Genomic DNA, 72,089 nt, shown 5'->3' with positions numbered 1-72,089 from the left:
CCAAATTACGAATTCTCTGCATTATATTCACACCACACATTGCCCTCAGACATGACATCTCCACTGCCTCCAGCCTTCTCCTCGCTGCAACATTCATCACCCATGCTTCACACCCATATAAGAGCGTTGGTAAAACTATACTCTCATACATTCCCCTCTTTGCCTCCAAGGACAAAGTTCTCTGTCTCCACAGACTCCTAAGTGCACCACTCACTCTTTTTCCCTCATCAATTCTATGATTCACCTCATCTTTCATAGACCCATCCGCTGACACGTCCACTCCCAAATATCTGAATACGTTCACCTCCTCCATACTCTCTCCCTCCAATCTGATATTCAATCTTTCATCACCTAATCTTTTTGTTATCCTCATAACCTTACTCTTTCCTATATTCACCTTTAATTTTCTTCTTTTGCACACCCTACCAAATTCATCCACCAATCTCTGCAGCTTCTCTTCAGAATCTCCCAAGAGCACAGTGTCATCAGCAAAGAGCAGCTGTGACAACTCCCACCCTGTGTGTGATTCTTTATCTTTTAACTCCACGCCTCTTGCCAAGACCCTCGCATTTACTTCTCTTACAACCCCATCTATAAATATATTAAACAACCACGGTGACATCACACATCCTTGTCTAAGGCCTACTTTTACTGGGAAAAAATTTCCCTCTTTTCTACATACTCTAACTTGAGCCTCACTATCCTCGTAAAAACTCTTCACTGCTTTCAGTAACCTACCTCCTACACCATACACTTGCAACATCTGCCACATTGCCCCCCTATCCACCCTGTCATACGCCTTTTCCAAATCCATAAATGCCACAAAGACCTCTTTAGCCTTATCTAAATACTGTTCACTTATATGTTTCACTGTAAACACCTGGTCCACACACCCCCTACCTTTCCTAAAGCCTCCTTGTTCATCTGCTATCCTATTCTCCGTCTTACTCTTAATTCTTTCAATTATAACTCTACCATACACTTTACCAGGTACACTCAACAGACTTATCCCCCTATAATTTTTGCACTCTCTTTTATCCCCTTTGCCTTTATACAAAGGAACTATGCATGCTCTCTGCCAATCCCTAGGTACCTTACCCTCTTCCATACATTTATTAAATAATTGCACCAACCACTCCAAAACTATATCCCCACCTGCTTTTAACATTTCTATCTTTATCCCATCAATCCCGGCTGCCTTACCCCCTTTCATTTTACCTACTGCCTCACGAACTTCCCCCACACTCACAACTGGCTCTTCCTCACTCCTACAAGATGTTATTCCTCCTTGCCCTATACACGAAATCACAGCTTCCCTATCTTCATCAACATTTAACAATTCCTCAAAATATTCCCTCCATCTTCCCAATACCTCTAACTCTCCATTTAATAACTCTCCTCTCCTATTTTTAACTGACAAATCCATTTGTTCTCTAGGCTTCCTTAACTTGTTAATCTCACTCCAAAACTTTTTCTTATTTTCAACAAAATTTGTTGATAACAGCTCATCCACTCTCTCATTTGCTCTCTTTTTACATTGCTTCACCACTCTCTTAACCTCTCTCTTTTTCTCCATATACTCTTCCCTCCTTGCATCACTTCTACTTTGTAAAAACTTCTCATATGCTAACTTTTTCTCCCTTACTACTCTCTTTACATCATCATTCCACCAATCGCTCCTCTTCCCTCCTGCACCCACTTTCCTGTAACCACAAACTTCTGCTGAACACTCTAACACTACATTTTTAAACCTACCCCATTCCTCTTCGACCCCATTGCCTATGCTCTCATTAGCCCATCTATCCTCCAATAGCTGTTTATATCTTACCCTAACTGCCTCCTCTTTTAGTTTATAAACCTTCACCTCTCTCTTCCCTGATGCTTCTATTCTCCTTGTATCCCATCTACCTTTTACTCTCAGTGTAGCTACAACTAGAAAGTGATCTGATATATCTGTGGCCCCTCTATAAACATGTACATCCTGAAGTCTACTCAACAGTCTTTTATCTACCAATACATAATCCAACAAACTACTGTCATTTCACCCTACATCATATCGTGTATACTTATTTATCCTCTTTTTCTTAAAATATGTATTACCTATAACTAAACCCCTTTCTATACAAAGTTCAATCAAAGGGCTCCCATTATCATTTACACCTGGCACCCCAAACTTACCTACCACACCCTCTCTAAAAGTTTCTCCTACTTTAGCATTCAGGTCCCCTACCACAATTACTCTCTCACTTGGTTCAAAGGCTCCTATACATTCACTTAACATCTCCCAAAAATCTTCCTCAATTCTTATGTTCTTACTTCTACTAGTAGGTTCCACTTCCTGTGATATCATCTTCATTCTAAGGCACCTCTGGCACTATAAAAGTCTCCTTCTCATGGTTCAAAACTATGAAGCTGAATACATCTCCAGGCTGAGGGACTGACCATCTCCAATTACTACAAGGATGACAGAATAATCACGTCATCTTTACCTTTCCACTGCTTCTGCTGACCCCATATTTACCACCTCTGTACTAGACCAATGAAGCTTACTGTGTATGCAAAGCATTTCAGAGTATAGACACCTAACTGTTGCATGGATGTCTTATTTATCTACCTGATATTCCTCAGAAGTGCTGGTTGTCATGAGAGGTTCGTGTGTAAGTCTGTCCAACACGTACTGTTATCGTGTGTGGTGTAAAACATAACAAACCGTTTCCTTTAACCCTTTGACTGTTTCGGTCGTATATATACGTCTTACAAGCCACCGTTTTTGACGTATATAGTATACTCATAAATTCTAGCGGCTTCAAATCAAGGAGGAGAAAGCTGGTAGGCCCACATGTGAGAGAATGGGTCTGTGTGGTCAGTGTGCACCATATAAAAAAAATCCTGCAGCACGCAGTGCATAATGAGTAAAAAAAACTCCAACCGCTTTTTTTTTTTAATTAAAATGCCAACTTTGTGGTCTATTTTCGTATAGTATTTATGGTTGTATTCTAGTTTTCTTAGTCTTATTTGATAGAATGGAAAACATATTATAGAAATAGTGGTGATTTTAATTGGTTTTACTATGAAAAGAACCTTGAAATAGAGCTCAAAGTAGGGGAAATGTTTGATTTTTGGCAATGTTCAAAAGTAAACAAATGATGTCATTTTCCAATAAATGTCCAAGTAGCCATTCTAATATGCAGTCATGAATGGGTTGACATTATTTATAAAATTATTACAATATTGCAGTAGTCTGCATAACAGTAAATCTTCTATTTTTTGTTCGAATAAAAATTCAAAATAGAAAGCAAGAGTAATATCAGAGGGGCCTGGAGACGTGACTGATGAACAAAGAAAATGTTATTTTTAGAGCCAGGAATGTCTGCATTGTTCATTCTGGACACTATTTTGAAATCGTCATATTTTTTAATTTTCGTGAAATTGGCCAAATTGCAAATTTCTGACCACGTTATTGGGCAATTGAAATTGGTAAATGGGCAGTTTCTTGTACTCAGTCGATAGAAAAAATGGAGTTCTAAAGAAATAGCTATGAGCTTGGTCGACTGGAACAATGGAATTAGCCGAAAATAGGGCTCAAAGTGGGTGAAATCGCCGATTCGTAAACATCGCCGAGGTCGCTAACTTCACAAGAGCGTAATTCCGTCAGTTTTCCATCAAATTTCGTTCTTTTGGTGTCATTACAACCCCAAATCTCAGGTTTTGGGGTTGCGACAGTCAAGGGGTTAACAGCAATGAGAGAAAGATGGCCAGGAAGGTAATAATGGCCAAGTACAGCATGGTGAAGAAATAATCAGGGGGAAAAAAAAGAGTTAGTGGGCTAATATGCTAAAGGAAAAAAGTTGCAGTGTTTTAAGTACACATCTGCATTGAAGGAGGGATTTTGAGAGGACAGGCATGGTGAGGGGTATGCTCTTTCATAAACAGGAAAACAAATCAAAATTTATTTTGAGTACTGTACTATAAGCAAAACCTGACAATTCTTGCAGCAGTGCCTAGCATCTCAGCCAAGAGCAATGGATATCCACTATGTATAAACTGGTTGCACCGAAGCTTGCTGCCAGCAATCGTTGTTGTACTGGGTAACTATGTATAGGTTTGAAAGTGCAGCTCTGCACAACAGAAGGGCATATGCTACATACAGTGTAAGCATCCTTGGATCATGTATTTAGGAAATATGCTGTGTATCCTACTCCATCAGTGGATTGGAGCCATCGGTGTGTACTGTATGTGAAACTACAAGGAAGAGTGAGCTCAAAAGTGAGTCTGAGAATGAATGGGTAAACAGTAGACATGGACTACCAAGACTTCCTAAGCTGGGAGGGAAAGGTAAGAGACTGAGTATACATATGTGTAAATTTATGGATACTGCAAGTTGGAAGATACACACTAGCAGTAAAGCAGCGTGACAGTTGAAGCTGCTCTTACTTGCCATGTATATCAGTGATAAATCTATAAGCCAGAGGATAATACAGTACAAGCTTTGGAGATAATGGGTATCTAGGACATCTTGTAATAAATTAACATTAGATTTTTTATCTTTTGTACTATTGTTTTCTATACAAATCTCTTGGGAATGAGCCTTGATACTAATGAGGGGCTCTTAATCCATAAAATTTTAGAGGGGTGGGATTAAATTATGGAGAATCAAATACAAAATGAGAGTTGACAGTGACTTTTTGCTTATGATACTGCACTTTTGGGGGATTCTAAAGAAAAGTTGCAAAAGTTAGTGGACAAGTTTGAGAGGGTGTGTAAAGGTAGAAAGTTGAAAGTGAATATAGGTAAGAGTAAGGTGATGAGGGCATCAATTCAGATGAAGAAAAATTGGATATCACATTTGAGGGAAGGAGTATGGAAGAAGTGAATGTTTACAGATACCTGGGTGTGAATATTATGCAGAGAATTCGTAGTGTGGAAATTAGGTGGTGTGGAGTTACTAAAAGTATTAGTCAGAGGGCTGAACAGGGGCTGTTGAGGTGGTTTGGTCATTTAGAGAGAATGGAACTAAGTAGAATGACTTGGAGAGCACATAAATCTGTTGGGGAAGGAAGGCGGGGTAGGGGTCATCCCTGAAAAGGTTGGAGGGAGGGGGTAAAAGAGGTTTTGTGGGCGAGGGGCTTGGACTTCCAGCAAGCGTGCATGAGCGTGTTAGATAGGAGTGAATGGAGATGAATGGTATTTGGGACCTGACGAGCTGTTGGAGTGTGAGCAGGGTAATATTTAGTGAAGGGAATATATTTAGTGAAGTAAAGGGTGTGATAAAAGAGAAAAAGGTAGCTTACGAGAGGTTTTTACAAAGCAGAAGTGTTATAAGAAGAGCAGAGTATATGGAGAGTAAAAGAAAGGTGAAGAGAGTGGTGAGAGAGTGCAAAAGGAGAGCAGATGAAAGAGTGGGAGAGGCACTGTCAAGAAATTTTAATGAAAATAAGAAAAAATTTTGGAGTGAGTTAAACAAGTTAAGAAAGCCTAGGGAAAGTATGGATTTGTCAGTTAAAAACAGAGTAGGGGAGTTAGTAGATGGGGAGAGGGAGGTATTAGGTAGATGGCGAGGATATTTTGAGGAACTTTTAAATGTTAAGGAAGAAAGGGAGGCGGTAATTTCATGCACTGGCCAGGGAGGTATACCATCTTTTAGGAGTGAAGAAGAGCAGAATGTAAGTGCGGTGGAGGTACGTGAGGCATTACGTAGAATGAAAGGGGGTAAAGCAGCTGGAACTGATGGGATCATGACAGAAATGTTAAAAGCAGGGGGAGATATAGTGTTGGAGTGGTTGGTACTTTTGTTTAATAAATGTATGAAAGAGGGGAAGGTACCTAGGGATTGGCGGAGAGCATGTATAGTCCCTTTATATAAAGGGAAAGGGGACAAAAGAGATTGTAAAAATTATAGAGGAATAAGTTTACTGAGTATACCAGGAAAAGTATACGGTAGGGTTATAATTGAAAGAATTAGAGGTAAGACAGAATGAAGAATTGCGGACGAGCAAGGAGGCTTCAGAGTGGGTAGGGGATGTGTAGATCAAGTGTTTACATTGAAGCATATATGTGAACAGTATTTAGATAAAGGTAGGGAAGTTTTTATTGCATTTATGGATTTAGAAAAGGCATATGATAGAGTGGATAGAGGAGCAATGTGGCAGATGTTGCAAGTATATGGAATAGGTGGTAAGTTACTAAATGCTGTAAAGAGCTTTTATGAGGATAGTGAGGCTCAGGTTAGGGTGTGTAGAAGAGAGGGAGAATACTTCCCGGTAAAAGTAGGTCTTAGACAGGGATGTGTAATGTCACCATGGTTGTTTAATATATTTATAGATGGGGTTGTAAAAGAAGTAAATGCTAGGGTGTTCGGGAGAGGGGTGGGATTAAATTATGGGGAATCAAATTCAAAATGGGAATTGACACAGTTACTTTTTGCTGATGATACTGTGCTTATGGGAGATTCTAAAGAAAAATTGCAAAGGTTAGTGGATGAGTTTGAGAATGTATGTAAAGGTAGAAAGTTGAAAGTGAACATAGAAAAGAGTAAGGTGATGAGGGTATCAAATGATTTAGATAAAGAAAAATTGGATATCAAATTGGGGAGGAGGAGTATGGAAGAAGTGAATGTTTTCAGATACTTGGGAGTTGACGTGTCGGCGGATGGATTTATGAAGGATGAGGTTAATCATAGAATTGATGAGGGAAAAAAGGTGAGTGGTGCGTTGAGGTATATGTGGAGTCAAAAAACGTTATCTATGGAGGCAAAGAAGGGAATGTATGAAAGTATAGTAGTACCAACACTCTTATATGGATGTGAAGCTTGGGTGGTAAATGCAGCAGCGAGGAGACGGTTGGAGGCAGTGGAGATGTCCTGTCTAAGGGCAATGTGTGGTGTAAATATTATGCAGAAAATTCGGAGTGTGGAAATTAGGAGAAGGTGTGGAGTTAATAAAAGCATCAGTCAGAGGGCAGAAGAGGGGTTGTTGAGGTGGTTTGGTTATTTAGAGAGAATGGATCAAAGTAGAATGACATGGAAAGCATATAAATCTATAGGGGAAGGAAAGAGGGGTAGGGGTCGTCCTCGAAAGGGTTGGAAAGAGGGGGTAAAGGAGGTTTTGTGGGTGAGGGGCTTGGACTTCCAGCAAGCGTGCATGAGCGTGTTAGATAGGAGTGAATGGAGACGAATGATACTTGGGACCTGACGATCTGTTGGAGTGTGAGCAGGGTAATATTTAGTGAAGGGATTCAGGGAAACCGGTTATTTTCATATAGTCGGACTTGAGTCCTGGAAATGGGAAGTACAATGCCTGCACTTTAAAGGAGGGGTTTGGGATATTGGCAGTTTGGAGGGATATGTTGTGTATCTTTATACATACTATATGCTTCTGAACTGTTGTAGTCTGAGCACCTCTGCAAAAACAATGATTATGTGTGAGTGAGGTGAAAGTGTTGAATGATGATGATTTAAGTATTTTCATTTTGGGGATTTGCTTTCTTTTTGGGTCACCCTGCCTTGGTGGGAGATGGCCGACTTGTTAAAAAAAAAAAAGTGTGAAAGAAAGAGACAGTGTATGAGAGTGTACTCACCTAATTGTGGTTGCAGGGGTCGAGACTCTGCTCCTGGCCCCGCCTCTTCACTGATCGCTACTAGGTCCTCTCCCTCTCTGCTTCCTGAGCTTTGTCATACATCTTCTTAAAACTATGTATGGTTCCTGCCTCCACTACTTCACTTGCTAGGCTATTCCACTTCCTGACGACTCTATGACTGAAGAAATACTTCCTAATGTCCCTGTGACTCATCTGAGTCTTCAGCTTCCAATTGTAACCCCTTGTTTCTGTGTCCCCTCTTTGGAACATACTGTCTCTGTCCACCTTGTCTATTCCCCGCAGTATCTTGTATGTCGTTATCACGTCTCTCCTGACCCTTCTGTCCTCCAGTGTCGTCAGTCCGATTTCCCTCAACCTTTCCTCGTACAACATTCCCCTGAGCTCTGGAACTAGCTTTGTTGCAAACCTTTGTACTTTAACCTCTTGATGTGCTTGACCAGGTGGGTCCCAGACTGGTGCTGCATACTCCAGTATGGGCCTAACATATGCAGTGTACAGTGTCTTGAACGATTCCTTATTAAGGTATCGGAACGCTATTCTCAGGTTTGCCAGGCGCCCGTATGCTGCAGCAGTTATTTGGTTGATGTGTGCCTCCGGTGACGTGCTCGGTGTTATGGTCACCCCAAGATCTTTCTCCCTGAGTGAGGTCTGTAGTCTTTGTCCACCTAGCCTATACTCTGTCTGCGATCTTCTTTGCCCCTCCCCAAGCTTCATGACTTTGCATTTGGCTGGGTTGAATTCGAGAAGCCAGTTTCTGGACCACGTGTTCAGCCTGTCCAGGTCTCTTTGCAGTCCTGCCTCATCCTCATCCGATTTAATTCTTCTCATCAGCTTCACATCATCTGCGAATAGGGACACTTCAGAGTCTATTCCTTCCATCATGTCGTTCGCATATATCAAAAATAGCACTGGTCCTAGAACTGACCCCTGTGGGACCCCACTCGTCACAGGCGCCCACTGTGATACCTCTTCACGTACCATGACTCGTTGTTGCCTCCTTGTCAGGTATTCGCTGATCCATTGCAGTGCCCTCCCTGTTATATGCACCTGATCCTCCAGCTTCTGCACTAATCTCTTGTGAGGAACTGTGTCAAAGGCATTCCTGCAGTCCAGGAAAATGCAATCAACCCACCCCTCTCTCTCTCATGTGTGTGTGTACTCACCTATTTGTGGTTGCAGGGGTCGAATCCTAGCTCCTGGCCCTGCCTCTTCACTGGTTGCTACTGGGTCCTCTCTCTTCCTGCTCCATGAACTTTATCAAACCTCGTCTTAAAACTATGTATGGTTCCCGCCTCCACTACATCACTTTCTAGGCTATTCCACTGCCTGACAACTCAATGACTCTGTGTGTGTGTGTGTGTGTGTACACTCGCCTAATTCACCTAATTGTGGTTGCAGGGGTCGAGACTCAGCTCCTGGCCCTGCCTCTTCACTGATCGCTACTAGGTCCTCTCTCTCTCTGCTTCCTGAGCTGTATCATACCTCTTCTTAAAACTATGTATGGTTCCTGCCTCCACTACTTCACTTGCTAGGCTATTCCACTTCCTGACAACTCTATGACTGAAGAAATACTTCCTAACGTCCCTGTGACACGTCTTGAGTATTCAGCTTCCAGTTGTGACCCCTTGTCCCTGTGTCCCCTCTCTGGAACATTCTATCTCTGTCCACCTTGTCTATTCCCCGCAGTATCTTGTATGTCGTTATCATGTCTCCCCTGTGTGTGTGTGTACTCACCTAGTTGAGGTTGCTGGGGTCGAGTCCAAGCTCCTGGCCCCGCTTCTTCACTGGTCGCTACTAGGTCACTCCCCCTGAACCTTGAGCTTTGTGTGTGTGTGTGTGTGTGTGTGTGTGTGTGTAAATATTTTTCACAAATCTTTTGTAACAAGTAAGATTGAAATTAAAACACAGTTATAAGCGGAATAATGGCCCTTTTGGGTCCATTTGTTTATTAGGACTGAACATGAATGCTAGAGAGCTCCAGGACCTCTCACTGGGTCCATTGTGACCGAGAACTGGGCCCCATGTCCTACACCAATCACTCCACCCTTGCTGGTGAAGCTAATAAGTGTCTGTGACGTTGAGGAGTTGAGCTCAGAGTGGCTCCTGCTTCAGTGTGATCTTTACTTATCAAGAGATGGTAAATGTTCATTTTCTTTTGCGCAAAACTGAATTAGAATGACTCGACTCTTACTTTCCTTTGTATAGTCAGCAGTAAAACTGAAAAAATTGCCTTAAAAAGCTAGTACCTTCCACATCACTGAAGTTAGACCACTGAGAGCTTTTTCTTTTTCTGTCATCTGGGCTATTAACACATCCAAAAAAGGGTTGTGTTTTCTTCTGGATATATTCTTGACAAAATAAATGAGCTATCAGCACTGAGTGTCCCGTGCCACAGCTGTCATCTGGATCACGCTGCTACCCTGGGTGACTGACTGCTGGCCTATTGGTCTGGAGTAGTTGAGTAAGCTATATGGCTGGTTGCACTTGTAACCTGAAAGTGGACCAAAATCCTCCCTGTAGGACAGCTGGACTCAAGATGGCTCTGGGCCGCTTCACTGGTCAGCGGTTCGGGCTGCACCCACTATCTTGGTTCACAACACATATGGCAAAATGAAACACAACATTCAGACTTACATCAATGGTGCAAGATGCAGTGCCTGGAAGCCAAGTTAACTGACCAAGTACACTTTTTTAAGTACCACGCTTCACTAGGACTTGTAAGTACAAAAATAATAAAGTTTCATTCTACAGAGGAGTCTGAGTTTATAGTGGTGAGGTTTTCTTGACTCTACCATAGTACAACCTCTGGGTTACTGTGCTCAAGTTCTCAGCTACCAGGTACTGCAACTGGCAGCACAATTATCAGTACCAGTCACATTGTTGACTTTTGTAATGATACAATTCAAGATCAAATGTTAAACTATTTCAATACTAGTAAAGCAGAAACAGAGGCAAAACAATGTGACACTCAAAATGCACAAGAGAAGAGAGGGAAGCACACTTACTGGTCACTGAGGCAATCTCCAGTTATATAACATTCTCTTCTTTAAATGTGTAGCCAAAAAATTTAATTAAAAAATCTTGTGTATTAGGCTTACATTTTACTAGCTAAAAAATCAAACGTGGTAACAAATTGTCTAATTCTTTAATAAAAGCTATCATGCAGCTATTGTATTACTTCATGTAATAAACTGAAAACACAACTATGTTGGAATACTATTCACACTTTAGCTTGACTGGCTGCCTAGCCTACCCAAATATAATGTCACAGCTAACTAGTGCCCAAATACAATTGAACACGTGCAAACAGTGATCTCTGTAGACTAGGAAATGCGCTTGCCAAGATAAAAGAAACATTACACTAGGAGCTAGGTAGCTGCTCAGATGATCAGTATTAATGCTCTATGAAAATTAGTGCTTCTAAACAGGGACTACTGTTACTCTGCTCAAACAACTTCCATCTCTCATGACATGGTGCTTCCCATCTCTGCTGGTTATACACTACAGTATTCTCGGCTCAGTGAGGGTCCCATTTTTTCTTTGTTTCCTTCCCACGTTATTGGACAAGGCTCAGCAATGCCAAATATGAATGTCACAAAAACATAATATTCTTTTTCTTGAGTGAGTTTGGAACACAACTTGAAAATATCACAACATTGTTAATATCACAAAGAGAAACATTTTGTGCCTTTGGTTCATTTGAACTGACAACTGATAAGAAAAGTAAATCAGGATAGATCATTTGCAAGTTATTATGCATTGATATAATTTTTTTAAATTACAATTTAACAAAATCAATATTTTTGAAAAGTAACTTCAGAAAAAATATAAATTATAATGATAATGTTGCACCCTGCATTCTCTCTCAGCAGCGTGAGACTTCATGGAATTACATACAAAAATATCAATTTCTATGAAACAGGCAGAGTTTTCCATGAAGAGGACACGTGAATAAAAATAATTCTCTTACTGTCATTATTTCCAACACTGAAGAGGAAAAATTAAATAAGTCTACAGTAAAGATGGGCAGAGAAGAAAATCTGCACCAAACATAAAGCTATGATACACACAGACACCAATCCATGTTTGGGGCTACTAACCTGGGTAATTAACAGTTAATAGGGACATCAAGTTATACAGCAAACACACTGCCCACAACTCTTGTCACTGCTTGAGACCTACAATTTGTTTTTCAGACCAACTCAATATAATGACTGCACTGTTTTTATGATGCAGTCCAATATTTGACTGACTGACTACTGTTGTAATTTCTGCTCAAGAGGTGTGTAAGAATTCCGGCCACTGTCCTACAACACTCTCCATGGCTATTTACCCGAGGACACATCTGAGGTCGATCACTCTTTTGTGTAACCCCCCTTCCCCCCCCCACTGAGCATTTGCATGACAGAATTGTCACTAACAAATGCTCGACTATTATGCACCCTTAGAATGGAAAGGAGCTGAAATGTATAATTTATGAAAGCAAGACCAGTTATATGCTGTGTCTGCTGCTACTACTTACACTCTTCCCCCTTTATTACTTTAAAACACTGATACCCTATCCTCGCTAGATTTATCTCTATGTAAAGAACTTCTGATGTGTCAAGAAGCTATCATGAATGATGAAATGCCAACATCTTAAAAAATTTTGTCTATATATGCAGAGCATCAATGTGAGGTGTATTCAATTATTTGAAAAATTAAAATGCCCAAAAATACCCACTATTTTATATATTGTATATCAGAATGTGCATACAATTTTAACGTTTTGTATACTTCCAAGAAAAATGTTTTGGGATCAATGTTTTTTTAGGTGTTAATTAAAGATCTCTATGTTCTGAAAATTGACAACACACTTCATAATGAATGCAAAAATTACAAAAACCTCTTATCTTTTATAGCCCTGCTTGGCAAAATATAAATTGTCTTCAAAATAAAAATGAATGCATGTATGTATGGATGTGTTTGTATGTATATGTATGTATGACTAAGAGGGTGTATAAATCTAGGGTGGAGGGAAGGAGGGGTCAGGGTCTTCCTAGGACACTTTGCAGGGAGATGGTAAAGAAAGCTTTATGTGTGAGGGGCTTGGGCATCCAACAGGTGTGTGTATGTGTGCGTGTTAGATAGGAGTGGAGGCAAGTGGAACCTACGATTTGACATGTTGTTGCAGTGTAAGCACGATAACATTTATGAAGAGCTTCAGGAAAAAAAAAAAATCTGAATTTGAGTCCTTTATGTGGAAAGTACAGTCTGAAGGAGAGGCAGGGATGTTGTGGTTTGGAGGATCAATTGAATTGTGATGTTGGTGCACTTCTGGCAAGACAATCATTGAATGAGTGACAGTGAAAGTGTTTTCTTCTTTGTTGGGTCACCCTACCTTGGAAGAATACCAGTGTGTTAAAAAAAATAAATCCAAATTTACCAATAAAATTTTGTCTCCAATGTCCCTTCAAGAAACTGAGATTTTCTTGTATTGATTAAAGCTGATTCAACAATTTTTCTCTTGTAAGGACAGGCATTTTTGTGTGTAATTGAATCTTCATTCCATTTGATAGTATAGTTGAAATGTTCCATATCTTGGAAGAGTGTTGAGTTTTCTTGACCATATCTAACAGCACATTAATATTCATTGAAGACAGGCTTCTGGAGAAAGTTTTACCAATTTTACTGGAATAAGAAAAGGCTGGATCTGACATTTTATTTAATATGCTATTCCTTAGTGAAATGGAACCACCAACTGCATCTCTGCATTCTTACTACTACTAACTTCAGATTTATAGAAATTCCTATTAGCTTTATGCAAATGTGTTTGTAAAAACTAATCATGATATCTTAATGCCTCAGCTTCTTGTCTGATAGTGTCTTTTTCTCGGTCGAAATAAATGGGACTACAAATTCTCAATGCTCTTAAAAATAAGACTAAATTTCTTTAGCCATCGTGTCACTCAGATTAAGGAAAGTAATGTATCTAGTGTGCCTCTTAAAGCACTGAGGATTTGTAGTACCACTGAGTGAGACTGAGAAAGAGATACTATCAGATAATTTTAGGCATTAGGCTACCATGACTGGTTTTATACAAGCAGGTCTATATAGAACTAATAAGAATTTCTCAAAGACAAAAGTTATTACTAGTAAAAATGCAAATATTCAACTGGTGTTCCATTTCATTAAGAGGTAGCACAGAGTGTGAATAAAATCTCTGACCCAACAGTTTCTCATCTTAACAAACTTTATGCTTTTTCCAAACATACGAACCCCATCTCCTTGTAACAATTATAACTTGGTGTACATAGGACAGACAACACATTGTCTGGACAAACAGTTGGTTGAACATGTGGTATTAATATAGGGTCAAGAAAACTCTGCTCTTCCAACATATGGAACATTTCAACCACACGACCAAATGATGTGAAGCTTCAGTCACACACAAAAGTAACCTGCACTTAGAGGAGAAAAAATCATCAAATCAACTTTAATCAACACAATAAAAATTTTATTTACTCAAGGGGAGAATTGAGACCATATTTTATATGAAAATTTGCACTGAAAAAGCATATTTCAGCAACAAATTTATCAGATCACAGATAAATTAGCAGTGTAGTTATAGAAAATCTACCTTTGTTCTTAGTTCTTTTATGGCCCAGTAGGCCTACTGCAGTGCCCCTTTCTTTGAATCTTTTTCACCTGACTTGTTACCCTAGATATACTGTTTTTGACATCCTGTGTGGATTTATTGTCTACATGTTGCCCGGCCTTGGAGAGTAATGGTCGTTGTATTAAAAAAATGTAGGATACCATTCTATATATACGTGTGTGTGTGTACATGTGTGTATGTGTGTGTGTGTGTGTGTGTGTGTGTGTGTGTGTGTGTGTGTGTGTGTGTGTGTGTGTGTGTGTGTGTGTGTGTGTGTGTGTGTGTGTGTGTGTGTGTGTGTGTGTGTGTGTGTGTGTGTGTTCGTGTATGTGTGTGTGTGTATGTGTGTGTGTGTGTATGTGTGTGTATGTGTATGTGTATGTGTGTGTGTGTGTGTGTGTGTGTGTGTGTGTGTGTGTGTGTGTGTGTGTGTGTACTCACCTATTTGTGGTTGCAGGGGTCGAGTCACAGTTCCTGGCCCCGCCTCTTCGCCGCCTCGTGTGTGTGTGTGTGTGTGTGTGTGTGTGTGTGTGTGTGTGTGTGTGTGTGTGTGTGTGTGTGCACATTTGTGCATGTGTGTGCATGTGTGTGTGTGTGTGTGTGTGTGTGTGTGTGTGTGTGCATGTGTGTGCATGTGTGTGTGTGTGTGTGTGTGTGTGTGTGTGTGTGCATGTGTGTGTGCATGTGTGTGTGTGTGTGTGTGTGTGTGTGTGTGTGTGTGTGTGTGTGTGTGTGTGAGTGTGTGTGTGTGTGCATGTGTGTGTGCATGTGTGTGCATGTGTGTGTTTGTGCATGTGTGTGTTTGTGCATGTGTGTGTTTGTGCATGTGTGTGTTTGTGCATGTGTGTGTTTGTGCATATGTGTGTTTGTGCATGTGTGTATGCGTGTGTGCTTCTGCATGCATGTGTGCATGTCTGTGCTTGTGTGTGTGCATGTGTGTGCTTGTGTGTGTGCATGTGTGTGTGCATGTGTGTGTGTGCATGTGCGTGTGTGTGTGCTTGTGTGTGCTTTTGTGTGTGCTTGTGTGTGCTTTTGTGTGTGCTTGTGTGCGCGCTTGTGTGTGTGCACTTGTGTGTGTGTGCTTGTGTGTGTGCATGTGTGTGTGTGCTTGTGCATGTGTGTGTGCTTTTGCATGTGTGTGCTTGTGTATGGTTTTTTTTTGTGTACACAGTATAATTCTTTTAGTTTGATCAGTTGACTTAGGGCCACATACTACCACATACCAAGTAAATGGTATGTATGCCTTACAAAGAGCAACTTCTTCACTCTTCCTAGCTCACCAAAAATTTTGAAAGTTTTCTTTTCCATAATTAAAAACTTTAGCTTATGGTGGCCCCCACACTGAATCCATGGACATTATTATTATTATAATCAAAAAGAAGCGCTAAGCCACAAGGGCTATGAATCCATGGACAGTAATTTAGTCTCTACAAATCTCAAGCTATATTTATATTCTATATTCTTTATCCCATTACAGAGCAGTATGACTTATTCCAAATTTCATACACCCACTATGACCTCTGTATGTTTCTCCATGTGGCACCTCTACAGCATTCCTCTAGATTTATCAGTATTTTTTTTACTAAATTTGTCTGTTACTTAATTTTTACTTTGTTTGTACCTATTTCCACTCTCATTACTCAAGTACACCCTTAGTTAATCTTATATCTAAATTAGTATCAGCATAGCGGATTAATCTCTATGAGTTCCCATCCGCAATATAGTATTATCTTTGTAACATCAGTTTAGATCCTAGAAAATATTAATTTGGAGACAGTGTACAGTATAAGATAATGCCTTAACTCTGATTAAGTAGCATTATACACATCTTAATCCAGACAGAAAATGAAAAAAAAAATGACATGTACTCTTGTTTAAAAAAAAAAAAAAAAAAAGTTACCCAAGATAAGAGAAATGCTTTTCCTAAAAGAAGGAACTATAACGATTTGTACTTATGGCACTTACTCTATTATAAATAAAAATGACTATTTACACAATACAAAATGATACCTTCAACTTTAAATCACCAGGTCAATTATGAGAGGAACTCAGGCAGGTATATTTACCTGAACTTATAGTGAAAGGGGGAAAAATAAAAAAAAATAAAATTAAATGATGAAGTAATGAGAGGTTTTCCGTTAACATTAAAGAAAGTTTATATGATTATGTGTAGACAATGGAATGCTCCTGGAAGCATGTATGGTGATGGGTTCTGAGAGTGAAGTTCGATACATTTTTCTCTCACTTCTGATGCTCTGCAATTTCAATGTCAATTCTTCACCATACAACATGTGCATTATACAGTATTATGATACATTACAGTAAATAAATCTCTCTTAGCTATCCAAGACATGCTGGCAAAAATGTCTGGATTACTGCTTGAGTGTGTAAACAAACTTTTACCAAATACAGTCAATACTAAAAAAAATTCTATTGTTTCAGCTACTTTGAATTTCTTCAGGGGATGAAAATAATCCTGAAAATGAGGAAACTATCAAAGATACCTTACAAAAACTAGAATTCACAGGATGTAGAAATTTACTCAGGGTTAAGATTATTTAGAAGAATTCATATCCACTACTGATAAAGAATTATCCATTACTGTGCTACAGTTGCCATCTGTTCCAGAACTTAAGAAAAATCATTTTTTGTGTAATTTTACTTAGTTTTAAAACAACACTTTGCTTGTCAAATGCATAAAATTATTAAAGAATTATTCTTATAATACTAGCATGAAACAAAATGGCTCTAATAAGGTGAATAATAATTAAATTTTAATGAGCTGGGTAATAATATATTACAGGGTAATAATATACTGCAAACAATAAGCTCGAACTAAATGCCAGTACAGTGTTAATCCATGCCATCTTGGCTGTGATAAGAGATGAAAATTAGACAATTGTTGGACTACCTTTACAGCACTATGCACACAGTAACTTGCTTATTAACTTTTGCTCTCTGCTCATTCACACACTTCAGAGATAGGTGAGAAAATCAGAATTACTGGACTACCCATACAGCAAGATGTATGCAATAACCCGTGCATTAATTATCACCGTCTTGCCCCCCCCTCGTTCTAAAAGGACAGATCAACAGCAATCATGAGGCTTGATCCTTGCAAAAGCGGAGAGAAATCATGGACCTGCTCAGTCTTTGTAGCCTTAACAAGTATTTAATCACGAATACACACAATGCACCAAACCAGATTAAAAAAATACAGAAATGAACAAACAGTAAGAAGAGAGGAAGAAACTTTGAAAAAGTTAAGGTAAACTAAATATTAAAGATACGAAGAATCAAAAACAATGGTATAAATTACTATTACTGGAGGAAGAAATATGAAAAACATTAACTAAAAAGTTACAGAATACATTTACAGAAGAGTAAAATATAGAGAAACTTAATTTGCATCAAAACCAACCATATAAAATAGATCCCACTGAAATCACCAAAGAAGAAAAAAAAATTACTGTTGGATACTGATAAAAAAAGGATCAGGCAAGTTATCAGCATGGAATTTTTAAGAATGCACAATGCTAAGCTATCCACTCTGATTTTTTTCTTTTAATTTCATACTAATTGTCAGTTAATCAAGAAAAAAGATAGGGAGATTGCATTTATTTGTATTTAGCTAAAAGCTGCTGCTTAGAGTTCTCCATTTACATAGGATTATAGATGTTTATCCAATTTGAAAGAAAAATGTTAAGAGTAAGAAAAAAGGAACAGAAAACTGAATGAACATACTAACTGACTTGCAAAATATGCAATAAAAATTATTGCAAATGTCTACAAGACAACTTGGATAAAATCAGAAACTGGAGTCAGATGTTGGAATTTACAGTAAACAAGTACCATGTAATCGAAATATGTGAGAAAGCAATAACAAGCAATGTGAAGAACAGACTGTCATAAAGTAATGCTAGTTGTGTCAGGCTGAACACAAAGCCAAGCTTAAAAAAAACAAACAAATAAATCAGTTATTCTTTTCCCATATGTCCAACCAATTCTTGACCTCACCACACTACTGTGGTTGTTACACCTAGCCTAACACAAAGCCAAACTAAAAAAAAAAGTCTAAAGATATACATCCAGCATATTACCACAGCTGAGAGGACTGAGCTACTAGAACTGTCCTGGAGGAACAAGAGAGCAAGAGAATATACAATTGAAAGCTTATATACTCTAGGAGAAAGAATATATAATGAGGGTGTAACAAATGAATAGTGAATATCCAACTAAAACATTAACCTAAGGAAATGTTCAGCCAAATAGCAGTAAACTGGAATGAGCTAGACAATGACAGCAGAAGCAAACACTATCTAGGGGATCATATGTAAATACTAGACATAATTTGTTAAAATAAAACTAAAAAGTTAACCCAAGAGCTAGAACTTAACCAAACATTCAAATAAGTAATTACACATGCACTAAGGGTCAAGAGGTTATAACATAAAACACACACACACACACCTACACCTATCTGGGTATGCAAGATGTAACTCAAATTCCTTGAACAAAAACAAGTTATTTCCCTTTTCCCCAAACACATGTACAAAGTAAAAAAAAAAAACAGAAAAATCACTTTAGCTAAGAGCCAGGCCTAGATGATAAAATTCAGCCTCTCAGATTCAAATAGGTAATCATACAAACACCTTCCCCATTCAGTCTATTAGTCTGATAACCACAGGTGTGTTAGTGTAGCTACAGGTGCAATACATAGGCTTATTACAGGTTAAGTCTATTGAATCTTCACTCTCCTTGTAATACAATTACAAGACAACAAAATATTTTAATTAAGATCAAGAAGAAATTCCTATTGCAGGAATGGAAACCACAAAGGGGCTGAAAAGATAGTCCAGATAAACTGTCATTTTCTGTCAAACTTAATATGTAATGTATTAATGATCAATAAAGGTTTAAAGGATAAAACACTGATAAGCAAACTATTATTGTCCTCTATCTATATTAATAATACCCAGTCTTAAGATAATAGCTATCTTTTCTAAATAAAGGCTTTTTACATCCACATGAAGTTCTTGTATAGTCAGTAAGCTGGATAACAGAGTTAATGCAGATGAGCAACAGGAGGATGAAATGATGCAATGTGCATGAATGAAAATAACTAATAAATATTTTGTGAAAATAATAATTTTATTATGAAGCCAGATACTGACATACTTCATTCCTCAATAAATAAAAAGTATGTCCATTTCATATTTTGATACAAACTAGTCACTGGTATTGAAACTTTATGCTTTCCTAACTAAAACTGACTCATTGGGGCCTAATAAACAATTAACATCTGGTTGATTAGCAGACTGTTGATGTTCAGCTACATAATCTACTCTTAAGCAGGTGTCAGACACAGCAAAATGGTCAACTATAGCAAAAGAAAAAAAAAAAAAAAAAAAAAAAAAAAAAAAAAAAATGAAAGCCACACCTGAAAACACTTGACTCTATTTGTGTTCACACCCAGAATGTCAGCCTAAACAAATATGGAAACTATTAAAATTCTGCCTAAAACCTTTCAGCTATGATCTTGCCATTCCTGGGCTCTTGAGTTAAGCCTCAGATGTCACAGTGCCCTTGGGAGTGTAGACACGAGCATTGGGATCCAATGTAGAGTGTTGTGGATTCTTGGGAGCAGGTGGGGAGATTGGTGCAGGCGGGGAGATAGGAACAGGCGGAGAGATTGGAACAGGCGGAGAGAGTGTGTGAGGACGGGTGTGTCCAGCAGGAGTAAAGCCAAGCCCACACAGAGAGTCCAGTGATGTATCCATGAGGCCATCAACCATCACTAAGGAAGCAGTTGGTTCCATAACACAAGTTGTCACCTGCAGGATATAAGTTCTTGAACAGGCAATGTCATGAAGTAAAAGCCATGTTCAAAAGACATAAGTATTAGTTCATGTATTCATAAAATTAAAAAATATGAACTACAGCACTTAAAAAATGAAACAACAATGAAACACTGTAGATAAAAAAAACTGGACTTTTAATAAAACTGCATGTTCAATAAATAACTTTTCATAATGGTTCTTCATAAACCAATATTTTGACATTTTAGCAATAAAAGACAAATTTCCTAAAAGAATCTTCAGTTATACAGTTTTTTTTTTTTCCAAAACATTAGCCGTCTTCCACCGAGCAGGGTGACCCAAGAAAGAAACACTTTTGCCATCATTCAACACTTTCACCATTATTCACACAATTTTTTTTTTTTAACAAGTCTGCCGTCTCCCACCGAGGCAGGGTGACCCAAAAAGAAAGAAAATCCCCAAAAAGAAAATACTTTCATCATCATTCAACTCTTTCACCTCACTCACACATAATCACTGTTTTTGCAGAGGTGCTCAGAACACAACAGCTTAGAGGCATATACGTATAAAGATACACAACATATCCCTCTAAACTGCCAATATCCCGAACCCCTCCTTTAGAGTGCAGGCATTATACTTCCCATTTCCAGGACTCAAGTCCGGCTATAGAAAAATAACTGGTTTCCCTGAATCCCTTCACTAAATATTACCCTGCTCACACTCCAACAGATCGTCAGGTCCCAAATACCATTTGTCTCCATTCACTCTTATCTAACAAACTCTCACATGCCTGCTGCATGTCCAAGCCCCTTGCACACAAAACCTCTTTTACCCCCTCCCTCTTATCTTTTCCTAGGACAACTCCTATCCCTCCTTCCCTCCACTACAAATTTATGCACCCTCCAAGTCATCCTATTTTGCTTCATCCTCTCTAAATGACCAAACCATCTCAATAACTCCTCTTCAGCCCTCTGAATAATACTTTTAATAACTCCAAATCTCCTAATTTCTGCACTACAAATTCTCTGCAAAATATTTACACCACACAATGCCCTTAGACTTAACATCTCCACTGCCTCCAGCCTCCTCCTTGTTGCAGAATTTACAATCCAAGCTTCACACCAATATAAGAGTGTTGGTACTACTATACTCTCATACATTCCCTTCTTTGCCTCCATAGATAATGTTATTTGTCTCCACAGATACCTCAATGCACCACTCACCTTTTTTCCTTCATCAATTCTATGGTTAACTTCATCCTTCATAAACTCATCTGCTGACAAGTCTACTCCCAAGTATCTGACCACATTCACCTCTTCCATATGCCCTCTCTCCAATGTGATATCTAATTTTTCTTTACCTAATTCATTTGGTACCCTCATCACCTTACTCTTACCTATGTTTGCTTTCAACTTTCTTCTCAGCATTAATAACATTTATACTCATAGATAAATGAGTACACATTTTAATGGTCTAAACATTTTTAATTACAGCTAAAAGCTTAAATGTCAAAATACATATACAACACATTATGCAAGTAAGAATTTAAATGGATACAATAAGAACAAATAATATCAAATTACTGTATCAATAATAATGAGGTTAGATTAATATTGCTTATAAACATAAAATGACCCCAAATTGGAAACATTATTATATGGACAAAATTTAATGGCATTTGGGGATTTTTAATTCACAGGAAGCTAACCTTCATGGACCTGGTTGTCTGATAATATTCAGGCAAGGATAATGCTAGAGAACTGAAAGAAAACTAAGTGATGGAAATGCAACTGTGCTAATTTGGTCACAAACAGTCAAAATATACATTACAACTACTTCAAATGATGAGAAATATAAAGCATGTTAGAGCAGGAATGGTTTTATCTCTAGCTATGTATTCAGCTCCTCTCAGCACAAAAAATATATCCACATTCTTCCCCAAACATTGCTTTTCTTTCATATTTTATACTTTTTTAGGAAATGTGTATCTTACAAATGGTGAATAAGATCCAGCAATCAGTAATGCACCAGAGTTCAATATTATACTGACCTGTGGTAGAAGCTTTGAAGTGTAATGAATGGGTGTCGAGTCAAGAGAGGCATTGTGGAAACTAGTTGGTGGGCACACTGCTAACACTTCTGTGATCTTGGCCTTTAAGTCTTCAATTTCCTTGTCTTTAGTAGACACCATCCCTAAGGCATAGAACAGTTAAGAGTTAAACAATTTCATTAAGTTGTTTGTCACTATAAGTTGTTTAACTTGTTCTAAAGGAAAAGAACAACAGGCTTAATGTATATCCATATTCATACCTTGTGAGATCTCCAACTGTCTTTTTGCTTCTCCAAGGGCAGAGAAAAGGTCTAACTTGACTCTGGTTTCTGCAGATAGTGAAGTCTCCAAATGTGTGTTTTTATCCTGCATGGCAGAAAGTGCAGACATGAGCACCTCAGTGTCATTTTGGTTATCCTTGTACTGTCGTAGTGTTATATTTTCTCGTTCCACATTTCGGACACGGTCTTCTGACAGACGATGATCACGTCGTAAACGCTTTAGTTCAGCCTCAAGCTCATTACGACGACTGCGACAAGATTCGCTGCATTCACTCCTAAAACAAAAAGTGCAGATATAAGGTTATTTTTTATTATACAATGAGCAATAGTTTCCAGAATGCACAGTGGCAGTGCTATAGAGGGGCTTGGGGACTCTTCAGAACCCCAAAAATTACCTCAGACTTCCCAAATAAAAACAGTAATAACATTAACACTGCTTCAAAACAAGTCTCTCAGTTCCCGATTCCAATCCCTCACAGCCACCTCTAAGCCTCCTAGAACAGAAATTTTAGTGCCTTCTCTGTGACTGCATAATCCATTTCACATCAAAAACAGCAACTTATTCTAAGCATGTATGAAAGCAGTTTCTGAGACACTTTTTCAGTGTTTTAAAATTGTTTCTGTAAATGCTGCAGGTAATTTACTATAGAAACAATTTACATAAAAACAAAATGTGTGCTCAAGACAATGTTAGAGTAAGAGATGAATGAATCAAAAGAAAAATACAATCAAAATTAAAATATAGCTACACCTGTTGACTGTATTTGCTATACTATTTTGTAATTGCACGATATACAGATAGGGGTGCCGAATTTCTCTCTCGTGCAGTCAAAAATCTGCATATAACATTCGACTCCTCAAAAACTTAACTACTAATAATTTACTGCTGACCAGAAACCTTACCGATAACAAACAGTCGAATAACACGTATTTTGTATGTGTATTATATACCCTATTCTTACAATAGAGTAAGCTAGAGAAAAGAAAATGTTATTAAGAAAATCTTAAGGAAGCCAAAATACATTTACAGTACTGTACTGTATTTATCGATACCATAAGTTTACATCAACTGTTTACACAATACACAATACCTGTTTACAAGATAAATCGTCTGTCAGTACTTACATTGTCTTATATGATACAAAAAACTGTACATGTTATACAAAATACAAACACTAGACATCAAAAATAAAAAGATAATGTGAAAAGGAAATTCATATTTTTTTTTTTTCATCAAACCGGCCGTATCCCACTGAGGCAGGGTGACCCAAAAAGAAAAACAAAAGTTTCTCTTTTTAAATTTAGTAATTTATACAGGAGAAGGGGTTACTAGCCCCTTGCTCCTGGCATTTTAGTCGCCTCTTACAACATGCATAGCTTACGGAGGAAGAATTCTGTTCCACTTCCCCATGGAGATAAGAGGAAATAAACAAGAACAAGAACTAGTAAGAAAATAGAAGAAAACCCAGAGGGATGTGTATATATATGCTTGTACATGTATGTGTAGTGTGACCTAAGTGTAAGTAGAAGTAGCAAGACGTACCTGAAACCTTGCATGTGTATGAGACAAAAAATGGACACCAGCAATCCTACCATCATGTAAAACAATTACAGGCTTTCGTTTTACACTCACTTGGCAGGACAGTAGTACCTCCCTGGGCGGTTGCTGTCTACCAACCTACTACCTAGGTCATATTTATTTATGATTTAATATTATATTGAAAATTTACATTTCTCTCGACTCCTAATGGAACATGTATGTTCTGTAATAATATTATTTTATTATTATATATTATATTATTACTGTAGTGGGGGGAAGGAGAGGTAGGGGTCATCCTAGGAAAGGATAGAGGGAGGGAGTAAAAGAGGTTTTGTGTGCAAGGGAGCTTGGACATACAACAGGCATGTGTGTGTGTGAGTTAGATAGAAGTGAATGGAGACAAATAGTTTTTGGGACTTGACGAGCTGTTAGTGTGAGCAGGGTAATATTTTGTGAAGGGATTCAGGGAAAACAGTTAGCCAGACTTAAGTCCTAGAGGTGGGAAGTACAATGCCTGCACTTTAAACGAAGGGTTTGAGATACTGGCTGTTCGAAGTGACATCTAAACTGTTGTACCTGAGTGCCTCTGCAAAGACAGTGATTTTTTTTTTTTTTAACAAGTCGGCCGTCTCCCACCGAGGCAGGGTGACCCAAAAAAGAAAGAAAATCCCCAAAAAGAAAATGCTTTCATCATCATTCAACACTTTCACCACACTCACACATTATCACTGTTTTTGCAGAGGTGCTCAGAATACAACAGTTTAGAAGCATATACGTATAAAGATACACAACATATCCCTCTTTATGTTTGCTTACATTTCTCTCGACTGCAAATGGAACATGTGTGATCTGTAATTGTTTGTGTGCGTAAGTTTTGATAAATTTTAACTTCTTATAAAAAAATTGTGTATATTTTATGGTAATGATAGAACAGACTAGTATCTACATATAGTATTGTATGCATTCATGACACACCTAACTTCATTTTTTCGGTCACAAATCTCCAAAAACTTTTCCAATATATTTATTGAGAAAGTCCACGTATAAGTGGACCTGCACAGTTCAAACGCATGTTGTTCAAGAGTCAATTGTAGTATTTTGGATATATTTAAACAGCTACACAGCTGATCAAGGAAATACAAAATGAACATAAATGAAAATACTTATTTCTGAACAATAAAGAGAGTAATGCTAAAAAAAAAAAAATGTACCAATTCAAGAAATTTTTAGTATCCAGAAGACAATACAGATTAGAAAATAGTATACAAAAAACCACCATTATATATTCAACAATTTACAAGCACAGTATTGTACACAAAACTGTCTTTGGGATATGGAGAGATGTAATATGCTTACTTGGCATTGGCTAAGGCGTGTGCTCTAGCTTGTGCTTGCTCTTCAACTTTCTTTTGTCGCCGCTCTAACTGTGCTACTTGATTTTCAGCAGCAGTACGAGCACGGCGCTCCTCCTGAAGCCGACGCTCAAGTCCACTGATAGTCGATCTATCATTTTGTCGAGCAGTTACCAGCCCATGAAGCCTAGGGAAAAGGAAAGAAAAATACGTTAACATTTTTGCTAAAAATCAACTATTTTAAATTAATACTGGCAATTTAACTAACTTCAATATAAGGCATAATTAATACAATACTGTACATGTACATATATTTTAAAGAAATTTTTTGACAAATTATTCTGAATTTAGATCCCCTAAATACAAGGTAGTTTTTTTTTTTTTTTTTTTAACTATAAGGTAGTTGCTTTGCTTTTTTTTTTCTTTTAACACACTGGCCATCTCCCACCAAGGTAGGGTGACCTGAAAAAGAAACACTTTCATCACCATTCACACTATCACTGTCTTGTCAGAGGCATGCAGATACGACACTTTAGGTGTCCCTCTAAACAGCAAATAACCCCACCCCTCCTTTAGAGTGCAAGCACTGTACTTCCCACCTCCAGGACTCAAGTCCTGTAATACAGCCTCTCCTCATTTAGTGACGTACTCGTTTTACCAACAACTCGGACTTACAATGGGCTCTCTGACAAGTGTACAAATACCCCTTCAGGGTCCAAGGCCCAAATCTGAAGTGGTGCCCTAGTGTCCAAGAATTTAAAAAAAAAAAAATTTGTTATTTTTTCTTATGAAATGGTAGAGAATCTTTTTGTGAAGGTAATAAAACAAAAAGTACGAAATTTGATGGAAAATTGACGAAATTATGCTCTCGTGAATTTTGATGTGTCAGTGACATTTACGAATCGGCGATTTTGCCGACTTTGACTCCCATCTTAAGCCAATTACATTATTCCAGTCAACCAAATTCTAAGCTATTTCACTAGTATTACTTCTATTCTATCGATTGAGCACAAGAAATCGCCAAGTCAACTGTTTCAACTACAAATTAAAGTGATCGGAAATTGTTAATTTGGCCAATTTAACACAAAGTTCGAAATATTCCAATTTCAAAATAGGGTCCAGAATAAACAATGCAGGTATTCCTCTGTTCATTAGTTACGTTTTGAGGCTTTACAAATAAATTCCATTTTTATTTTTTATTCACATAATGAATTTTTATTCACACCAAAAAATAGAAAGATTTACTGTTATGCAATACTGTAATAATTGTATAAATATCATCACCATATTTGTGAATGCACATTAGACCCACCAGCTGGCGTGTATTAGACGTGTGAGGTCGTTTGTTTACTCTTGAATATCGGCAAAAATTTAACATTTCTGCTACTTTGAGCTCAGTTTCAAGCCATTTCCAGTGCTAAAACCAATCAAAATCATCTCTATTTCTGTAATATGTCTTCCATTCTATCAAATGAGACCAAGAAATCGCAAATACAACTATAAAAAACATACAAAAAACACTGCAAAGTCGCTGTTTTAATCAAAAAATCATGATTTCAGTTTTTTTTCTCTCATTATACACAGTGTGCTGCAGAATCTGTTTTATGTGGTGCACACATACCACATAGATGTATTCTCTCATATCTAGGCCCAAATGCACCACTCACAGTTTATCAGAGTGAGCTGAGCTCATGACGTAGATCTACGGTTTGGACCCTGAACGTAAAGCCGTAGATCTACGGGACAGATCCTGAAAGGGTTAAAGTATAATAAGAGCTGATTTCCTCTATTCTGTTTATTACAATATACAGTACAGTACTGTATAAACATTTAGAAGTACACCAGAAATGTTATAAACAGTGCAAAGGTGACATTAAAACAATATCAGATGGTTGACACAAACTCACTACCATTATAGTATGTTCCTCACTTAACGATGGATTCGTTTACCAATGTGGTCTTAGGAACGGAACTCCGTTGTTAAGTGAGGAGAGGCTGTAATGTAAATAGGCTGGTGAAGATCAGTCATAAAGGGAAGTATACTAGCATCCTGTCATACAAGCTATAAAACAAAACCCTGTTAAATATTTTACATTAAGAGGATTGCTGATTTTCAATAAAGCTTATGAATGATAATATAAAATAATATAGAGAGCTGAAGAACTAAATGTTTTCAGATATTTAGGAGCTGATGTGTCAGCAGATGGGATTATGAAGGATGAGGTTAACCACAGAATTGATGAAGGAAAAAAGGTGAGTGGTGCATTGAGGTATATGAGGAGACAAAAAATTTATCTATAGAGGCAAAGAAGGGAATGTATGAAAGTATAGTGGTACCAACACTCTTATATGGGTGTGAAGCTTGGGTTGTGAATGCTGCAGCGAGGAGGCGGGTGGAGGCAATGGAGATATCCTGTCCAAGGGCAATGTGTGGTGTAAATATTATGCAGAAAATTCAGAGTGTAGAAATTAGAAGGTGTGGAATTAATAAAAATATTAGTCAGAGGGCTGAAGAGGGTTTGTTGAGGTGGTTTGGTCATTTAGAGAGAATGGATCAAAGTAGAATAACATGGAAAGTGTATAAATCTGTAGGGAAAGGAAGGCGGGGTAGGGGTCGTCCTCAGAAAGGTTGGAGGGAGGGGGTAAAGGAGGTGTTGTGGGCAAGAGGTTTGGATTTCCAGCAGGCGTGCGTGAGCGTGTTAGATAGGAGTGAATGGAGACGAATGGTATTTGGGACTTGACGATCTGTTGGAGTGTGAGCAAGGTAATATTCAGTGAAGGGATTCAGGCAAACCGGTTATTTTTATATAGCCGGACTTGAGTCCTGGAAATGGGAAGTACAATGCCTGCACTCTAAAGGAGGGGTTTTGGGATATTAGCAGTTTGGAGGGATATGTTGTGTATCTTTATATATATATATGCTTCTAAACCGTTGTGTTCTGAGCACCTCTGCAAAAACAGTGATTATGTGTAAGGTGAAAATGTTGAATGATGATGAAAGTATTTTCTTTTTGGGGATTTTCTTTCTTTTTGGGTCACCTTGCCTCGGTGGGAGACGGCCAACTTGTTGGGAAAAAAAAAAAATAATAATAATAATATGATAAAATTGAAGAAGGAAATTGCATAAAAATACGAGGGTTGAAGCAGTGGTGTACGAAGTGGCTGAGGCATCGTGAGTCAGTGTGGCTTTGGTTGTGCTGGAGTGAGTATTAGCCTCTGCACTCTTCCAAACATTTCACAATAATTCATTGTGTTTGGTGCTTGTTGATTGAGTGTGACTGCTACACTACATAATTAACCATGGGCCCAAAGAAACTTGCTAGTGCTAGCCCTCCGGAAAAGAAATTGAGAAACACAATAGTATTGAAGAAAGAAATTGTACAAAAATACGAGGCAGCAGTGGAGGCAGTACAATATTTTACGATGTTTTCATGTACGTATTTTGATTGTTTATAAGAACATAAGGAAGGAGGAACACTGCAGTAGGCCTGTTGGCCCATACTAGGTAGGTCCTTCACAAATCCAACCCGCTAACAAAATAAACGCTACCCAAGCAATAAGCTTTGATAAATCTATTTACTCACGTGCAAGTCCCACTCAAATCCAACCCCTCTCACTCATGTATTTCTCCAACCTAAATTTGAAACTACAAGGTTTTAGCTTTGATAGGACCTTGGGTAGCATTAAAGAGAGATTGAACAAATATGCGAGTGGGAGGAGCATGTATGTATTTTATAAGGTTTTCACGTGTTTTATGATTGTCCATGGTTCAATAGGTTAAGGAGGCAGTATATTATTATATTTCACTACAATATATTGGGGCACCAAACAGTTGCGATTTTTCAACATTCACAAGGCTCTTGATCCCCCAACCCTCACAAATGTTGAGGAAGACCTGTATATGCTTCTAAACTGTTGTATCTGGGTGCCTCTGCAAAGACAGTGATTATGTATGAGTGAGGTGAAAGTGTTGAATGAAGATGAAAGTATTTTCTTTATGGGGATTTTCTTTCTTTATGGGTCACCCTGCCTCGGTGAGAGACGGCCAACTTGTTGAAAGAAAAAAAAAATAGAGAACTGTAATATGAATTGTACACACACACATTAAATTAGACATCCTGCCTGCCTCCCCAGACCACTGTATTACTATAGATCATAGACAAATGGGCTACTGCTGCTTTTAAAAGGTACAGGTGGTCCCCTTTCGTATGGCTCAAAGGGTTCGTGACCCCAAACAATAAGTGAGAATCAATGGTGGGTGGAAAAGAGCTGTTTTTCATTATTAAATGTGTCTAAAACACCTGATGTGTTTCCACTATCATATATTAAGTGCTTCATACAACCAGTCATACAAAAAGATAAAAAAATTAAAATAAATACACAGCACATAGAATACTTGTACCTTTAAATAAGGCGCTGATCATCCTTTCCTTACGTGACTGTTGTACGAAAACAAAGATAACGGCAGAAAAGCGGTAAAAGCACCAAACGTAATGAACAATGACTCGTAGATCAATGGTTCAGAGAACCGACATGTAGATTAATTAGACACATGTGCAACGCTTGGGTATCTTTATTGAGGAAACGTTTCGCCACACAGTGGCTTCGTTTCGTTTTCGTTTTCGCCACTGTGTGGCGAAACGTTTCCTCAATAAAGATACCCAAGCGTTGCACATGTGTCTAACAATGACTCAATTGAAAGTAAATGTGGAACATCAAAAAGAGGCAAATGTATATGAGGGGCCCTCCTGTATACACACATTATTGAAAACATGAGGAAGGTATTGGACGAGGTCAGAGAGTGGACCATCAATGCCTGTTAAAAGAGGTTGTGGAAGAAGCAGTGAATACCTTAAGTAATTTTTCCCAACATTAAAAAAGGTGGTGGTGAGGATTACGAGGTTGGGTCATCAGTTTGGAGGGGTAGGTTTTTTAAAGTAAGTGAAAGAATTGCTTAAATCACATGAAAAAGTGTTCTCTATTAACCAAATTAAAGAGATGCTGATGACTGAGGTCAAATAAATTCAAGATGAAGGTCCTAATACCAAATGGACTCAGAATGCTAAACCTTAACAAATTAAAGTCTGATGAACCAGTAATTTCCTCCATGGGGAAGTGGAACAGAATTCTTCCTTCGTAAGCCATGCGTGTTGTAAGAGGCGACTAAAATGCCAGGAGCAAGGGGCTAGTAACCCCTTCTCCTGTATATATTACTAAATGTAAAAGGAGAAACTTTAGTTTTTCCTTTGGGGCCACTCCGCCTCGGTGGGACACGGCCGGTGTGTTGAAAGAAAGAAAGAAACAGTAATTTCTGTGATGGACAGATTATTAGAATAGAATAGAATGGTGAATAGAATAGATCCAGGGATGGAATGAAGAGGTTAGAGAGAGGTGGAGACTGCCCTTCTAAGTTACAATGAACTCCACTGATTGTTTATGCTTTCAATCAGGCATGCGCCTATCAAAGGTATTGGTTCAATTCAAATTCCCCTCCATTAACTCCACCACCACCAATACTACCTCAACTGAGGCTATAACATTATCTACAACTAGTGGCACAGACACAACATGGTGGGTAGTTAATGGTAAAGGTAGTATATAAGGAGTAATTTAGGGGGAGGGTGTAAAAACAGGTGTTGAGAGTATGGGCATTCTGCAGATGTGTGAAGATGTTTGAACAAAATGAGTAGAGGCAAGTGTTCTATGAGATTTGATATACTCTTAGAGAGAATCCTAGCTAATGTCTAATGGAATCCGACATTATGCTAGAAAATGAGGAATGTAATATTCAATGATATCCAATATACTGTTGGAGAGTAAGAAAAGTAATACATGTATATGATAAATACAGGAAAATCAGCAAGAAAATTTGAAATTATTTTTGGAGTAGGGAAGTACAGTGCCTCCACTCTGAAAGTGAAGCAGGTTGAATAATTTTGAATACTGAATTTACTTTTTCAGCTCACCTTATCTGGGTGGAAACAGCAGAAAAGATAGAATGAATTTATAAAGAAAACAGCAAAAAGCAATTCATGTAACTTACTTATTTTGCAAGTTGTCATTGTCTTGCTGAAGCTGGTTCATCTCCTGCCTCGTGATTTTATCGCTAGAGATGAGTGTATTAATCTGATTGCGAAGCTCCTGCTCAGTTTGCCGTGATGCTTGCAGGTCTGCCTTCAACCTCTTTATATCAGCTTCAAGCCTAAGGAAGAGCATTATTGCCTTAAGCACTTAGTACATCACAATAATACAATGAGTACAAAAGCCTTGGCATAAGAAAAAGCATTACTTTTATAGATATTAATATTTCTTGGAATACATTTATATACAATGAACATTCACTGCAATAAAATTTAGTTTTTAAAATGCTTTTTCACACTACCCATTTATATTTTCAATATTTTTTTCTACATTGCATCTCTCTAAAAAATATTTTCCTATTAACATATTTTCAACATACCACGCACCTAGTACTTTTATTCTGAAAAAACAAAGAGTTGAACCATGTATATTTTTTGTCAACTGTCTGTAATATGTTATCTAAGATCACAAAATAAAACAACTAGGATACCTTTTGTAAATTTCTCTCTTAAGCATATTCCTAATAAATAAGGTAAAGCAACAACAAATACAAAACCCAAATAGACGAGGATGTCTGTCTATCCAGTAGCTAGGACTATACCCTGATTCATCCATCCAACTCAGTTCTAGTCAGTAACAGAAACTAGGCACATTAGAGCTAAAATATGTAGAAGAGGACTGCTAATAACCTTAACCAGATGATGAATGTGCATCTGTGGCTAACACAGACAAATGACATGCGAAAGAAACTTAACAGTATAAGATAATTTTAAGAACAGATGGCTAAATGTGAAGAGCATGCACCCTCTCCCCCTTCAATCAATCTTTACTACCTGATGCTTAGTGATCTAACTCTCTCCCACATTTGTACATTATCTGGATACTATCTAGAACCAGTAGCAATGTATGACTGCCCTCTTTATCACATCAAGTCCAGATATTTAGAAGGTTCCTCCTCTTTTACATCAACCTTCCTCCCTTTTTCATTCCTCTTCCCATCAATGTTTCTCATCCTCCTCCCTACACTTAAAATAAAAATCTCAATGGTTTAATAACTGCTATTGTAACATTAGCTTTAAAAGAAATAAAATGACAGCATGAACATGAGTACAGTGTCAGTGGTCAAGTGTTAATCTCCTGTCATGAAATGTATTAAGTATTGCCTTAAGGCAGTCATTCCCATTACCACCAAAACAGAGCAACATGTTTGACTTTATTTTTACTGTAACAGATACATATAATTATCTATAACTGCTTCATCATTTAAATTTATTATGCTCATAGTTATCTTATACTCTGTGGACCTGGGGTAAGAGAAAGGACCACTGTTATCTACCAAAATATACTGCATTTATAAGGAAATGAATGAGCATATGCAGAGTAAAGGTTCCAATAAACAAAATTAATAATTAAATTCGCTAAGCCGCAAAGCTAACCACAATGATTGGGACTAAAAATGAGCTGCTCTAATATAATCCCCATCTAATATAATAGTACTTGTATTTCTAGTATACAACTAAGGAGAAACTGTGGCCTTCACACTATTTTAATTTTGGCACATAACTTAACATCAACAACACAGGAGCAAAAATTACCGAATAATGCTGACAGTCTCTTCCTTGGGCCCATGAGTACTGTCTTTGTTGCTTTCTTTATTTTTGTTTTTCTTATCTCGGGAAGCAGGTCCTCCACCTCCTGAACCAGAATCTCTTAGGTTGTTTGTATGAGATCCTGGAATCTTGGCTGACCCGTTACTCTGCAAATATTAACATTAAGACACAAGTTATATTTATAAATAAGTAAATCACCAGAGAAAATAAAGACCTGATAATGATCCAAAACACTGTACAGGTATAAGTTTCATATCTGTTCTGTTGGTTAGTAGGGGACTGTGACATTTATTAACATGTGAATATACTAACCAGACATCAGCCCTTCCTCTAGAGGGATGCTGCTTCAGTCACATACCATCTATGGAGGGGAAAAAAAAGGGGGGGGGGAGGGGAGAATGTACCACACTATAGTGGTATCATCACTTTTATTTGGGTGCAAGGCATGGGTTTTGAATGATGAAGTAAAAAAGGAGGCTAGAGAAATGGGGATGTCATGTCTGAGAGAAATGTAAGGTGGAAATATCATGCAGAGAATTAGGAAAGTAGAAATTAAAAAGTGACGTGGGGTGACCTAGAGTATAATTCAAGAGGGATGAGGAGGGGTTTTTGAGGTGGTTTAGGAATGTAGAGAATGGAGAGGAATAGGTTGAAGAGGGTATATAAATCTAGGGTGGAACGTAAGAGGGTCATCTCAAGAATAGCATAAGGGAGGGGGTCCAAGATGCTTTGAGTTTAGTGGCTTGAGCATTCAGTGTGTTAGGAGTGAATGGTGATGAGTAGTTTTTTAATGAATATGCTGCTAGTGTGTAAACAGGGTAACTTTCATAGAGGGATTCATGGGAAATCACCCCTTTTTCAGATTCCCCTTTCAGGAGGATATGAAAAAGGAGTGGGGATATTACAGATGGAGGGTAATCTGACTGTGATATCAGCACACTTCAAATATGGTGATTGAGTGAATGTTGATGAACTTTTTTTTCTTTGGGTCACCCTGCTTTGGTGAAAGATGGTTGATGAATTAAAAAAATCATAATTACCTATCTGTGTAAGTAAAGCAGTATTGGGAGTGTAATAATTGCTAAGTTTGTATAAACACAGCATAACCTTACCTGTATTGAAGCATTAACACGCTTCTTTTCAGTTTCTAAACTTGCACTGAGCCCAGAAGTTTGAGTAGAACCACCACCACACGGGGTGCTTCCTCCAGAGTTAGTTTTTGCACTCTTGTCTTTCTCTGCTTCACTCTCATCATAGTCATTCACAGATTTTGAATTTGACCACCTAGCCATTCAAAGGTAGAATTAGGAAATTAAAAATAAAAAAAAAGTTATATAAATTATAAAACAAAAAAAAAAAACACAGTTCACTGAGCCTTATCTGAGAAGTACAGTACTGTACAATAGTGAGAGGACACCTCTGTTTCATTTTATCTTTCATACAGATCTTTCTTCTTCTTCTTCTTTCAACAAACCGGCTGTATCCCACCGAAGCAGGGTGGCCCAAAATGAAAAACAAAAGTTTCTCTTTTTAACTTCAGCAATGTATACAGGAGAAGGGCTTACTAGCCTCTTGCTCCCTTTCATACAGATATAAAAGGTTAATTTAGACAGGAATGTAACTACCTGAATCCAAATAAACTGCAAAACATAAAATAAGAAAGTAATTTGAATCAACTTTAAATTAATTTCATATAATCTAGCTCCTATAAATGTTTAAATTATTGGAGAAAATAATAAACCTATACATACCCTTTTTTCTGCATATATTCAAGCTCTGCATGAATGGTGCCATTAGGAAGGCGATTTTTGTCTGGTCGGTGTATAGGTGGTGGGGGACTATCCTCACCAGGCTGGTTTTGTTCAGGCAGCTTTGTATCAACCCTCAGTCCTCTACTACCTCTGCTGCTCCCACTGCTACCAACACAACCACCCCCACCACCCCCTCCCCCTCCCCCTCCCCCACCACTTCCACCTCCACTACTACTGCTGCTACTACTACTGCTGCTGCTACTGCTACTACTACTACTGCTACTGCTGCTACTGCTACTGCTACTACTACAACTGCTACTAAGATTGCAGCTCCCTCCTGTTGGGGAAAAAAAGAAAAAGTTTTAGGAGGAAAAACACATCTCTGAAGGCTGGTGATAAAAACTATATTTCTGATGTGTATTATGTTAAAAAATACAAAGGAGTGCAAATTACAGTTAGCTTTGTAGATCACAATCACTTATGTACAACTTAATAAACCTGTTACACTGTAAACTTAAAGAAATACAATAGTTTTTATATTAAAAAATATAAAAAAATCTTTCACAAAGGCATTAATATTTTATATACAATGGCTGGAATAATTCACAAGTATCCCACAAACTGGAGATAAATCTTAGCATATAATTTGGTACATCTTGGACAATTATCAAGTCATGACTTCATAATGGTCTAAGAAGGACCAAAATGTCTAAACATTTGTAAATTAGTTGCAAACTTAAAAGTTAAGAGACTAATTTCAAATTATCTTAATATCTTATACTTCCAGAGACATACAAGATCAATTACCAATTTCAAATAATGTTCAACATCATTGTAAGTTGCACAGATACAAACATAACTGAAATATAACTGAAGAATTAATTCTTACCCGTGTGGTTGATGGTGGCAGAAGTGACCTCCACCTCACCGCTGATACTGACTTCCTCACTTTTCTCCTTGACACCTGTGAAAGAACAAGACGAAACACTGTCATCTATTTAAGTTACTACATTTATTAAAAACCTCAGAATACCTAATGATTAGTGATGCAAGTGTGAGAAATATGACTTGTAATCAAGCTGTGGAGGTACTACAAGTAACTGAAAAAAAGATAATACAGTAGACCATCATTTAGCATGAGCTTATTTGGCACGATTAGGGAATAGCATGATTGAAGAATTGCGGCACAATTTTATGTTACACGTCGTAAAATTAATTTAACACAGTTTAGTTTGCGGAAAGGAAAAAAAAAATCCCTTTTCATCAAGCAGCCGCCTTGTTGTGGATCAGAGGGGAAGGCCTCCCGCCATTCTCTGCCAACCCCCGACACCACCCCCACCATCCCAGCATTCATATTTCATACGCGTCCAGTCTTTCTTTTCTGCTACAGGCTAGCTGTGTTTGTGAATTGTGTTTTGATCTTTTAATTACTATATGTTGTATCTGCCAAGCCACCATGACACCCAGTAGGCATACCAGTGTTGCTGAAAGTGGCAAGAAAAGGTATAAACATTTAAGTCTTAGAATTAACAATGAAAACAAAGATATTAGACAAGAGATAACCTGTGGCGTAATGAAGTGTTACTTTGTACACACAAAAAGAGGTAAACATAAGTTTGTGTAACTGACTGATTGACTTACTGACTTGAATGAATAGCTTACTGACTTGATTGAATAACTTACTTGACTTACTGACTGGACTGACTGAATGACTTGACTTACTGAATGACTTGACTGACTTACTGAATGACTTGACTGACTGACTTACTTGACTGACTGAATGACTTGACTGAATGACGAAGTTAGACACTCCACTACAACCATCAACTTCAGTACCAGAACCTCTACCATCCACCTCAGCCCAGTAGGACCACAACATAACTCTCCACTCTCTTCACAATCATCCACAAACACTAGCACCCACAATTTAAGGTAAGAAATACTATTATTTCTGTTACATTTGTAGTCTTAAGCAATGAAAACAACATAATACATCACAACAATGAACTATTTTTTTTTTTATCATCACACTGGCCGATTCCCACCAAGGCAGGGTGGCCCGAAAAAGAAAAACTTTCACCATCATTCACTCCATCACTGTCTTGCCAGAAGGGTGCTCTACACTACAGTTTTTAAACTGCAACATTAACACCCCTCCTTCAGAGTGCAGGCACTGTACTTCCCATCTCCAGGACTCAAGTCCGGCCTGCCGGTTTCCCTGAACCCCTTCATAAATGTTACCCTGCTCACACTCCAACAGCACGTCAAGTATTAACCCTTTGACTGTCGCAACCCCCAATCCTGAGGTGTCTCCTGGTGTCGCAAAATTTAAAAAAACAAAATTATTTTTTCTCATGAAATGATAGAGAATCTTTTCCCGATTGTAATGACACACAAAAAAAAAGAAATTTGATGGAAAACTGACAGAATTATGCTCTCGCGAAGTTAGCGACCTCGGCGCTATTTACAAATCGGCAATTTTGCCCACTATGAGCCCTATTTTCGGCTAATTCCATTGTTCCAGTCGCCCAAACTCATAGCTATTTCTTTAGAACTCCATTTTTTCTATCGATTGAGTACAAGAAACTGCCCATTTGCCGATTTCAACTACCTAATAATGTGGTCAGAAATTTGCAATTTGGCCAATTTCACGAAAACTAAAAAATATGACAATTTCAAAATACGGTCCAGAATGAACAATGCAGACATTCCTGGCTCTAAAATAACATTTTTTTTGCTCATCAGTCATGTCTCCAGGCCCCTCTGATATTACTCTTGCTTTCTATTTTGAATTTTTATTCAAACAAAAAATAGAAGACTTACTATTATGCAGACTACTGCAATACTGTAATAATTGTATAAATAACATCAACCCATTCATGACTGCATATTAGAATGGCTAGTTGGACATTTATTGGACAATGGCATCATTTGTTTACTTTTGAACACTGGCAAAAATCAAACATTTCCCCTACTTTGAGCTCCATTTCTAGGTTCATTTTATAGTAAAATCAATCAAAATCACCTCTATTTCTATAATATGTTTTCCATTCTATCAAATGAGACCAAGAAAACGAGAATACAACCATAAATACTATACGAAAATAGACCACAAATTCGGCATTTTAATTAAAAAAAATGGTCGGAGTTTTTTTTTTCTCATTATGCACTGCGTGCTCCAGGATTTTTTTTATATGGTGCACACTGACCACACAGACCCATTCTCTCACATGTGGGCCTACCAGCTTTCTCCTGCTTGATTTGAAGCCGCTAGAATTTATGAGTATATATACGTCAAACACGGTACCTCATAAGACGTATATATACGGCTGAGACAGTCAAAGGGTTAAAAACCAATTGTCTCCATTCACTCCTATCAAACACACTCACGCATGCCTGCTGGAAGTTCAAGCCCTTCGCACACAAAACCTCCTTTATCCCCTCCCTCCAACCTTTCCTAGGCCGACCCCTACCCTGCCTTCCTTCCACTACAGACTGATACACTCTTGAAGTCACTCTGTTTCGCTCCATTCTCTCTACATGTCCGAACCACCTCAACAACCCTTCCTCAGCCCTCTGGACAACAGTTTTGGTAATCCCGCACCTCCTCCTAACTTCCAAACTACGAATTCTCTGCATTATATTCACACCACACATTGCTCTCAGACATGACATCTCCACTGCCTCCAGCCTTCTCCTCGCTGCAACATTCATCACCCATGCTTCACACCCATATAAGAGCGTTGGTAAAACTATACTCTCATACATTCCCCTCTTTGCCTCCAAGGACAAAGTTCTTTGTCTCCACAGACTCCTAAGTGCACCACTCACCCTTTTCCCCTCATCAATTCTATGTTTCACCTCATCTTTCATAGACCCATCCGCTGACACGTCCACTCCCAAATATCTGAATACATTCACCTCCAGCAGAAGTTTGTGGTTACAGGAAAGTGGGTGCGGGAGGGAAGAGGAGCGATTGGTGGAATGATGATGTAAAGAGAGTAGTAAGGGAGAAAAAGTTAGCATATGAGAAGTTTTTACAAAGTAGAAGTGATGCAAGGAGGGAAGAGTATATGGAGAAAAAGAGAGAGGTTAAGAGAGTGGTGAAGCAATGTAAAAAGAGAGCAAATGAGAGAGTGGGTGAGATGTTATCAACAAATTTTGTTGAAAATAAGAAAAAGTTTTGGAGTCAGATTAACAAGTTAAGAAAGCCTAGAGAACAAATGGATTTGTCAGTTAAAAATAGGAGAGGAGAGTTATTAAATGGAGAGTTAGAGGTATTGGGAAGATGGAGGGAATATTTTGAGGAATTGTTAAATGTTGATGAAGATAGGGAAGCTGTGATTTCGTGTATAGGGCAAGGAGGAATAACATCTTGTAGGAGTGAGGAAGAGCCAGTTGTGAGTGTGGGGGAAGTTCGTGAGGCAGTAGGTAAAATGAAAGGGGGTAAGGCAGCCGGGATTGATGGGATAAAGATAGAAATGTTAAAAGCAGGTGGGGATATAGTTTTGGAGTGGTTGGTGCAATTATTTAATAAATGTATGGAAGAGGGTAAGGTACCTAGGGATTGGCAGAGAGCATGCATAGTTCCTTTGTATAAAGGCAAAGGGGATAAAAGAGAGTGCAAAAATTATAGGGGGAGAAGTCTGCTGAGTGAAGCAAGGGGCTAGTAACCCCTTCTCCTGTATATATTACTAAATGTAAAAGGAGAAACTTTCGTTTTTTCTTTTGGGCCACCCCGCCTCGGTGGGATACGGCCGGTGTGTTGAAAGAAAGAAAGAAGTCTGCTGAGTATACCTGGTAAAGTGTATGGTAGAGTTATTATTGAAAGAATTAAGAGTAAGACGGAGAATAGGATAGCAGATGAACAAGGAGGCTTTAGGAAAGGTAGGGGGTGTGTGGACCAGGTGTTTACAGTGAAACATATAAGTGAACAGTATTTAGATAAGGCTAATGAGGTCTTTGTGGCATTTATGGATTTGGAAAAGGCGTATGACAGGGTGAATAGGGGGGCAATGTGGCAGATGTTGCAAGTGTATGGTGTAGGAGGTAGGTTACTGAAAGCAGTGAAGAGTTTTTACGAGGATAGTGAGGCTCAAGTTAGAGTATGTAGGAAAGAGGGAAATTATTTCCCAGTAAAAGTAGGCCTTAGACAAGGATGTGTGATGTCACCGTGGTTGTTTAATATATTTATAGATGGGGTTGTAAGAGAAGTAAATGCGAGGGTCTTGACAAGAGGCGTGGAGTTAAAAGATAAAGAATCACACACAAAGTGGGAGTTGTCACAGCTGCTCTTTGCTGATGACACTGTGCTCTTGGGAGATTCTGAAGAGAAGTTGCAGAGATTGGTGGATGAATTTGGTAGGGTTTGCAAAAGAAGAAAATTAAAGGTGAATACAGGAAAGAGTAAGGTTATGAGGATAACAAAAAGATTAGGTGATGAAAGATTGAATATCAGATTGGAGGGAGAGAGTATGGAGGAGGTGAATGTATTCAGATATTTGGGAGTGGACGTGTCAGCGGATGGGTCTATGAAAGATGAGGTGAATCATAGAATTGATGAGGGAAAAAGAGTGAGTGGTGCACTTAGGAGTCTGTGGAGACAAAGAACTTTGTCCTTGGAGGCAAAGAGGGGAATGTATGAGAGTATAGTTTTACCAACGCTCTTATATGGGTGTGAAGCATGGGTGATGAATGTTGCAGCGAGGAGAAGGCTGGAGGCAGTGGAGATGTCATGTGAATATAATGCAGAGAATTCGTAGTTTGGAAGTTAGGAGGAGGTGCGGGATTACCAAAACTGTTGTCCAGAGGGCTGAGGAAGGGTTGTTGAGGTGGTTCGGACATGTAGAGAGAATGGAGCGAAACAGAATGACTTCAAGAGTGTATCAGTCTGTAGTGGAAGGAAGGCGGGGTAGGGGTCAGCCTAGGAAAGGTTGGAGAGAGGGGGTAAAGGAGGTTTTGTGTGCGAGGGGCTTGGACTTCCAGCAGGTATGCATGAGCGTGTTTGATAGGAGTGAATGGAGACAAATGGTTTTTAATACTTGACGTGCTGTTGGAGTGTGAGCAAAGTAACATTTATGAAGGGGTTCAGGGAAACCGGCAGGCCGGACTTGAGTCCTGGAGATGGGAAGTACAGTGCCTGCACTCTGAAGGAGGGGTGTTAATGTTGCAGTTTAAAAACTGTAGTGTAAAGCACCCTTCTGGCAAGACAGTGATGGAGTGAATGATGGTGAAAGTTTTTCTTTTTCGGGCCACCCTGCCTTGGTGGGAATCGGCCAGTGTGATAATAAAAAATAATTCACCTCCTCCATACTCTCTCCCTCCAATCTGATATCCAATCTTTCATCACCTAATCTTTTTGTTATCCTCATAACCTTACTCTTTCCTGTATTCACTTTTAACTTTCTTCTTTTGCACACCCTACCAAATTCATCCACCAATCTCTGCAACTTCTCTTCAGAATCTCCCAAGAGCACAGTGTCATCAGCAAAGAGCAACTGTGACAACTCCCACTCTATGTGTGATTCTTTATCTTTTACCTCCACGCCTCTTGCCAAGACCAATGAACTACAATTACATATTCACTTTAATTTTTGTAAGAGGTGGAGGCCTAAAAAAAGTTGTTTGGCTTGTTTGGGGCTGTCAGGAACGTAACCCTATTTTTCCCATAAGTTCTTCAGTTCATATAACACGGTTTTACCTAGCACGGTGTTTTCAGGAACAGTGTTAAATGAGGCCTACTGCCCTTCATTATTACAATTAAGCCTGATAATGTGTGGGACTGGGTTCCTGGAGGTGACATGAATCCTGAAGCTACAGATAAGAGGAAATTTTGCAAGTCTGAGTTCTTTCTTTCTTTCAACACACCGGCCGTATCCCACCGAGGCAGGAAGTCTGAATTATTTACACAAAAAACAAAAAAAAATTTTTAACCACATGAACCATCTCTCACCCTGAAAGGACAACCCTCAAACAGGAAACATTCATCATCATTTATTCAATATGGTAGCTGTCTTGCTAGAGGAGTGCAGGCAACACAATACAAATAATATTCCAAACTCTAACATCCAACTCCTCCTTCAATGTAGTCACTGTACTATACTGTACTTCCCATGTCCAGGACACATATTTGGCCATATATCTCCATACAGTGCTTAAGTCTGCTTATTACTGACAATCATAAAACAGAATGAGCATGGTGCTTAGTGCACAGTACTAAGCAAAAGTACAATGGAAACCAAGAAAAATGTGAATAATCAAAATTATCTGCTATAAGGCCTTCTATAAAAACTCTGTCATCATCAAATCACACAGATTATGAAGTGCACGCACACACACACTGAACAAATGCATCAACCATTCCAAGACATTACTTTCACCTAATTTCAGTCTTAAGCTTATCTATCCCTGTTGATATTTCACAACTCTGATACACTTTCTTCATTCTCACCTATGCTTCTTCATTCATTCTAATAGCTATTATTCCCTTGTTCTAAACATGAAATTTATGCCTGCATTTTCATGATAACATTTAACTACAGTATTTATAAAATATTCTCTCCATCTCTCTAACATATACACAGTACCAAAAATTATTATTATTCATGGGGGTAGCACTAAACCTGAAGGAGTCATACAGTGCTTGGGGAAATGGGAAGCAATTAGGTTCAATCCAAGGAAGGGCAAGTGTTGAGATGGATTCATATGGCATCAGGGAAAAAAAATATAAACAAGACTAACATAGTCTAAAAAAATGAATACACAACGTTGAGTAAAACATACAGTACTAGAGTTAACATTTATAGTGCCGTTAATGGCTTGCATGCACCACTACGACTGAACCCTGTCATCACTGACTGGTACACAAGTAATCAGTACACTTACATTTATCAGGACTAGATGTGACTTGCAACTCGGGTGGCAATGCCTCTTGAAGCAGTTGCAAATAAAATTCATTTTCTTTAGCAACTTCACGCTGCTTTCTCTGAAAAAGATTTTTTTTTTAAGCTAACCTCCTCAAGCATTCTGTTTGAATAATTTTCCCCTTCATGTATAACCCACTACAATATTTTAAAAGCAAGTACTGTAACCTGATAGGGAAAAAAATGACTGAACCACATTCACCTGTTCTAAACCCAATTTCCATCCATCAATTGACTTTATTAAGGTCCAGGAAGGACCAATATATTGTCTGAAGTGTCTTCCCTAAAGAATGAGCTACCTGTGAATGGTAATCAGAACTATGGAAATCAGATACTATTACTATATATGCTACAAAATACTACATTCCAGGACATGCTCTTGACACACAACCACTATTAAGGATAAGTTCACATAAGGCCAATTCAGGCCATTTCTCGCCACATCTAACTTCTTCACTCATCTCCACCAGTCACATGTATTTCTTAACATACCTTTTCCTATAAGATGTACACTTATCTACTAAGAAGGAACTTTGACTTACATGAAAAAAATATTCCCTCTTTTTACCAGCACTTCATTTTTCAGCCTAACCTTTATTTTATCTTTTGTCAGTTTTCATGACATTTTTATTCAAGAAAACTTCATTACATTTTTTTTGTCATGTCAGTCATTTACCACCAAGGAGGGATGAACCTACGTAAACACAATTACCATCACTCATTCTCTAGCCATCTTTCCAGAAGTGTACAAACATCAAAATTCAAAGGATTCCATCCCTACAATGGGATCAAGTCAACCATGTCCTAAATGAAACAAGCTGGGAAGATATCCTAAACAACATGGATCCAAACATTTGCCTAGAAAAAAACGAACTCTGTGGTTCTTGAGATCTGCTCAAGACACATTCCATTAAGAAAAAAAAAAAAAGAGAAGATGTAAACTAGAAAGAGAGAGACACTCCCTATACAGATGAAGGCAAAGAGTCACAGAGCTGCCAAGAGGGGCCAATATATCTGAAATACAAAGGGAGGCACTGGTCAATAAAATTGCAAATATCGAACTTAAGCTGAAGGAATCTTACAGGAGACAAAAATCACAGGAAGAACTAGAACCATAAATGAAACTGAAAAAACCCAAAATACTTCTTCTCTTATGTCAAATCTAAGGAAAAAACAACCTCCAGTATTGGGCCCCTGCTTAGGCAGGATGGGACATACACATATGACAGCCAAGAAATGAGTGAGATATTCAAGTCCCAATATGACTCAGTGTTCAGCGAGCCACTGCCCAGAGTAAGGGTCGACAATCCAAATGAATTCTTTATGAACGAAACCCAAAATTTGGTCATCTCAAAAATCTCAAATATTATCCTAACTCCACAAGACTTTGAAAAGACAATAAATGACATGCCTATGCACTCTGCCCCAGGCCCAGATTCATGGAACTCCATGTTCATCAAGAACTGCAAGAAGCCCCTATCGCGTGCCTTCAGCATTCTATGGAGAGGGAGCATGGACACAGACATAGCCCCACTCCACAAAGGTGGCAGTAAAGCAACTGTAAAGAACTACAGGCCGATAGCACTAACATCCCATATCATAAAAATCTTTGAGAGGGTTCTAAGAAGCAAGATCGCTAATCACCTAGATACCCATCAATCACACAAACTAGGGCAACATGGGTTTAGAGCAGGTCGCTCCTGCCTGTCCCAGCTACTGGACCACTATGACAAGGTCCTGGATGCTGTTGAAGATAAACAAAATACAGATGTAGTATACACAGACTTTGCAAAAGCTTTTGCCATGTGTGATCATGGTGTAATAGCACACAAAATGTGTGATAAAGGAATAACAGAAAAAGTTGGCAGATGGATTTATACCTTCCTCACAAATAGAGCACAAAGAGTAATAGTAAGCAGAGTAAAGTCCCAGGCAGCCACGGTGAAAAGCTCTGTTCCCATTCTATTCCTTATCCTAATTTTGGACATAGACAGAGATGTAAGCCATAGCTCTGTGTCTTCCTTTGCAGATGACACCTGGATTGCCATGGCAGTGACCTCCATCGAAGACACTGCAAGACTCCAAGCGGACATCAACCAAATCTTCAAATAGGCCACTCAAAACAATATGAAGTTCAATGAGGAGAAATTTCAACTACTCAGATATGGAAAACTTGAGGAAATTAAAAATGTAACAGAGTATACGACAAATTCTAATTACACAATAGAGCAAAAAAGAAATGTGAAGGACCTAGGAGTGATAATGTCACAGGATCTAGCCTTCAAAGACCACAACAATGTATCTACCTCATCTGCTAGGAAAGTGATAGGATGGATAATGAGAACCTTCAAAACTAGACACACCAAGCCCATGATGATACTCTTCAAATTGCTTGTTCTCTCTAGGCTGGAATACTGCTGTACACTAACGGCCCCCTTCAAGGCTGAAGACATTGCAGACCTGGAGAGTGTACAAAGGTACGATAAGGCACCAAAATTACTGGGAACGGTTGAAGATCCTCAATCTGTATTCCCTGGAATGCAGACGAGAGATACATGACAATATACACTTGGAAGGTCCTGGGGGGATTGGTACCAAACCTGCACACAAAAATCACTCCCTATGAAAGCAAAAGACTCGGCAGGAGATGTAACATTCCCCGCGATGAAAAGCAGGGATGCCATGAGTACATTGAGAGAGAACACAATAAGTGTCCGGGGTCCAAGACTGTTCAACGGTCTCCCAGCATACAAAAGAGGGATTACCAATAGACCCCTGGCTGTCAAGAAGGCACTGGACAGGCACCTAAAGTCAGTACCTGATCAACCGGGCTGTGGTTCGAATGTCAGTTTGCGTGCAGTCATCAGTAACAGCCTGGTTGATCAGACCCTGATCCACCATGAGGCCTGGTCTCAGACCAAGCCGTGGGGGTGTTGACCCCCAAAACCCTATCCAGGTAAACTCCAGGTAAACCCATCCTTCAAAGTGCAGGATCTCTCACCTCATAAACTTGAATATTTTAATCAAAACAAGTATTAAACCCATATAGCACTGTGGGTTGGGGTGTGTAAGGGTAGGAGCACCTCCAGAACTGTAACATCACTACTCATCCTGTACAGTGCAGGCGCTGTGCTGCATTTTCTAACTCCAGAAATCATATCTGACTAACCAGACATACATATATGTACTATAGTATATACATAAATACTATACTGTATACTGATGAAGCTCTCTAGAACAATATAATAATAATATAATAATGTTTTTATTTACTACAAGTACAGTGGACCCCCGGTTAACGATATTTTTTCACTCCAGAAGTATGTTCAGGTGCCAGTACTGACCGAATTTGTTCCCATAAGAAATATTGTGAAATAGATTAGTCCATTTCAGACCCCCAAACATACACGTACAAATGCACTTACATAAATACACTTACATGACACTTACATAATTGGTCGCATTCGGAGGTAATCGTTATGCGGGGGTCCACTGTACATGTATGGTACAAGGTATACAGGCCCAACTGACATCAATCACATACTACCATATAGAAAGCCCCTTGTTATGCTAAGCATTTCGGGCAAATTAGGTCAGTTTTGTCCCAGGATGCGACTCTCACCAGTCAACTAACACCCAGGTACTCATTTTACACTGATGGGTGAACAGGGACAGCAGGTGTCTTATGGAAACATGTCCCTAATTTTTTCCAGCCACACCAGAGGAGATTCAAACCCTGGACCTCGGTGTGTGAGCTGAGTGCGCTAATGCTCAGGCTATGATAAAAGATGCCTGGCATCTTACTCCTGAGATTGCTTTTACTTACCCTCAGGCAAAGCAAATGCATTTTCATGATTTATGCATTTTTTTTTTTCAACAAGTCGGCCGTCTCCCACCGAGGCAGGGTGACCCAAAAAGAAAGAAAATCCCCCAAAAGAAAATACTTTCATCATCATTCAACACTTTCACCTCACTCACACATAATAAGTGTTTTTGCAGAGGTGCCCAGAATACAACCGCCAATATCCTGAACCCCTCCTTTAGAGTGCAGGCATTGTACTTCCCATTTCCAGGACTCAAGTCCGGCTATAGAAAAATAACCGGTTTTCCCAAGTCCCTTCACTAAATTTTACCCGGCTCACACTCCAACAGCTTGTTAGGTCCCAAATACCATTTGTCTCCATTCACTCCTATTGAACACGCTAACACACTCTTGCTGGAAGTTCAAGCCCCTCGCCCACAACACCTCCTTTACCCCTTCCTTCCAACCTTTTAGAGGACGACTCCTACCCTGCCTTCCTTCCCCTACAAATTTATACGCTCTCCATGTCATTCTACTTTGATCCATTCTCTCTAAATGACCAAACCACCTCAACAACCCCTCTTCAACCCTCTGACTAATACTTTTATTAATTCCACACGTTCTCCTAATTTCCACACTCCGAATTTTCTGCATAATATTTACACCACACACTGCCCTTAGGACATCTCCACTCCCTCCAACCTCCTCCTCACTGCAGCATTTACAACCCAAGCTTCACACCCATACAAGTGTGTTGGTACTACTATACTTTCATACATTCCCTTCTTTGCATCCATAGATAACATTTTTTTGTCTCCACATATACCTCAATGCACCACTTGCCTTTTTTCCCTCATCAATTCTATGATTTACCTCATCCTTCATAAATCCATCCGCCGACACATCAATTCCCAAATACCTGAAAACATTCACTTCTTCCATACTCCTCTTCCCCAATTTGATATCCAATTTTTCTTCATCTAAATCATTTGATACCCTCATCACCTTACTCTTTTCTATGTTCACTTTCAACTTTCTACCTTTACACACACTCCCACATTTGTCCACTAACCTTTGCACTTTTTCTTTAGAATCTCCCATAAGCACAGTATCATCAGCAAAAAGTAACTGTGTCACTTCCCATTTTGTATTTAATTCCCCATAATTTAATCCCACCCCTCTCCCGAACACCCTAACGTTTACTTCTTTTACAACCCCATCTATAAATATATTAAACAACCATGGTGACATTACACATCCCTGTCTAAGACCTACTTTTACTGGGAAGTAGTCTCCCTCTCTTCTACACACCCTAACCTGGGCCCCACTATCCTCATAAAAACTCTTTACAGCATTTAGTAACTTACCACCTATTCCATATACTTGCAACATCTGCCACATTGCTCTCCTATCCACTATCATATGCTTTTTCTAAATCCATACATGCAATAAAAACTTCCCTACCTTTATCTAAATACTGTTCACATATATGCTTCAATGTAAACACTTGATCTACACATCCCCTACCCACTATAAAACCTCCTTGCTCATACGCAATTCTACATTCTGTCTTACCTCTAATTCTTTCAATAATAACCCTACCGTACACTTTTCCTGGTATACTCAGTAAACTTATTCCTCTATAATTTTTACAATCTCTTTTGTCCCCTTTCCTTTATATAAAGGGACTATACATGCTCTCCGCCAATCCCTAGGTACCTTCCCCTCTTTCATACATTTATTAAACAAAAACACCAACCTCTCCAATACTATATCCCCTCTGCTATTAACATTTGTCATGATCCCATCAGTTCCAGCTGCTTTACCCCCTTTCATTCTACGTAAAGCCTCATGCACCTTCCCCCCCTGCTCTTCTTCACTCCTAAAAGATGGTATACTTCCCTGGCAAGCGCATGAAATTACCACCTCCTTTTCTTCATCGACATTTAAAAGTTCCTCAAAATATTCTTGCCATCTACCCAATACCTCCATCTCCCCATCTACTAACTCCCCTACTCTGTTTTTAACTGACAAATCCATTCGTTCCCTAGGCTTTCTTAACTTGTTTAACTCACTCCAAAAAATTTTTTGTATTTTCATTAAAAATTCCTGACAGTGCCTCTCCCACTCTATCATCTGCTCTCCTTTTCCACTCTCTCACCACTCTCTTCACCTTTCTTTTACTCTCCATATACTCTACTCTTCTTATAATACTTCTGTTTTGTAAAAACCTCTCATAAGCTAACTTTTTCTCTTTTATCACACCCTTTACTTCATAATTCCACCAATCACTCCTCTTTCCTCCTGCCCCCACCCTCCTATAACCACAAAATTTTGCCCCACATTCTAATACTGTATTTTTAAAACTATTCCAACCCTCTTCAACCCCCCACTACTCATACTTACACCAGCCCACCTTTCTGCCAATAGTTGCTTATATACAATTAAAAAATATACAATTAAAATGAGCCTTCTATATTGATGACAGCAAAAAGTCAAGAATTTGTAATTCTTTTATATGAAGAACAACATAAGTACATACTCACCTGTCTCAATCTGTACCCAACATAACTTTTTAAGCCGAACCCTAAAGTTACTACTGGATACCCAATACTGAAAAAGAGAGAGAAAAAAGATATTTTATCAATAAGTTATTAATTCTCAAACAAGTGAAGCCTTATACTGTACTATATAAGTACAGTACAACATTATAGGAAAGGTGGGAAATCATCAAATCAATGACAGTATGCACACGCACACACATGCACGTGCACACGCGCGCACACACACATGCACAGAGGTTGGATATTCAAGCACCTAAAACTCAAAGCCTCTTCTTAAAGAGATAGTTAAAAAAACAAATGGTACTCGGTTTGGGCAATCGAGTAAGCAAAAAATGCACAGCAACCACCCTCCCCAAATGCTTAAAAGCAAATTTTTACTGCATATAGCGAATTCCTAGTAGAAATAGGGTTGCTGCATATAAGCAACTTGGCACAAAGTACTGTAAATCCATGCAAAGTGAGGGTAAAACCTAACACTCACTGTATGTACATGTCTTATATTACCTCACAATTACAATGACAAGTTAATTGACCAACAAGTCCAATGGCTAACAATATTTAAACAATCCTTAGGATATTAATAAAACCAGGATCAAACACACCAATGGAAAACCTTAATAAGATTCATTTTTAACACTGGCCATTTCCCATCTCGGTAGGCTGAGCCAAGGAAGGAAAAATGTACATTACTCATTTTCGAGTTGTCTTTGCACAAGTACACCCCCATCACAGTTCAAACAACCTTCCATACCACAACATCCCCATTAAGGATTATTTTTATTTTTTTTTATTAACACACTGACCATTTCCCACCGAGGCAGGGTGACCCGTAAAAGAAAATTTCACCATCACCCACTCCATCACTGTCTTGCCAGAGGCGTGCCTACACTATATAATTTCTTGAATTTTGAAAAGTACATAACTATAAAACTATTTATACAATAAGCGAGTAACTTGTCTTTAGTGATTCAGTATTGGTACTTACCAATGTGCAGCAAAGGGTCTGCACAAATCTAAGTGGAAGGGAACATTTTTTATATCTTTGAGGCGCACAAGTGCCTCAATGTAGATGAAGAGTGCCCACAATATTACTGTGGGCATACACACACCACGTTCTGCAATGCAAAGGCATAAATGAACACATACAGTACCTAGAAAGTGCCTTTCCTGTTTCTTGCTTAGATAGAATAGTGATGATTATCAGAGTTAAATCCTATACGCACTGCTATTCCTGATGAGAGCCAATACTGTAATATTACAAAAATGGGTGCATGTTTGCATTATGTAAGACTGAGTGAAGAATGTTAAAAAAATGATAGACAATTCTCTCTTGTTTAATGATACCTAAAATATTCATTTGAAGTACGTACAGTGGAACCTCAAATATCGAACTTTCTTCGGTCCAGAAGGCTGTTCGAGTGCCTTTACCGAATGAATTTATTCCCATCAGGAATAATGTAAATTAGATTAGTCCATTTCAGACCCTCAAAAATACACTTATAAAAGCACTTACAAAAATACACTTACATAATTGGTCGTGTTGGGAGCAGTTCGATTATTGAGGTTCCACTGTACTTGAAAAATCTCTCAACCAGTTCAATCTCTGAATCTATTTTCAAATATATACCTGCAGATCTTATCAAGTTTCAAATCAACCAACCACAAATTTTAAAACTAAGTCAACAAGTTGAAATTGAATAGTAATGAATGATAAAATGTTAACATCTGAGAAAGATATTTTTCAGATATTTTAACAGATTACTATCAGAGGACCACATAAATGTAGTAGTAAATCTTATACACTGCCAGCCAATTTTTAAGATGCAGTAGTTTTAAAATATTGTACAGTGTACAGATGGAGAAATGCTACCTATTAAATACAATATTGGCCTCCTTGGATTATGGTAAGGGATACATTCTGTAAGGCTACAGGAGTAATTATTTACTTAATCTGTAATAGGGAAAGAGGTTCCTAAGCTCCTGCCTGTTTGCATTCACTGTCAACTTTCAGTGCAGTGCTTATTGCTCAGTAACAAAACCAGCCACATAATCTTTTAATAGAGGTGATTAATATATTTATCACATAAAACTGTACATTACACTGTGATGTACAATTCATGTGGTAAGTGATATACAGTACGTATATCATTCTTCTGAGTACATAGTACTCAGAAAATTATGACTTAGCGCAGAGGAATTTTCACTCTGTACTTGGCTTGGCAAGTGGTTCTGCCAACAGCCTGAAAACAACTCCAAAAAAATTCAAAATGATGGCAGAAAACAAGTCCTGCATCAAGTCTTCTCACAAGCCCTTAAATGTACCAGCAGCTACCTCTTACCCATTTTTTTTGCTTTTATGTATTTGATTTGATTTTATTAAATTAGCATGAATTGCCAAGCAAAATTGTGGTAATATATATAACCATAAGTCTTACATACTATACATACATGCGGTTAAAGCACACAGTTACAAGTGTGTGATAAAATGAGCATTAAAATGGGTATACTTGACATGGTGTATCAATGTCAAAGTATCTTTCATTATTCAAGGAATTTCCAAGTTCAAATCAGATATTTTGCTTCATAACATTTTTTGCAACCATGACTGACATGATGGTGCTTGGTGCATCATGTAATTAGTAAGTGTTAAAATACGAAACTGATGCTGTGTGATAATGGCACAGTCTATTCAATTTGTAAAGGAATTTCATTATTTAACACCAGATTTCAGTTTACAGCCTAACATAAAATGATTTACATGGAGTGCATGTACTTCACAAGATGATAAAGATAACAGACATTGGTGAGTACCATTTTTTATTCAATTTGTATTGTAATGTTTAGTCTTGGAATTTTTTTACCCTGTAAATTTTCCTTAGATTTTCAGTCAGGTAACTTGGATGGCCCTAAACTTAAAAACACCCAATTGATTCAAGCTTATGGAGTTCAATTGTACCTCCATAGTTTTAAGTAAACCATGGTTAAAAATATTTTCATGTACGTACTGTGTATGAAGTACGTACATATTTTTCAACATTTTGTCCATTGAATACGTGACATGTTGGGTTTCATAAAAATACACTAATGTATAATGAAATTAAATCTACATACTGTATTAAATTAAAACTGTTTAGTAAACAGTACAGTATAATGTGAAAAATTATAATATACCTGTGTGCCAAACAAACTGGACCCAGACATAGGTGGAAGCGGCAAAGAAAAGCCAATTCACCGGGATGAAGAGAAGGCAGATCATATCCGATGTTAGTGCCATGCACACAAACAATACGGAAAATGCCTGTAAAGAGAGTAAATGATTGACATTATCTAGTAGGGTGCTGTTACAGAAAGGATTTAGCTAAAGAAGAGTTCAAAATCAATTACAGGATATTACTGTTCAACACATACTATATCTAGAGTTACCTAACAATAACCAATAGATCCCTTTCTCTGTAATATAGTATGTACTACCAAAAGTTCTTCAGTTTCCATTAAATGTGAGAAATATGGCCCATAATAAGTTGATACTTACCAGACCCTGGTAGCGGAAAGAGTCGTAGACACTACGTAGAAGCAGCCAAAAGGGCCACAAGTATTCAAAGCGGAACTCCAGAAGGAAATCTGCCGCCAATACAAGCAGCCATACCAGGAGAAACTTGATGTATACAAAGGTGCTGTTGAAATAGAACAATGATAGTATCAAGTTCTTATTTACTGTAACTAATTTTTAACTGGCAGATAGATTACTTTTGCAACTGGCAGATAATTTATGCCATTGGTTGACAGATTGTCTCATTAATATATTACAGTGGACCCTCAGCTAACAAAAGCATCGTCTAACATTAAATCTGCCTAACAAAGCGCTTGAGCGTAAAAATTTTGGCCCGGCCAACGATGAAAAACTCGCCCAAAGTGATTCGTCCGGTAAGCGTCCACATGTGGCCTGAGCGAGCCTCAGCTGCCCCATGTGTGCCAGTATTTACAAGCCAGCCAGTACAGTTGCATCCATGCATACATTTAGAATTTTATACTATCCCAGTGTTTTTAGTGCTTGTAACTGCAAAATGTCACCATGGACCCCAAGAAAGCTTCTAGTGCCAACCCTGTGGTAAAAAGGGTGAGAATTAGCATGGAATTGAAAAAAAGAGATAATTGCAAAGTACAAAAGTGGAGTGCGTGTCTCAGAGCTGGCTAGGTTGTATACCAAACCCCAATCAACCATTGCTACTATCTTGGCCAACAAAAAGACAATCAAGGAAGCTGTTCTTGCAAAAGGTGCAAGTATGTTTTCAAAAAAGAGATCGCAAGTATTCGAAGATGTTGAGAGACTGTTATTGGTGTGGATAAACGAAAAACAGATAGCAGGAGATAGCATCTCTCAAGCGATCATATGTGAAAAGGCTAGGAAGTTGCATGACGATTTAATTAAAAAAATGCCTGCAACTAGTGGTGATGTGAGTGAATTTAAGGCCAGCAAAGGTTGGTTTGAAAGATTTAAGAGTCACAGTGGCATACATAGTGTGATAAGGCATGGTGAGGCTGCCAGTTCGGACCAAAAAGCGGCTGAAATAAATGCGCAGGAATTCAAGGAATACATAGAGGCTGAAGGATTGAAACCTGAACAAATGTTTAATTGTGATGAAACAGGCCTGTTTTGGAAGAAAATGCCAAACAGGACCTACATTACTCAGGAGGAAAAGGCACTCCCAGGATATAATCCTATGAAAGACAGGCTTACTCTTTTGTTGTGTGGTAATGCTAGTGGTGATTGCAAAGTGAAGCCTTTATTGGTGCATCACTCTGAAACTCCCAGTGTTCAGGAAAAATAATGTCCTCAAGGCTAATTTGTGTGTGATGTGGAGGGCAAACAGTAAGGCATGGGTCACTTGGGACCTTTTCTATGACTGGTTTCACCGTGTGTTTGCCCCCACTGTGAAAAATTACCTCCTGGAAAATAAATTGGACCTTAAGTGCCTCCTGGTATTAGACAATGCTCCTGGTCATCCTTCAGACTTGGCAGAGCGATTTTCTGGGGACATGAGCTTCATCGAGGTCAAGTTTTTGCCTCCTAATACCACTCCTCTCCTGCAGCCCATGGACCAGCAGGTCATTTCAAACTTCAAAAAACTCTACACAAAAGCTATGTTTCAAAAGTGCTTTGAAGTGACCTCAGACACTCGACTGACTCTAAGAGAGTTTAGGAAAGATCGCTTTAGTATCCTCAGTTGTGTAAACCTTATAGGTAAGGCTTGGGAGGGAGTGACTAAGAGGACCTTGAACTCTGCCTGGAGGAAACTGTGGCCAGATTGTGTAGGAGAGAGGGATTTTGAAGGGTTTGGGGCTAACCCTGAGAAGCCTATACCAATTGTGGAATTTATTGTGGCATTGGGGAAATCCTTGGGGCTGGAGGTTACTGGGGAGGATGTAGAAGAGTTGGTGGAGGAGGATGAAGAACAACTAACCACTGATGAGCTGCAAGAGCATCTGCAACAACAAGAGGCCAGACCTGAGGAAACTGCTTCAGAGGAGGGGAGAGAGAAATTGAAGAAGTTGCCTACTTCAAAGATTAAGGAAATGTATGCAAAGTGGGTTGAACTGCAAACCTTTATGGATGAAAATCACAGCCGTGCTGGTGACTATTACAATGACAATGTTGTGGCCCATTTAGGCAAATCTTAAAGGAACACGAGGTACAGAGCTCTATGGGCAGATTTGTTGTGCGACAGAGGTCCAGTGACTCTCAAGCTGGCCCTAGTGGCATTAAAAGATGAAGGGAAGTAACCCAGGAAAAGGGCTTGCTACCTCAAGTCCTCATGGAAGGGGATTCCCCTTCTAAAAATTAATAACATCCATCATCTCCCCTCCTCCCATCCCATCAATCATCACCAGATCTTCAATAAAGGTGAGTGTCATGTATTCTTTATTTAGTACAGTAGTAATTGTGCATGTCATCTTTTTTTGTGTAGGAAAATGTCTATTTCATATAGTAATTTTTTTTTTCATACTTTGGGGTGTCAGGAACGGATTAATTTGATTTCCATTATTTCTTTAGGGGCAAATTAATTCAGCTAACGATAATTTCATCTAACAACGAGCTCTCTGGAACGGATTAATATCATTAGCCGAGGGTCCACTGTATTTTTAAAGTCATAAGAATGTACCTACAGTACAGTATATGCATTATTTATATTTGCTAAATATAATCTAAGTCAGTAACACTGGCTACTACATAATTATATACTACATGACTAACAGTAATACTGCAGATAAATACATGATCATTAATGTACTGTAGTAGTATGGTAGTAGTTGACCCAGCTATATTAAATCTTATGACAATAGCCATCTTCCATCAAAACTGTGACCCAAAGAAGGAAACAAATTCATCTTTATTCATTCAGTAGCTGTCTTCCCAAAGTATGAAGACATTATAATTGAAATATCCTTATAAACTGCAACACTGCCACTCATCCTTCAGAGTGCAAGCACTATGCTGCTTACTTCTAGAACTCTAAGTCTTTCTAACCAGTTTCTCTGAATCCCTGCCTAAATATTACTTTGCTCCAATACCACCTCAAACCCTAAAAACCACTTGTCTTCACTCACCAAGCTCTAACATATACCTGCTGGATGCTGAATCCCCCATCACTTAAAACCTCCATACCCTCCCTCCCTCTCTGGGTCATCCCCTACATCTTCCCATCCAAATTTATACTTTCTCTTTCTTGGTCAACTTCTCTAGGCCTCAACTGGATCAGATCATGGGAGTGATGACTGCCACAACTATTACCAGTTAAACCACAGGCAAGTACATAAATACTGCTGATACATTGACAGTACATAAATGTGAATACAGAGAATCATCTTGTATTGTAAATGCCGTGTTTAAACACCAAAATATAGGAGAAAAGTTGCAGTTTACAAGTATTTATTTACAAATGTAATATTGTTATTAGTTATTATGTTGTAGGTAAAAGAGATGTAAGTAATGAACTCTGTCATACAACTTATCACCACACCAGTTCCACTTATCACTTATTACATCCACAGGAAAGCATTAAAGCCGTATGGGTCATAAAAGTGTCTGGGGAATGAGAGGCAACTGAGTTTCATCCACAAGAGGAAGGTAGTTCCATTACATTGGATCAAGAGTCCTCCAGCAGCAGGAAGGCAACATTCTGGAAACAACAATAAAGATCTCCTGTAGCTATGCAGGAATGTATTGGTAAGTTTATTTAGGCCCAGGTACACACAAGTACAATCATAGTATAAATTACCCAGAACCCGAAACAAGTCGAAGTGACTTATTTTCATTGGGGTTTTTGGTTTCCACTGGGGTCCTTGGTTTCCACTGGGGTTCTTGGTTTCTACTTAGGTCCTTGGTTTCCATTGGGGTTCTTAGTTTCCATTGGGGTTCTTGGTTTCTACTAGGGTCCTTGGTTTCCCCTGGGGTTCTTGGTTTCCATTGGGGTTCTAGGTTTCCATTGGGGTCCTTGGTTTTTCCTGGGGTCCTTGGTTTTTCCTGGGGTCCTTGGTCTCCATTGGGGGTCCTTGGTTTCCATTGGGGGTCCTTGGTTTCCATTGGGGGTCCTTGGTTTCCATTGGGGGTCCTTGGTTTCCATTAGGGGTCCTTGGTTTCCATTAGGGGTCCTTGGTTTCCATTGGGGGGCCTTGGTTTCCATTGGGGGGCCTTGGTTTCCATTGGGGGTCCTTGGTTTATATTGGAGGTCCTTGGTTTACATTGGGGGTCCTTGGTTTACACTGGGGATCCTTGGTTTCCATTGGGGGGCCTTGGTTTCCATTGGGGGGCCTTGGTTTCTATTGGGGGGGTCCTTGATTTCCATTGGGGGTCCTTGGTTTACATTGGGGTGACTGTGATGGCTGTAGTTCATATCAGCAGAACTCAAAATATGGCAATCATCCTCAGCAAATACGTCTAATTAAGTGGCATTCTTGACCTTAATTACCCTCTTCATTTATGTGAACGGTGATTACCTTCCATCATCACCTGGCGAGATAAACAGTGACGAGCACCACTGATCTCCTCGGTCACTCATCACTTCTCATCTCTAGCGCATAAATGACCACCTGACACCTCCAGCTCATAAATCCCAGCAGTGTTATCCATTTCCATTACCATCTCACTGTCATTTCAGTACAATTCGTCAAATAAAGCACAAATAAGGTCAGCCATATTTACAAATGTACCTACCTTCCGTATAATCCTTCACCAATTTTGGTCCGTTTTAACGGTCTACGAAGCTTAGCACAATCCACATTTCTCCTCTTCATTATTTAAGCTTTTATTTTTTTACCCCATACATGTAGTACACAGATCCAAAGTCGAATATCATTTAAATAAAGTTCAGTGTCCGTCCTATACAATACTTTGTTGTTGTGTCAGCCATCTACAAATATAGAGTCATGAGTCGCCAGGGTGACGATGATCGTCACTTGTCGTACAATAGACGCGTTGGAGCATTAAACATCATATAAAGAATCCAACCCGATCTGACATAAGATCTAACACCCTACTTTATAGAATCCAATACTACTTTTTGAGAGATCCAATCCCACGCTCAGCAGCATCATTCCCATTCCAAATGTTTTAGACGAAAATGTCATTTTTCTAAACATGGGCAATATGGAAATTTAGCCACCTCTCCTCACTCCTGGCCCGCCCGACTATTCTACCGCCATAATCGTACAACTTTTCGTCACTAGATGTTTTTTCATATAGGTAATTACTTGAATATAAATGTTAGCTGCTAGTTTAGTGCTGAGAAGTGGACAGAAGTGTTTTAGTGAACTGTTTCACTAATTATCGTAATAACTCGCTTGTCATAATTGCTCATTATGAAGAGAAAAAAAAATATGCGGAAAAATGTATAAATGCGAGAATGCCGTGCAATGATAATTGCAAGACAAGCGGTAATAATAATAATAATAATTATTATTATAAATATAATAATTATAATGATTATTATATTAATTATAATTAATAATTATTATTATTACTAGTATTTAATAATTAATATTATTCACATTTATATTTGTGAATATAATTTGTTTTAAAACACCTCATGTATTAGTTTATTAAATAACACTTATTTACAGTAAGCATGAAGGTGGATATAAAATAAATCCCATGGCATCGTTGTTTTTATTATTCAATTTACATTAAAAACACATCTTAACCAGACATTATAGCCGTTATAGAGAAGAAAAGATCAACAGACTTTACAACACACCTAACTGATGATTATAACAGCCTTGCTGGGTTGGTAGCGCACTCAGCTCACACACTCAGGTCCGTGGTTCGATCCCCGGTACTGGTGGGAACATTGAGTTGTGTTTCCTTAAGACACCTGCTGTCCATATTCTAGTCTTTCCTCAGTTCATGGTATAACTTAACAAATTGCAATAGTGGCCCGTGGCCTGGTAGGTAAAGCTCTCGCTTCACACCGCGAATGTCCGGGTTCAATTCTCGGCGAGGGAAGACACATTTGGATGTGTTTCCATACACCAGTTGTCTATGTTCATCCATCAGTAAAATTGGTACCTGGGTGTTAGTGGACTGTGTGGGTCGCATCCTGGGTGTTAGTGGACTGGTGTGGGTCGCATCCTGGGTGTTAGTGGACTGGTGTGGGTCACATCCTGGGTGTTAGTGGACTGGTGTGGGTCACATCCTGGGTGTTAGTGGACTGGTGTGGGTCGCATCCTGGGTGTTAGTGGACTGGTGTGGGTCGCATCCTGGGTGTTAGTGGACTGGTGTGGGTCGCATCCTGGGACAAAATTGGTCTAATTTGTGGGAAATATTCAGCATAACAAGCGACTTTCTATATAGTAGTATGTCACTGATGTCAGCTATGGTCTGTATACCTTGTAGAATTAAGGATATTAATATTTTTATGTAGAATACATGACAGTACGTGTCTAGGATACATGACAGTACGTGTCTAGGATACATGACAGTACGTGTCTAGGATTCATGACAGTACGTGTCTAGGATACATGACAGTACGTGTCTAGGATACATAAAAGTACGTGTCTAGGATTCATGACAGTACGTGTCTAGGATACATGACAGTACGTGTCTAGGATACATAACAGTACGTGTCTAGGATACATAACAGTACGTGTCTAGGATACCTGGAGTTTACCTGGAGAGAGTTCCGGGGGTCAACGCCCCCGCGGCCCGGTCTGTGACCAGGCCTCCTGGTGGATCAGCGCCTGATCAACCAGGCTGTTGCTGCTGGCTGCACGCAAACCAACGTACGAGCCACAGCCCGGCTGATCAGGAACTGACTTTAGGTGCTTGTCCAGTGCCAGCTTGAAGACTGCCAGGGGTCTGTTGGTAATCCCCCTTATGTGTGCTGGGAGGCAGTTGAACAGTCTCGGGCCCCTGACACTTATTGTATGGTCTCTTAACGTGCTAGTGACACCCCTGCTTTTCATTGGGGGGATGTTGCATCGTCTGCCAAGTCTTTTGCTTTCGTAGTGAGTGATTTTCGTGTGCAAGTTCGGTACTAGTCCCTCTAGGATTTTCCAGGTGTATATAATCATGTATCTCTCCCTCCTGCGTTCCAGGGAATACAGGTTTAGGAACCTCAAGCGCTCCTAGTAATTGAGGTGTTTTATCTCCGTTATGCGCGCCGTGAAAGTTCTCTGTACATTTTCTAGGATACATAACAGTACGTGTCTAGGATACATAACAGTACGTGTCTAGGATACATAACAGTACGTGTCTAGGATACATGACAGTACGTGTCTAGGATTCATGACAGTACGTGTCTAGGATACATGACAGTACGTGTCTAGGATACATAACAGTACGTGTCTAGGATACATAACAGTACGTGTCTAGGATACATAACAGTACGTGTCTAGGATTCATGACAGTACGTGTCTAGGATACATGACAGTACGTGTCTAGGATACATAACAGTACGTGTCTAGGATACATAACAGTACGTGTCTAGGATACATAACAGTACGTGTCTAGGATTCATGACAGTACGTGTCTAGGATGTATGACAGTACGTGTCTAGGATACATGACAGTACATGTCTAGGATACATAACAGTACATGTCTAGGATACATAACAGTACATGTCTAGGATACATAACAGTACGTGTCTAGGATTCATGACAGTACGTGTCTAGGATACATGACAGTACATGTCTAGGATACATAACAGTACATGTCTAGGATACATGACAGTACGTGTCTAGGATACATGACAGTACATGTCTAGGATACATAACAGTACATGTCTAGGATACATAACAGTACGTGTCTAGGATTCATGACAGTACGTGTCTAGGATACATAACAGTACAGATACAGATACTAATGCCGGAAAAAAAATCCCCCCCAAGTACCAACAATACCACCAGTCCGATAACATTCTTCTTTGCAAATATACAGGGTCTAAAGCCAGCAACAAACAACAAAATACCTTTCATCCGTGGACTGCTTGCAGAGGCAAAGGCAATGTTCGCGGCTTTCACTGAGACCCACATAAAGGATCACTTGGACAACGAAATATGGATCCCAGGTTACAACCTATACAGATGTGACAGAGTGAACAGGCAAAAGGGGGGGGTTGGCCTGTACATTGCAGAGTCACTTGTTTGCACAGAACTGCTTAATGCCTCAAATGATGTAGTGGAAGTTTTAGCAGTAAAGGTCGAGAACCAAAACCTAGTCATTATGGTAGTCTACAAGCCTCCGGATGCAACATCCCAGCAATTCCAGGAACAGCTGTTAAAAATTGACCACTGTCTGGAAAATCTTCCAGCTCCTGCACCCAACATCTTGCTCCTGGGGGATTTCAACTTAAGGCACCTAAAATGGAGGAATATAGCAAATAATATTGTTGCAGTAATAACACCAGGAGGCAGCTCTGATGAAAACTTACACTCACACGAGCTTTTAAATCTCTGCACAAAATTCAATTTAAACCAGCAAATAATAGAGCCTACTAGACTGGAGAATACACTAGACCTCATCTTCACTAACAATGATGATCTGATAAGAAATGTCACCATATCAAAAACAATATACTCAGATCACAACATAATTGAGGTTCAGACATGTATGCGTGGAGCCCCAGACCGACAAAATGAGATTAGTCACGAGGGAGCATTCACCAAATTCAACTTCAATAACAAAAACATAAAGTGGGACCAAGTAAACCAAGTCCTAACCGATATAAGCTGGGAAGATACACTAAGCAACACAGACCCCAACTTATGCCTAGAACAGATTAACTCGGTGGCACTCGATGTATGCACAAGGCTTATTCCTCTAAGAAAAAGGAGGAGTAGATGTAAAATAGAAAGAGACAGGCGCTCCCTTTACAGGCGACGGAAAAGAATAACAGAGCGGCTAAAAGAGGTCAATATATCTGAAATGCGTAGGGAGACACTGGTCAGAGAAATAGCAAGCATCGAACTTAAGCTAAAAGAATCCTTTAGGAGTCAGGAATCGCGGGAAGAACTAAAAGCCATAAATGAAATCGAAAGAAACCCAAAGTATTTCTTCTCCTATGCCAAATCAAAATCGAGAACAACGTCCAGTATTGGGCCCCTACTTAAACAAGATGGGTCCTACACAGATGACAGCAAGGAAATGAGTGAGCTACTCAAGTCCCAATATGACTCAGTTTTTAGCAAGCCGCTAACCAGACTGAGAGTCGAAGATCAAAATGAATTTTTTATGAGAGAGCCACAAAATTTGATTAACACAAGCCTATCCGATGTTATCCTGACGCCAAATGACTTCGAACAGGCGATAAATGACATGCCCATGCACTCTGCCTCAGGGCCAGACTCATGGAACTCTGTGTTCATCAAGAACTGCAAGAAGCCCCTATCACGAGCCTTTTCCATCCTATGGAGAGGGAGCATGGACACGGGGGTCGTCCCTCAGTTACTAAAAACAACAGACATAGCCCCACTCCATAAAGGGGGCAGTAAAGCAATAGCAAAGAACTACAGACCAATAGCACTAACATCCCATATCATAAAAATCTTTGAAAGGGTCCTAAGAAGCAAGATCACCACCCATCTAGAAACCCATCAGTTACACAACCCAGGGCAACATGGGTTTAGAACAGGTCGCTCCTGTCTGTCTCAACTATTGGATCACTACGACAAGGTCCTAAATGCACTAGAAGACAAAAAGAATGCAGATGTAATATATACAGACTTTGCAAAAGCCTTCGACAAGTGTGACCATGGCGTAATAGCGCACAAAATGCGTGCTAAAGGAATAACAGGAAAAGTCGGTCGATGGATCTATAATTTCCTCACTAACAGAACACAGAGAGTAGTCGTCAACAGAGTAAAGTCCGAGGCAGCTACGGTGAAAAGCTCTGTTCCACAAGGCACAGTACTAGCTCCCATCTTGTTCCTCATCCTCATATCCGACATAGACAAGGATGTCAGCCACAGCACCGTGTCTTCCTTTGCAGATGACACCCGAATCTGCATGACAGTGTCTTCCATTGCAGACACTGCAAGGCTCCAGGCGGACATCAACCAAATCTTTCAGTGGGCTGCGGAAAACAATATGAGGTTCAACGATGAGAAATTTCAATTACTCAGATATGGTAAACATGAGGAAATTAAATCTTCATCAGAGTACAAAACAAATTCTGGCCACAAAATAGAGCGAAACACCAACGTCAAAGACCTGGGAGTGATTATGTCGGAGGATCTCACCTTCAAGGACCATAACATTGTATCAATCGCATCTGCTAGAAAAATGACAGGATGGATAATGAGAACCTTCAAAACTAGGGAGGCCAAGCCCATGATGACACTCTTCAGGTCACTTGTTCTATCTAGGCTGGAATATTGCTGCACTCTAACAGCACCTTTCAAGGCAGGTGAAATTGCCGACCTAGAAAATGTACAGAGAACTTTCACGGCCCGCATAACGGAGATAAAACACCTCAATTACTGGGAGCGCTTGAGGTTTCTAAACCTGTATTCCCTGGAACGCAGGAGGGAGAGATACATGATTATATACACCTGGAAAATCCTAGAGGGACTAGTACCGAACTTGCACACGAAAATCACTCACTACGAAAGCAAAAGACTTGGCAGACGATGCACCATCCCCCCAATGAAAAGCAGGGGTGTCACTAGCACATTAAGAGACCATACAATAAGTGTCAGGGGCCCGAGACTGTTCAACTGCCTCCCAGCATACATAAGGGGGATTACCAACAGACCCCTGGCAGTCTTCAAGCTGGCACTGGACAATCACCTAAAGTCAGTTCCTGATCAGCCGGGCTGTGGCTCGTACGTTGGTTTGCGTGCAGCCAGCAGCAACAGCCTGGTTGATCAGGGGCTGATCCACCAGGAGGCCTGGTCACAGACCGGGCCGCGGGGGCGTTGACCCCCGAAACTCTCTCCAGGTAAACTCCAGGTAAACATGTCTAGGATGTATGACAGTACGTGTCTAGGATGTATGACAGTACGTGTTTAGGATACATGACAGTACATGTCTAGGATACATGACAGTACGTGTCTAGGATGCATAACAGTACGTGTCTAGGATACATAACAGTACATGTCTAAGATACATAACAGTACATGTCTAAGATACATAACAGTACATGTCTAGGATACATAACAGTACATGTCTAAGATACATAACAGTACATGTCTAAGATACATAACAGTACATGTCTAAGATACATAACAGTACATGTCTAAGATACATAACAGTACATGTCTAGGATACATAACAGTACGTGTCTAGGATACATAACAGTACGTGTCTAGGATACATAACAGTACGTGTCTAAGATACATAACAGTACATGTCTAAGATACATAACAGTACGTGTCTAGGATACATAACAGTACATGTCTAGGATACATAACAGTACGTGTCTAGGATACATAACAGTACATGTCTAGGATACATAACAGTACGTGTCTAGGATACATAACAGTACATGTCTAGGATACATAACAGTACATGTCTAGGATACATAACAGTACGTGTCTAGGATACATAACAGTACGTGTCTAGGATACATAACAGTACGTGTCTAGGATACATAACAGTACGTGTCTAGGATACATAACAGTACGTGTCTAAGATACATAACAGTATGTGTCTAGGATACATAACAGTACGTGTCTAGGATACATAACAGTACGTGTCTAGGATACATAACAGTACGTGTCTAGGATACATAACAGTACGTGTCTAGGATACATAACAGTACGTGTCTAGGATACATAACAGTACGTGTCTAGGATACATAACAATACGTGTCTAAGATACATAACAGTACGTGTCTAGGATACATAACAGTACGTGTCTAGGATACATAACAGTACGTGTCTAGGATACATAACAGTACGTGTCTAGGATACATAACAGTACGTGTCTAGGATACATAACAGTACGTGTCTAGGATACATAACAGTACGTGTCTAAGATACATAACAGTACATGTCTAGGATACATAACAGTACGTGTCTAGGATACATAACAGTACATGTCTAGGATACATAACAGTACGTGTCTAGGATACATAACAGTACGTGTCTAGGATACATAACAGTACGTGTCTAGGATACATAACAGTACGTGTCTAGGATACATAACAGTACGTGTCTAGGATACATAACAGTACGTGTCTAGGATACATAACAGTACGTGTCTAAGATATATAACAGTACGTGTCTAGGATACATAACAGTACGTGTCTAGGATACATAACAGTACGTGTCTAGGATACATAACAGTACGTGTCTAGGATACATAACAGTACGTGTCTAGGATACATAACAGTACGTGTCTAGGATACATAACAGTACATGTCTAGGATACATAACAGTACGTGTCTAGGATACATAACAGTACGTGTCTAGGATACATGACAGTACGTGTCTAGGATACATAACAGTACGTGTCTAGGATACATAACAGTACGTGTCTAGGATACATAACAGTACATGTCTAGGATACATAACAGTACATGTCTAGGATACATAACAGTACGTGTCTAGGATACATAACAGTACGTGTCTAGGATACATAACAGTACGTGTCTAGGATACATAATAGTACGTGTCTAGGATACATAACAGTACATGTCTAGGATACATAATAGTACGTGTCTAAGATACATAACAGTACATGTCTAGGATACATAACAGTACGTGTCTAGGATACATAATAGTACGTGTCTAGGATACATAACAGTACGTGTCTAGGATACATAACAGTACGTGTCTAGGATACATAATAGTACGTGTCTAAGATACATAACAGTACATGTCTAGGATACATAACAGTACGTGTCTAGGATACATAACAGTACATGTCTAGGATACATAACAGTACGTGTCTAGGATACATAACAGTACGTGTCTAGGATACATAACAGTACATGTCTAGGATACATAACAGTACGTGTCTAGGATACATAACAGTACATGAACATTAAAATGGTATAAAATACCGACAGATTGTTAGGTAAGACACATATGCAACAGTTAGGTATCTTTATTTCGAAACGTTTCGCCTACACAGTAGGCTTCTTCAGTCGAGTACAGAAAAGTTGATAGAAGCAGAAGATACTTGAAGACGATACATATGTTGCATATGTGTCTTACCTAACAATCTGTCGGTATTTTATACCATTTTAATGTTCATTCTGTCAGACACTGCAACACAAGGGTATCTTGGTACAGACCATCAACTTCGACCTCTACTAGTGAGAACGGCTGGGTTTGAGAGGGACCTGCCCTCCCAAAGCAACCTACGTCTCACCTCCTGGCACTATATAAAGGCTCCATCCTGTCACTTCAACTTCATATTGTTTCAGTCAACGGAACAATGCTCTTCTCCAGACTGAGGGACTGACCACCTCAAAACTTTAAGGGTGATGGACTGATTACATCGTCTTCAAGTATCTTCTGCTTCTATCAACTTTTCTGTACTCGACTGAAGAAGCCTACTGTGTAGGCGAAACGTTTCGAAATAAAGATACCTAACTGTTGCATATGTGTCTTACATAACAGTACATGTCTAGGATACATAACAGTACGTGTCTAGGATACATAACAGTACGTGTCTAGGATACATAACAGTACATGTCTAGGATACATAACAGTACATGTCTAGGATACATAACAGTACGTGTCTAGGATACATAACAGTACGTGTCTAGGATACATAACAGTACATGAACATTAAAATGGTATAAAATACCGACAGATTGTTAGGTAAGACACATATGCAACAGTTAGGTATCTTTATTTCGAAACGTTTCGCCTACACAGTAGGCTTCTTCAGTCGAGTACAGAAAAGTTGATAGAAGCAGAAGATACTTGAAGACGATGTAATCAGTCCATCACCCTTAAAGTTTTGAGGTGGTCAGTCCCTCAGTCTGGAGAAGAGCATTGTTCCGTTGACTGAAACAATATGAAGTTGAAGTGACAGGATGGAGCCTTTATATAGTGCCAGGATGTGAGACGTAGGTTGCTTTGGGAGGGCAGGTCCCTCTCAAACCCAGCCGTTCTCACTAGTAGAGGTCGAAGTTGATGGTCTGTACCAAGATACCCTTGTGTTGCAGTGTCTGACAGAATGAACATTAAAATGGTATAAAATACCGACAGATTGTTAGGTAAGACACATATGCAACAGTTAGGTATCTTTATTTCGAAACGTTTCGCCTACACAGTAGGCTTCTTCAGTCGAGTACAGAAAAGTTGATAGAAGCAGAAGATACTTGAAGACGATACATATGTTGCATATGTGTCTTACCTAACAATCTGTCGGTATTTTATACCATTTTAATGTTCATTCTGTCAGACACTGCAACACAAGGGTATCTTGGTACAGACCATCAACTTCGACCTCTACTAGTGAGAACGGCTGGGTTTGAGAGGGACCTGCCCTCCCAAAGCAACCTACGTCTCACCTCCTGGCACTATATAAAGGCTCCATCCTGTCACTTCAACTTCATATTGTTTCAGTCAACGGAACAATGCTCTTCTCCAGACTGAGGGACTGACCACCTCAAAACTTTAAGGGTGATGGACTGATTACATCGTCTTCAAGTATCTTCTGCTTCTATCAACTTTTCTGTACTCGACTGAAGAAGCCTACTGTGTAGGCGAAACGTTTCGAAATAAAGATACCTAACTGTTGCATATGTGTCTTACATAACAGTACATGTCTAGGATACATAACAGTACGTGTCTAGGATACATAACAGTACGTGTCTAGGATACATAACAGTACATGTCTAGGATACATAACAGTACATGTCTAGGATACATAACAGTACGTGTCTAGGATACATGCTAGAACATCTATCACGTACACTGTGATAGTGTACTATCATAACAGCTGGATAGTCTCCCATGAAATGTCAAAGATAGTCAAGATAATAACCACCTGTTATCAGTGCCTGTGGCAGTATTAGTTATAATGTTCATTATAATCGGATACTAGAACAGTTATAATGTTTATTATAATCTGGTGCTAGTTCATTTACATGGGTCATTATAACCGAGTGTTAGTTGAATGACGTGGAGGACACTGGTTTATAGGAACAAATTCTACGCCTGTTCAGATTTGCACGAATCTATCTTGATGATTAAGACACATGTGCAACAGTTAGGTATCTTTATTGTTGCAACGTTTCGCCTACACAGTAGCCTTCTTCAGTCAGATACAGAGGCAGCAGGTGTAGGGGTGAAATGATGATGTTATCAGTCTACCAGTCTTGGAGGTCAGTCCCTCAGCTGAGGGACTGACCTTCTGAAATAATATATATCTGGCATGTTATGTTAGTGAGTTGTTTCCTCTGTTTTAAACATCGTGGGAAGGCAGGTGTCAACACGCCAAGATGTGATTGTTATTTATTTACATATACTGTGATGGGCTGTCTCTTGTGAGTGGAAGAGCTTATCATGTCTGGTATATATCTCTTCCACACCCGAAATATCTGACTCCTTGCCAACCCAAAACAGTCAACCGTTAAGGGGTAATCAGTAAATACACACACACGCACACACATACACACACACACACACACACACACACACACACACACACACACACACACACACACACACACACACACACACACACACACACACACACACACAAATCGGATGAGGATCAGGCAGGACTACAAAGAGACCTGGACAGGCTACAAGCCTGGTCCAGAAACTGGCTCCTTGAGTTTAACCCTGCCAAATGCAAAGTCATGAAGATTGGGGAAGGGCAAAGAAGACCGCAGACACAATATAGTTTAGATGGCCAAAGACTGCAAACCTCACTCAAGGAAAAAGATCTGGGGGTGAGTATAACACCGAGCATATCTCCTGAGGCGCACATAAATCAGATAACTGCTGCAGCATACGGGCGCCTGGCAAACCTACGGATAGCGTTCCGATACCTCAATAAGGAGTCGTTCAAGACACTGTATACCATTTACGTCAGGCCCATACTGGAGTATGCAGCACCAGTTTGGAATCCACACCTAGTCAAGCACGTCAAGAAATTAGAGAAAGTGCAAAGGTTTGCAACAAGACTAGTCCCAGAGCTACGGGGATTGTCGTACGAAGAAAGGTTGAGGGAAATCGGCCTGACGACACTGGAGGCCGGGAGGGTCAGGGGAGACATGATAACGACATATAAAATACTGCGCAGAATAGACACGGTGGACAAAGACAGGATGTTCCAGAGATGGGACACATACACAAGAGGTCACAATTGGAAGTTGAAGACTCAGATGAATCAAAGGGATGTTAGGAAGTATTTCTTCAGTCATAGAGTAGTCAAGTCGTGGAATAGTCTAGAAAGTGAAGTAGTGGAGGCGGGAACCATACATAGTTTTAAGGCGAGGTATGATAAAGCTCATGGAGCAGGGAGAGAGAGGACCTAGTAGCAATCAGTGAAGAGGCGGGGCCAGGAGCTATGAATCGACCCCTGCAACCACAAATAGGTGAGTACAAATAGGTGAGTACACACACACACACACACACACACACACACACACACACACACACACACACACACACACACACACACACACACACACACACACACACACACACACAAGACAGGTCTACGAAGATACCTGGACAGGCTGGACGCGTGGTCGAGTAATTGGCTCACATAAGATAAGATTTCGTTCGGATTTTTAACCCCGGAGGGTTAGCCACCCAGGATAACCCAAGAAAGTCAGTGCGTCATCGAGGACTGTCTGTCTTATTTCCATTGTGGTCCTCAATCTTGTCCCCCAGGATGCGAACCACACCAGTCGACTAACACCCAGGTACCTATTTGCTGCTAGGTGAACAGGACAACAGGTGTAAGGGAACGTGTCGAAATGTCTCCACCCGCCGGGAATCGAACCCGGGCCCTCCGTGTGTGAAGCGGGAGCTTTAGCCACCAGGCCACCCTACCAAATGCAAAGTCATAAAAATCGGGGAAGGGCAAAGAAGACCACAGACAGAGTATAGGCTAGGCGGCCAAAGACTGCAAACCTCACTCAAGGAGAAAGATCTGAGGGTGAGTATAATACCGAGCACGTCACCGGAAGAACACATCAGCCAGATAACTGCTGCAACATATGGGCACCTGGCAAACCTGAGAATAGTGTTCCGATACCTCAGTAAGGAGTCGTTCAAGACTCTATGCACTGTGTACGTCAGGCCCATACTGGCGTACGCAGCACCAGTTTGGAACCCACACCTAATCAAGCACGTCAAGAAATTAGAGAAAGTGCAAAAATTTGCAACAAGGCTGATTCCAAAGCTACGAGGAATGTCCTACGAAGAAAGTTGAGGGAAATCGGCCTGACGACACTGGAGGACAGGAGGGTCAGGGGAGACATGATAACGACATACAAAATACTACTGCGTGGAATAGATAAGGACAGAGACAGGATGTTCCAGAGATGGGACACTGAAACAAGGGGTCATAATTGGAAGTTGAAGAGTCAGATGAGCCAAAGGAATGTTAGGAAGTATTTCTTCAGCCACAGAGTTGTTAGGAAGTAGAATAGTTTGGCAAGTGATGTAGTGGAGGCAGGAACCATACATAGCTTTAAGACAAGGTATGATAAAGCTCATGGAGCAGGGAGAGGGAGGGCCCAGTAGAGTTCAGTGAAGAGGCGGGGCCAGGAGCTGAGTCTCGACCCCTGCAACCACAATTAGGTGAGAACACACACACAGATACACACCTACACAGGCACATGCTAAAGTATGCAGCACCAGTACGGAACCCACACCTGGTCATGCACGTCAAGAAATTGGAAATAAATGGTATAAAATACCGACACAATGGAAATATAAACACATATGCAGTATAATGTGATCCTTTATTGACAACGTTTCGCCCACACAGTGGGCTTTTTCAAGTCAAACAGATCTACCTGGGGTGGAAGGTACGCGAGTATTTATAGTCAGGTTCAGAATGCTGAGGGCAGGTGGAGAAAGCTGCATCTGATGATGTTAGGTAAGACACATAGGCAACAGTTAGGCAACTTTATTCCGAAACGTTTCGCCTACACAGTATGGAACTGAACTTCTCCAGGCTGAGGGACTGACAACCTCAAATTCTACGACTTCAAGGGTGATGGACTGATTACATCGTCTTCACATCTCTACTGTTCCTGCCTACTTTCTGTATTCGACTGAAGAAGCCTACTGTGTAGGCGAAACGTTTCGGAATAAAGTTGCCTAACTGTTGCCTATGTGTCTTACCTACCAACCTGTCGGTATTGTATACCATCTTGATGTTCATCTGATGATGTACCGAGTGTACATAACCTTCACAACTACGACAACTACTACTACAACTAACCCATCTCTTTGGGAAGGACCTACATCCACTGGGGAATCCCGCCTACCAGTGGCAATGCCTCGTCTGCTACCCGTCCCATTTCCACCTGACGTTACTATATAAGCGTCAGGCGCCTTGCTTCTGCTTCAGAATCTCCACGACTACGGTGCTCTTCGCACCTACTCCAAGGTTAAGGGACTGATTACCTCATCTTCTGCACATAGTTCTACTGTCTTCAAGTTATGTCCTGGAATTTGTATTGATAAAGCCACTGGATGGCGAAACGTCTACAATAAAGATACCCAGATGTTGCACATGTGTCTTAATTTCATCGTGTCGGTATTGTATACCATTCTTACACAGTATGGGCCAACAGGCCTGCTGCAGTGATCCTCCTCTCTTATGTTCTTATGATAGAAGGGATAACTCAGTAACAGTCCCAGATTTTCGCTTAGCAGATTACGATGGGCTTAGAGAACACTTATCATCTGTTGACTGGGGTAACGAAGAGAGCTATCAGGCCCGGTGGCCTGGTGGCTAAAGCTCCCGCTTCACACACGGAGGGCCCGGGTTCGATGCCCGAGTTCGATTCCCGGCGGGTGGAAACATTTCGACACGTTTCCTTACACCTGTTGTCCTGTTCACCTAGCAGCAAATAGGTACCTGGGTGTTAGTGGACTGGTGTGGGTCGCATCCTGGGGGACAAGATTAAGGACCACAATGGAAATAAGTTAGACAGTCCTCGATGACGCACTGACTTTCTTGGGTTATCCTGGGTGGCTAACCCTCCGGGGTTAAAAATCCGAACGAAATCTTATCTTATCTTATCTTATGATAGTTTTCTGAACACTATAGATGCTGCTCAAAGAACGTTTATCCCATATAAAGAAATTAGATCAAATAGAAATGACCCAAAATGGATGAATAATAGGCTGAAATATCTACTAGGGCATAAGAAAGGAATTTATAGGCGTATCAAAAGAGGCGAGGGTCATCTTATGAATCAGTATATTGACATTAAGAGGGACATTAAAAGGGGGATAAGAAAAGCTAAAAGGGACTATGAAATTAAAGTTGCTAGGGATTCTAAAACTAACCCAAAAAGTTTTTTCCAGGTCTATAGAACAAAAGTTAGAGATAAGATAGGTCCCCTTAAAAATAACTATGGGCACCTTACTGACAAAGAGAATGAAATGTGCTCGATTTTAAATAATTATTTTCTCTCGGTTTTTACACAGGA

At 39.4% G+C, this 72,089-nt stretch overlaps 1 protein-coding gene across 1 annotated transcript; it reads right to left on the bottom strand.

Annotated features, from left to right (window-relative positions):
- Positions 1-19,670: 19,670 nt before the first annotated feature.
- Positions 19,671-57,414, bottom strand: LOC128690887 (macoilin). Its single transcript, XM_070086421.1, has 15 exons — positions 57,218-57,414; positions 52,538-52,679; positions 52,177-52,303; positions 49,991-50,120; positions 48,988-49,054; positions 42,602-42,701; positions 35,607-35,681; positions 34,718-35,054; positions 34,079-34,250; positions 32,952-33,112; positions 31,319-31,477; positions 25,280-25,462; positions 22,363-22,658; positions 22,103-22,245; positions 19,671-20,067 (listed from the first exon to the last, which is right to left on the bottom strand). The coding sequence occupies exons 1-15, from the start codon at positions 57,295-57,297 to the stop codon at positions 19,795-19,797; spliced, it is 2,445 nt and encodes an 814-aa protein (XP_069942522.1). The 5' UTR covers positions 57,298-57,414; the 3' UTR covers positions 19,671-19,794.
- Positions 57,415-72,089: the final 14,675 nt, after the last annotated feature.

This window comes from Cherax quadricarinatus, chromosome 1 (genome assembly GCF_038502225.1).
Source record: "Cherax quadricarinatus isolate ZL_2023a chromosome 1, ASM3850222v1, whole genome shotgun sequence".
NCBI classification, from domain to species: Eukaryota; Metazoa; Arthropoda; class Malacostraca; order Decapoda; family Parastacidae; genus Cherax; species Cherax quadricarinatus.
The sequence above is the reverse complement of the archived record's forward strand: the minus strand, read 5'-3'. Positions and strand labels throughout refer to the sequence as shown.

What these genes read in the sequence shown, in the direction of transcription:
- LOC128690887 (XM_070086421.1), bottom strand. Translation starts at nt 57,297, where the DNA reads ATGAAGAGGAGAAATGTGGATTGTGCTAAGCTTCGTAGACCGTTAAAA. An exon ending in CACATCTAGTCCTGATAAAT is followed by an intron (nt 35,682 to 42,601) that starts GTAAGTGTACTG and finishes GTTCTTTCACAG; the next exon opens with GTGTCAAGGAGAAAAGTGAG. An exon ending in GAATATATGCAGAAAAAAGG is followed by an intron (nt 34,251 to 34,717) that starts GTATGTATAGGT and finishes TTGAATGGCTAG; the next exon opens with GTGGTCAAATTCAAAATCTG.